The sequence below is a fragment of the Phasianus colchicus genome, chromosome 1 (genome assembly GCF_987193195.1).
Source record: "Phasianus colchicus chromosome 1, bPhaCol1.hap1.1, whole genome shotgun sequence".
Taxonomy (NCBI): domain Eukaryota; kingdom Metazoa; phylum Chordata; class Aves; order Galliformes; family Phasianidae; genus Phasianus; species Phasianus colchicus.
The window spans coordinates 124,015,838-124,087,926 of NC_143436.1; the positions used below are offsets into that span (position 1 = coordinate 124,015,838).

At 39.3% G+C, this 72,089-nt stretch overlaps 1 long non-coding RNA gene across 3 annotated transcripts; it reads right to left on the minus strand.

Moving 5' to 3' along the window:
- Positions 1 to 9,276: 9,276 nt before the first annotated feature.
- LOC116230751 (uncharacterized) lies at positions 9,277 to 52,721 on the minus strand. Of its 3 annotated transcripts, XR_004167302.2 has the most exons (5): positions 52,290 to 52,721; positions 26,532 to 26,714; positions 13,130 to 13,226; positions 9,784 to 9,866; positions 9,277 to 9,503 (listed from the first exon to the last, which is right to left on the minus strand). It is a non-coding gene; the product is annotated as an uncharacterized LOC116230751 (long non-coding RNA). The 3 variants fall into 3 exon arrangements; XR_004167303.2 differs by lacking the exon at positions 9,784 to 9,866 and having other exon boundaries at positions 52,290 to 52,489; XR_004167301.2 differs by lacking the exons at positions 9,277 to 9,503; positions 9,784 to 9,866 and having other exon boundaries at positions 11,990 to 13,226; positions 52,290 to 52,483.
- Between the last annotated feature and the right edge of the window lie 19,368 nt (positions 52,722 to 72,089).

Genomic DNA, 72,089 nt, shown 5'->3' on the forward strand with positions numbered 1-72,089 from the left:
CAGCATTTATTTCGATTACCCTCATGCTTTTCAGCTTGATCCCAAATGCTCAATTTATAAGCACTAGCAATAGGATATGGCAGATGCTTTCTAAGTAATGTAGTTTCTGCTACATTCTCAATATAGTTAACATCTTTCTGACCACAGAGTAGTTTCTTATGTTGGCAAGAGAACGCATTCAATGTCGTAGTCTCTAAGCCTCAATCAAGGAGGAGTTCTGCAAAATCACATAAAGTCTTGGTTTGAAATTCTAATCCCAATGTGAGGGCTGAAAATTGAATTTTTCCAAAAGAAAAACTTAGTTTGGCTGTTTGCTCAAATTGTGCAACACATCATTTCAAATGAAACATGTTTATGAGATACATCAAAGAAGACTTAGTCATTCAGGAAACAGTGTCTGACTGACATATATAGAATGCGCTCTTTCAGAGCTTATTCTTATAAACTGTAGAAATAATGTCCTGTGTCAAATTTCAGCACATCAGAGTTTGCCTTATTTGTGGAATTTCCACTTTGGAATATATTTATTTCTCTGGAATCTATCCATACTGCAACTGACAAGGTAAGAAACAAGTTCAACCACAAGCTGAATCACACGTATCTCAAGCAGACGATTTACATTTACAATATTTTGAGAGATGAAGGATAAACTGAGATCTATGAGGTTCCTTTATGAAATATTGTAAATGTAAATGTAAAGCATAAAGGCATAGAGGCCCCTCTGTTTCAGACAGATTGGACAGTTAAAAAGAAGAGAAGCACAACTTCCAGCCCCTTGTACATACATGCAGCCTCTTGGTTTAAATGAGCTGCAGAATCTCATGGCAACGGAAGCATGATGAACCTGTTCCCTGTCAAGGACTCAGCATCCCAGGGAACAGACAAAGCCAACATCACGTTTGTGCTTGAGAGCTGGTTTGTCTCCTCACAGATGAGAAGGGCCATCTGCAGAGCTCCCTGGGGCAGAGCCAGCCTGCGAGTACACTGAGATCTCGACAAGATGATTTTTCTTCCACTCCAAACATGGTGGTAGCACAAAGTTGGTTTGCATCCTTCAGTACACAAAACATTTCTAACTATATATTTAAATAAACAAAGCAGGAGTGTTTGTACATATGCCAGGCTTGCTGTCTGACTTTTCCAGCCTGAGTGCCAGGGAAAGCATCTGTGCATAACTATAGTAGAGATACCATGCCCTGAGGGCCAGAGGGCTTAGTCTTGCTGAGCTCTTATGCTGCTCCTTTGCAAAACAATTCTTCAGCTCTACTAGTCTGTAACAAATTAATAAGACCCTATTTTTCTCCACCTTTCATCTTTACTGGTCCTCTTTCCATTTTCTGAAGGAAGCCAGACAAATCAAATCTCTCACAGATCATGAAGGTCAGTGTTTAGAAACCTAGCTCTTCAGAGAGCTGGTTGTTTGTGCGTTGCCTTACTCCTGTGCTGTGGCAAAGGTGTATTTCTGGGTGCCTTCCTTCCCACAATACCTTCTCTCCTATCATGTCTTGACTCTTCACTGAATATCAAAACTCATGTTGATCTCCAGTTTGAAACCTACAACATAGCCTACATCTCCCTTTCAGTCTTTCCCCAAACCTGCTTCTTGAGCTCAGCTTTCCACTTCCAGGCCTCCTCTTCTCCTTGCAGACATCCACAGATCGCCATGCCCATTTAATTTAAGGCCATGTGCTCAATCTCTCATTCAGAAATCATATGTAAATGCTTTCCATGATGGCTGGTGGTGTTCAGTGCACTAGAAAGCATCCAACAATGGCAGCATCTGCCACAAGGTGATCAACTCATCTGGAAGTTGAAATGCAACGTAGAATAGTGTTTGATACAGCATTATCAGTAAAGAGAATAATACTTTATTTGTTTGGGACATGTTGTAGAAAAAGAAGCAGAAGTCCACCTTCCTGGAAGTGGACTGAATTGGTCATACTTAACAGTTCTGAAACTGGGGAATATCTGCCTCTCCTTTCTCCTTGACCACATGTTAAAGAGGCTAATGGCACACTGAAGTAACAATTATCAGTCTGTCATAGGGACAAGTATCAGAAAAACCATTTGAGACCTCCTGCTGCAACATACAGCACTATGGACAATGAAGTCTTTACAGTTCTGTCTTACAGCTCTGAATGACTTCTGGCCACATTCTCTGAAGTTATAGCAATCACAGTGTGTACTGAGGGCAAGAAATGAAAAGTAGAACAAGAAGAGTAAAGCTATGTCCATAAAGCACAAGAAAAGCAAGAGTGCTGACAGAGGAGGAGGGACACATAGTAAAGTGAAATATTGATATGAAAATCAGATACAGCCTCAGCAGAGAAAATGTATGGTACGATTTTAACTGTGGCTTCAAAGAAAAAAAATTCAGATGCTTTCATACAAACAAGTTGACAATTTCACTGTCTCTAAATAGGGATGATTTGAAACTTTCTTAAATTAGCTTTTGTGTGAATCAGTAGGATTAGCCCTATGTTTTTCAGCATGCATTCTGTAGAGCTCACTTATGCATAGTGACAGCATGGCATTCGATGAATTTTAGAATGTCCGTCTGGCTTGATTGCTCTGCATTTATTTGTGAGCATCACCAATAAAGCACTCAGGAAACTGTCTGTTATGTGTGTCAGGGAACAGCTAGGTTCTTTTATTCCCATTGGCAGGACAAGCCAGTCCAAGGGAAGAACAAGGAAAGCAAATGCTGTCTATAAAGTTGGTACTATTTCATGATTTTTCCTTACTCAGAACTAGCAGACTTGTGAATGCAAGCTGCTGCAAAACATAGAATAGGCAGGAGAGCTCATTGTCTCAGTTCCCAGAACTTTTAAGGTCAGGCATATACTGAAATGGTGAATCTTTAGTTTTAATGTTGAGTGCACACATGCATTTGACTGGACCAAATGGTGTCCACTTCGGTTATGCAACTAGTGAAATTCCACTGGGATACTGCCCAAACTATCAAGATGTGCCAGAACGGGCCTTCTGTTACTAAAGGAAAAACAAAAACAACAGAGGCATAAATGACAAACAAAGTCAACCCCAGCATTTGCCGACTAGCACAGCTCATCCCATGCAGTATGTTCTTGATCAGAGCTATACAGTGAGTTATAGATACATGGCAGCTAAAAAATAAAAATTAGTAATTATTAAATTAGGAAAATCAGATGCTGGGGGTTACAGAACCACTAATTACATCTGCCCAGAGGGAAAACAAATAACACTTAGAAAGCATTGAATTAAGTATGCTCTTGAGGCTGCAGTTGTAAGCCCTTGTTCTTACAGAATGACTTAATTAGTTGCATAAAAGCTTATCAGCTTCTGTAGGATTTTATTTTTTTTTAATTTTATTCATTTTAGTTTAAAATTTAAAACATCAAACACTAGAGCTGCTATATTTACCGGTACTAATTTTAACTGTTATTAATAAAGTCATGTTATCTGCTAGGGCCAGCAGTTAATTTCTTACTCATACCAATCTCTCAGATTTCTCATGCCAAAGCCGCACGTCAGCCTGGCACCAAGGCCTGCCGTTCAGCTGATAGCAGTGCCTCCACAATCTGTTCGCTCTCTGTTTAGTTCAAAGGGCTGGCAGCAACCACAGCCAAATCTAGAGCACTCATGCTTGCTCCAAGACCTCAGGCCCATGCCCTCTGCAGAAGTTAGTAAAGCAGACCAGGCCATCAAATGCAGCTTTGGTGACAGCAGTGCCTTCCTTAAGTGGCTGTGGATAGCGTAAGTCCTGGTTCAAACTTCTCACTCACAGGATTATGATTTGGATTCGAACTGATCAGTGAGCTCAGAGCAGAACCAGCAAGTATCCCCAGGCTGGGCAATGATAATGTTGGTAGGCACTACAAAGAGTCACACAGAATGGCCCGGGTTGGAAAGGACCTCAAGGATCATGAATCTCCAACCCCCCTGCCACATGCAGGGCCACCAACCTCCCCATTTAATACTAGACCAGGATGCCCAGGGCCCCATCCAATCTGGCCTTGAACACCTCCAGGGATGGGGCATCCATAACCTCTCTGGGCAGCCTGTTCCAGCACCTCACCACTCTAATAGTAAAGAACTTCTCCTTGACATCCAACCTAAATCTTCCCTCCCTCAACTTAAAACCAGAGGCTTTGCGGCAAGATTTAGGGCAGTGCCTAGAAGCATTGTTTGAATGAGTGGTAAAATTCCCAGCCCAGAATTAAGGTCATTTGTCCTTATCAGAGGAAACAAATAGGTAATCACGTCATCCCATGATTTCTCAATGTCATCCCATGAAAGCTCACAACAGGATCTGCAGGAATTTTGCCACCAACTTCAACAGCATCTGGGACAGTCTGCATTTCTTGTCAAAACTGAACCATTGCTCTGGTACAATGGGTAATTCTGTGTCTCAGAACTCTTAATATGCTAATGTTTCCATTGACTCCTTGATAAATCAATAAAGTCAAAAATTCTCAGTAACCCTTCCCTTTTAATTATCAGACAGTGGCATAATGTATTAAGTCTACTGACTCGCAGTCGTGTGTTGCATAATGGAAATGCCCTTGGGTAGGCATGCTTTTGTATCCTTCATGTTTCCCCATTGTAACTGCACAGGTTTATATACTGTCAATGTGCTATTTTGGGCTAATGTATTGCAAGGGCATTGGAGTGGCAACAGTTTATCAATGACATTTTGTCCTCTTTTTGTCATTAGTGCTATTTAAGAAGGCAAGCTATTTATGTCAGGGCTTCCCTCTAAACATAATGAATTTTACGATATAGGCATACTAGTGCACTGTTATGCCTGTCCCTTCCTTGTATTAATTATGATCATATTTGAATTCAGGATGCAACCCTATCTGAATCCAATGGAAACTATTGTCTTTGAAAGAGAAGGTCTCTAGCAAAGAAGTTGTTAGACCTGTCCCTGGAGGTCATGTGCCACTGCTGCATGTGTTACCCAGGGGCCAGAGCAGTACCTTTCTTGGTCCACACAAATATACTTCAAAAAATTACTTGGAAATGCAAAAAATATTTTTGGGCATTAGTCTAATTTTCTCTTTGTTGTTTGTGTTTTTTTTATCCTGTACTTTACTTCATTGGCATTCATTCAGTGTTGTATGAGATCATAACCAGGTTCACATCAACCCTTTTTCTAATGGGTAAACAATCCATTTTTCATACATCCTACTTTCACTAGGGAGATTTAATTGTTCCCTAAAATGGCCAGGTGTTTTTCATCCACGTACCTCCAAAGTGACAGATAAATAAGTCTTTGCTTTTTCCTGGGGCTCTACATCAGTAACATTAATTCTTAATGGCTCTTGCTCCGGGATGATCTGGAAAGACATATAGGTACCTTCTTAAAGCCCACTTATTCAATGAGATTAAAAATATTACTTATGCTATTAAAGAAAGCATTAACTCTTAGTCTAGATAACTGTGCATGCTTGTATACACTCTCAATTAACAACTATTTCTCCTGTTTAAAACTTCTCTAAAACCATTGCTAAATTTTGACCTGGGTCATATGTGTGCCAGGAGAGCAGATATTGCCTGAAACTGTGACTACATGATGCTCATTGCTGAAATAAGCAAATTCAAAGACCACTGTCTTCAAATGTCTATATATTTTTTTCTATTTCGCAAAAGGAGAAATAATCTTTGCAAAACTTCAGAACATTCAGTCTTTGCCCTTGCAAATGAAAATTCAAAAGAAAATCTTAAATGTACACAGAAAGTAGGGAGTTGCCTTCTCCAGAAGAGATTTATTCCATTCTTCACAGGGACATTTGTTGGGGAAAAAAAAAGGTATTTTAAAAGGGTTTAAGCGTTTTCCCTCTTGATACTCTATGCCAGATGGAAATGCTTCTGAATGATAACTTATGATACAGATGGTAAGTAGTCACTAAGATCCTTAAAATATGAAGTTGCCAGCTCTCCTGGGGACATGCCAATGTGCCCTACTCAACAGCCTAAGGGACTGTGTACCCCTAGAAGACTTAAAGAAAATGTGGTCTTGCTGCAGCATAGGTTGGAGCCTTCTCCACTCTGTGCAGGTAAGGGAACAGAGAAAGGAAAAAATGTAGAAACTTCACTAAAAATTTATTTATTTATGATTCTGTTCACAGTTTTAAAATGTGTAAATTCTAACAGGACATATTAGAAATATGTCCAATGATGCTGATTTCTGTTGGTCAGTGATCATCCTGTTACAACTCTCCAAAAGCAAATGGTGGTACTGCAAGTGTCAGGGCCCTGCAGGCACCTGCAGGGCCTTAGTACCTGTTCTCCATCACATCCACCACACCCATGGGCTCCCTTTTCACCCCAGCCCAGGGCTGTCCACCCCTGCTCCCATGATGTCACTGCAGTGCCAGCTTCCATCCTCGTCTTTGATCCCATCTCCTAATGGAGCTAATGGCTGACTCGTTACTAGTTCTGCAGGGCGTTCTCAATGCTCCTGTTATCAGCAGCTGGCTCTGCCCAATCTTCTGTAGATCTTGTAGGGCTGTCCACTACTAGTGAGAGCATTTGTCTCCTCAGCTCCCCATTCCTCAGGAGTCAGACAATGTTCTCTGTACTCTGAAAGCAAGCAAGCAGATTTGGCAAGAAATAGATGCCTCAGATGTACATGTGCTTGCTGCATACTGGACGTCCATCCTTCAAAGCTATTTTCTCTGAAATGGCACCTCTCTTTCACCAGTTCTCAGTATGAACTATCAGAAAATGCTCAGTTGGAAAGGATCTTGTGATGCTCTGATGAATCTTAGCAAGCTGCACAGGGTGGGAAGTACAGCTGAGTGACAGTCCCTGAAGACATTGATACAAATGGCTTCACAGTACCACTGGAGTTTTCCAGCTGCTTTTCTACCATGTTTTCTTTGAATAGCCATTCATAAAGGCATCTCTTAATGTAAGTAAGCACAGTCAAATGGAGAAAAATTGTTTCAGAAAGTATATAGCATATATATTTATGGATTTAAATATACACACTAATCAATAATTGCTGTTTTCAAACATTCTGAAGAAAAAAAATCATTTTCTCATGTGGAGAAAAGGAGCAAGCTAGAGAGAATTACACAAATATGCAAGTATATGAGCATAGCCAAGTGCACTCAGACTTTCTTTCTCAAACAACAAACGAGGCTGCTTGAGGCTTTCCAAATTCAGTTCGATGCCCTTTGCATTGCACAGCTTCCCGGACCCATCTGTACAAGCTTCTGTCACACAGCCATCCTCAAAGTGCATGTATTAAAATTTAAGCTAGGTTGTTTACAAAATAGTTCCAAGACTGTCCCTTTGTGGAAGTACTGGTTTGCAGAACATCTGTTGCTTTCAATAGTCAATACAGAGCCATTTGTTTCATCTGAAAGCAATGGCATTTCCCTGTGCTACTGCCATGCTCCCATGAATCAAAGGAAATATGTTAAGAGCATTCAGCCATTATTAATTTTTTATCTGGGGACTCTGTCTTTCTCTGATCACACATTTATCAGCATTAATTTTGACTTGAATTTTAATAGCATGTTCTCTGTGATGATTTTTATTAAATAGGAAAACATTTGGAATCTGAATTGGGTAGAATGGCTCAGTGCAGGTTTGTTAGTGATTTTGGCTTCATTTCTGTATGTGCAGGTTGATCCATTTTGTAGAAAAAGCAAATAACTTGCAACTGTGTCAGCTTCCCTTTGGCTAGCATCAATTTATCTCATTTTCTCTGAAAAGTAGATTCAGCATGTAATACCAGCTCAGCCCATTCCTTCCACTTTTCTTAAGATTTGCCCTTTCCTCTTTTTAAGGCGGGTTGTTGTTGTTTGTTTGTTTTTTATATTATTCAGAATCCACCATAAGTCAGGATGAAATTTTTGTTAAGTTACATCAATGAAAATGTAAGGCAGGCTGAGAAATCACTACTGAGATCTTTTACTTGCAGATTTCTTATCTATCTTACACCTGAAAGGAGGCTGTGGTAAGGTGGGGGTCAGCCCTTTCTCCCAGGTAACAGTGATAGGATGAGAGAGAATGGCCTCAAGTTGCTCCATGGGAGGTTCTGGTTGGCTATTAGGAAACATTTCTTCTCCAAAAGAGCAGTGAGGCAGTGGCACAAGGAGGTGGTGAAGATGTTCAAGAAACGTATGGACGTAGCACTGAGGAACATGGTATGATAAGATGGTGGTTGGACTAGATGGTCTCAGAGGTCTTTTCCAACCTTTATGATTCTGTGATTCTACTTCTGGAAATCAGGCAGATGTCTGAAAGGCATGAAGCTAAAGGCTGTCTTTTTCTATTGGACAAGTTTGTAGATGCATTATTGCATTGGTCCATTGCAGACTCTCATGAACTATTTCCTTGGGATTAAAAAGTAGTGGGAGATGAAGTAAACCACACCTTAAAATTGTGCCCTCAGTAAACCTCTTGTAAAAGCTATTGCAGCTTCTACATTCAAAACCTCTGGACTAAAAAGATGGAAAGTAATAAAACATTGATAAAACAACATAAACATTTCTAGCTCATGTGATGCACTCTAATTCTATGTATCATAAAGATTTACATTTCGTAAATGTTTACAATTAGAGGTTTGCAAATAATTTGGGGTGAATGAGTAAATATTAAATGGTAGGAAATTCCTTCTAACTTTCAAGAGGTCATAGTGCATTCTGCTTTTTCCCTTTGCAGAAAATATTTCACATTCAGGGAACAATGAATCAATAAAATAATCAATTTTCAAGAAGTGTGTAAGAGTCTGGGGAATTCTTCCTGACAGGCTTTACAAACTACCCTATTTCTAAGGAGGGGTGGACACAGCATCTTAAATGACAGATGGTAGTGTGAACTAGCCTGCTGATTTTGGTCACTCAGAAGACAAGCTGTCAGAACAGGTTTACAGTAGAAATGCCTGCAATTAAATGCCATGGGAGAAATGTGTTAGGAGGGGAGGGATCTTGACCTTGCACATCTCTAGTTACAAATTTTCCAAATTAGAAATTAATAAAAAATTAAAATTTTAATTAATAATTAAGTAATCCTTCTTACTAGGAGCTTTGAGAAGTTCCTTTTCAAAATTAAAGTTATGCAACACTGAGAATACTTTAAAATATTTCCCTTCTTTTTTGATTGTCCCCTTTAAGAATGGTATGAAAGCCTTTGTTTTATATTCAAAACTGGCAGGTACATAGCCCTTAATGAGTCATAGACACAAAGACAAGAAGAGACATAGACACACAGATACAAAGATTTGAAAAACTTTATCAAAATATTTTTTTAAATATAAATAATTAAAGAAATAGACAGTATGTGTCTGCTTAAAAATATTCAGTCTGGAAGGCTTTACTGAAGAAACATATGCTCATTCAACCAATGCTTGTAGAAGGATGCGGCATCTGCGTGTGTGCTCTAGCAGTCTCATTTCTTCATCTCTTCTTCTTTCCACAGAAATCACAGCTGACTGCTCTTCCACTTGACTACAGTCACTCCAGGTCTCCAGTGATGTTACACTGCATGGAAACACCATGCTGTTTCTGCAGAAACATGGTTCTGAATTAGATATTTAATACACGCTAAAGGATTTTTCATAAGTACCTTTTAGTATTTCACAGCCTTAGACCATTAAATCCACAAAAATGTTATTACTGCTGTAGTTGCCTAATTGGAAAATAAAAGAGACACCTTTCAAAGCTATGGTCCCAGCACTTAGGTTAGCTTGAAGAATTCTTTCTACTGTAGTATTTTCTGCTCACTTGACTTCACAATGAAAATCCTAGTAATCATCATTCATTTCAGTCATCCCAGTAATTTTACCAGAAGCACAGAAAATGTTCTGCTTGTTCTCTCATGCACATATCAGACTGCAGAGGCTGAAAAGGAGAGCTGTGTGATTCCACCTGTAAAGGAGAAGAAATAGGATATCTGGAAAGAAACATGAGTTGCTTCTTGATTGGAAATAAGAAAAGCTCAAAATATGTAATTTCTATGAGCCAGTAATTTGGGAGGGAAAAAACACCAAACTGTGAGGACTGTCTTCAGACTGTGTTTTTAATGTTTGTGCATAAGCTACTACTATGGCAAAATGAATAGGGTAATTTTTCACTTTGAAATGTAAAAGCAGAAAGACTGCTATTTCTTATATACTTTTTCTGAAACATTTCTTCCAATGAGAAAACTTATCAGAATCAGCTCACCCTTGTGGCCAGTATCATTCTTGAATTATCAGCAAGAAAACTGGTGAAAACAGTCCTACAGGAAATTTTCCAATTTTATTTGGATAAAAAACACTACCTGCACTCTCTTTTTGACAGTGTCTCTATTTCTATTTGCTCTAGAATCAGCAAAAAATCATTTGTAAATGCCACTTCCCAGAGGGAAGGGATGTATCCAAGGGACCCAATGTGAAAATCAGGCTCCCAGACTGTGAATCATGGAGAGTGGCTGGCTACACGTTCAGTCTCCATATTATCATGAGCACAGAGGGCATCTTGCACAAATATGACAAGGACTCAGGATACAATCTGATGAATATTGGAGTGTTCATTCTTTCTGAGCAGCAGCCATTCTCTGACTTCCTGTGAGAGGATTTAGCTCCTATACTACTCACTTTTGCAAACCAGGGCATCACAGGCCAACATTTACCAGTGTCAGCGTGGTATGGGTATGTTGGGGTAACTGAGCACCCCAGAACACAGCTGGGGAAACCACTGAGGCCCAGGCTGTGGTTCATGGCATGTTCAAAGCATTTAATGAGTGAAGCTGATTGTTATAAATCTTGGGCATTTCAGAATTCTGACTTTCTAAAAAGAAAGCAAATGAACAAAAAACTCATACACATTATTATTCACACAAACAGTTAACTTTTTATTGCTAACTTACAAATGGCCAAGATCTCTGTGATTTTCAGCATCAAGCTTTACTTTTTATGTGAGACCTAGTGGCATAGGTGTCATCTGAATTAAAGGCTAGTAGGAGGGATGAGCTGTCTGTGTTATAGCCACTAGCTTTTGTAGCTACAAAAGCTTTTCCAAGAGAATAAAAGGTAACTTGATTTATGATTCATCATATTGTGATGGAACTGGAGAAAGAAAGAAAGTGATAGCTTGTTTAGCTTTCAGAATTCCATTGGCAATTTCATTTTATCATAAATACATCTCCTTCCTACGTCTGGCTTAGAAACATACTTGTTACGTACTCAGAATTGTTGTAGGGTAGTGAAACCTGCAGATTATGAAGAGGAAGTCCTTGTGGGTTTCAGTTGCTGCCAAGAGTAACAAAGCTAGAAAAATAAATCTGCTGCATGAGGGTTGGTGCTGAGAAAGTATTATCTTCTAGGTATAAATAAAAAGTTTCTTCACTTTTAAAAATCATGAATATATGTGGATCTCTGTGAAATTATAACGAAAGTTCACAAATAATCTTTAGGAAAGTAATCTACAACTCTACTCTGCAGGTTGCAGTATCAGTACCATTACTGGGTCTCCATCTGGATAAACAAGTTCACACAGAAAGATTTATAGAAACTAAAGAAAATAAGCACCTTTAGTAGCCTGTAGCAATCTATAAATCCAAAACCTGTTTTTACACGTGTGTGGTTTCTTTTTTCCTCCCTCAGTATTCATCCTTCACCTTAAAGGCCATTGTCAAATGCTTTGAAATTTTTGCTGTCTCTAGTTATTGTTAAAGCTGACTCCAGGGTTACTGCTTAAAACGTTTCTTGCTGGAAAATCTCTCACTTCCTCATCTCTTGACATTTCCACTATGGTCTCCATTGATGAAGTGAATGCTGATCCTTAATTAATGGAAGTAGCTTTATTGGACAGAGCAACATGGTTTCTTGACAGCTAAAGATTTCATGATTAGCTGGGTTTTCCACAAAACATTATTTAAAGCTGGATTTTTTTGTACAGTAACGGAAGTATCTTAGAAGTTTTACTTCATGGGAAAAATGATACAATGAATTTTTTATATATATATATATACATATAAGAAAGACTAATATAAAATATAAGCCGGTAGCTGAAGAAATTAGCTAGATAAGTAAAAAAAGTTTAAAATCTACTGAAGTGCACTTAGTCTCCTTGAGAAGAAAGAAATCTGACCCAAGAGAAGTCAACAGGAAAAGGGAAAATCATTAGTGACAGTGTGCAGAAAAGAAGATAGAAGAGTACAGCAGGAATTTGGAGAATAACTGCAAGGGATACAACAAACCCAAGGAAACTTTCTAGGTATTACAGAAGCAGCAAGTCAGATGTGAATTAGTTATCCCCAAGCCCAAGATGACCACAAACTAAAAGACAACAAAAATGTAAATAAACTTAAAGAATTCTTTGAATAATCCCTTCCCACCATGTCACAACAAAAGTATTCATTCACCAATCCGGGATCAGTAATTTCAAGTAATGAAGATAGGCCTCGAATAGAGACTTAAGATGAAAAGTACAGGAAAAGAGGCTGGAACAAACTGGCGAACAGCAACTCACTAGAACTAGCTGGTACCTATCCAAAGCTCTGCAGGTGCTGAAGACAGAAAGGATTTAACAGCTATCAAAATTTGCAATCTCTGGTTAAAATCAGCAGCTACACCGGAGACCTGCAGGGCAACAACTGTTCCAGCTATTAAAAAAAAGAAAGAAAAAAGAAAAGGTAGGGAACTGGAGAAATGCAGATCATAGAATTTTATTTCAATATAAGTTAATCTTGTAAAAATTTAATAAAAATAGTCTTTTTATCTCAGGGAACATGATAGGACCAACGTTTGATAGAACCCCATGTGTTTTGTATGAGTATAATCACTGAGAAAAAAAATGTGAACAGTGAGTCAGTCAATTAATTTTGCAGATGGTTGAAAATTATTTCATTTGGCAAGATGAGAGAAGATTGCAAGGGATTCTAAAGGGACCTAATAAAGATGCGTTAGTGAGAAGTAGAACATCTATAAATTGGTACTGGCTGATATTGAAGAACAACAACCGAAAGGAACAGTTTCAGCCCCATGAATTTGCTAACCCAATTTACTCTTACAGCCAAGAAATCTACAGTATTTTTTATTTAATGGAAGTCCAGATCTATCTATGAGGTTTAGATAGTCTATCTATCTATGAGGTTTGTAAGTTCTTATGTATAAGGAATAAAATAATTATTAACTACTGGAGCCTACAGGGCAAGAACATTTGTAGCAGGTCTTCATCCAGCTTCAGGAATTGCAGGCTTAAGGATCCAGGTCACTTAAAGGCTAGCCAGTCTCAGTTCAGTCCCTGGGAAGACAACAGAGCAAAATATTGTGATCAGTGGTGCAAAGTCAAACTGGCAGCCAGAAACTACAGCACCCCTCAGGGGCTGACACTGAAGTTCATACTGTTTAATGTTCTCATTATTAAACACAATTGCAGGACAATATGCATTCTCAGCAAGTCTGCAGACAACACTAGATTAGGAGGAACAACCAAGTTGGTACCTGAACAGAAGATTCAGAGCAGGTGGAATGAGGCTGAGCAAAATTCTTAACAGATAGGCAGAACAGTAGGGAGAAAAAGGTTGTGGGCAAAGTTTGGAACACAGGAAATTCCAATTAGATATAAGGAAAATATTTTCATTATAAGGATAGTCAAACATTGGAACACATTCAGACAGCTTTTGGGATCTCCAGCCTTGGAGTTGTTGAATACTTGATTAGAAACCTCTCTGAGCAAACTGATATAATTAGACCCTCTTTGAGCAACAGACTGGATTAGATGACATCCAAAGGTCTCCTTCAACCTAAATTATTCAATGATTCTATAATTCTAATTGATTTCAAAATTCTTCACCATTAGTAGTCAGGAATCTTCCTTTGAAGCATCTAACACCCAAATGCATAAGAGATGGGATACCAACTTCTTTACATATCTTTAGATTCCAAAGCCTGTTCTAAATTAGTGAGTAGTGCAGGACCCAGAGGCATGCTCGTAGTTTGCCTGCATGTCCCAGAAGGACTGATGTGTGATGTGCCCGTGGCTGAGCATGAGTGAGTCCATGTGGCATCACACACTGGCTGTAAGGTAGCTTTAAAGAATATCTCAAAAGACAATAAAGACTTAACCCTAATGCATCTTCTGTCCAATCCAGTATGGCTGTTTCTGTCTGTTTAGCAGAAAAACTCTTCTAGTGGGATTAAAAAAAAACAAACAGCAAGGTACAAACAAAACTTTTAGTGGGATTTAAAAACAAACAGCAAGGTATCTTGAAAAAAAAGGGAAAAGAAGTAACCATGCACAAAGAAATGCAGTCATTCACTGTTTTGTCTGGATATCATTTGATGGCCCTTCTTTGGTGAATCTACTTTTTTTACAGTCTCTTAATTTGAAAAGGTATTCATCATACTACAGAAAATCACATATACTTTTTCAAAAGTATTCAGAGCAAAGACAGAAATGGCTGATCTTATTAACATAATTTTATATATACATGTATGCATGTATTAGAAGTTCTTTGAAGATGATGTCTACATATGTACTGACATTTTAAGTGAGATATAGCTGCATCAATCTGGAGAGGAGATGTAATGCTTTAACATTAATTCCTAACTTCTTGGTAATATTTCCTTATACTTTTATGAGCTCATTTCTAAGGATATTCTCAACCTATATTGTTTCTTGTAGAACAAAGCTCAAAAAGTTTCTCTCTCTAAGAATACAGGTTAATAGTTTATTTGAAGAGTGAAATGTATTGTAGTTTTGCATGGAATGGCAGGTTAGAGCAACAGTGAACTCAGCGAAGGGCAATAAGCAGAGAGGAGCAATATTGGCAGGATGTCATTATAGACCAGCACAATGCAGAGGGATATTCTTGTTGAGTAGAAAGACTGCCCAACTGACTTCTTCCATAACTTGATGAAAGAGTCAATAGTGTGCTGCAAGTTCTATTAAAATAGAAAACATTGTAGTCACTAATGAAATAGAGAGAGAGGGAATCTAGAAGATTGAGAAATGGGAAAAAAAAAAAAAAAAGAGGTTAAAATATGTAGACTGATGTCTGTGGGGAGAATAATTCAAAACATAAATATTCATTTGTTTGGAATATTTTAAAATATGTGCCTGAAGATCAAAATAGCTATCTGCTTGCAGTGCAATATTGATACATAAAACACTGTGATTGTGGGAACTGATAGCCTCATCACACATTAAGGTGTTCAAATTTTCTGTATATCAAAATGAAAAAAATCAGCTACCAAATTGCATACATACCCAAAAATTTCTGCAGAAGAAAGATGTCTATGAAGGATTTTTGGGAAGACAAAATAAGAGGAGCTGATTTGATGATTACATTAGGTGAAAAGCTGTTGAGAGCAGAATACTATTCATGTGATTTATTAATTCTCTCATCTTTGTACCTGGAAGATATGAACACATACTAGGAGACATGAAAATCTGTATTCTATTGGGCTGCACTGTGGCTGAAGAGCCCTTCTCTTTTATACAGACTTTTAACAAATGAAAAATTAAATCTGCACTCAACACATATTAACATTTTTAGTGTCAAGGATATATGTTAATATATGTTAAGGATATATCTGATCTAATATTGGGCAGCCCATCAATGACCTTTCTCCCTTCTACCACATATTTCCAAAATCCCTTTCTTTTATTTTTTATGCCATTGTCTACAGAAACATGTAGGAGAGGTTGACAGAACTGTGTTTTTTCAGTGTTGGGATGAGAGACTAAAAAGGTGGAGGGGGGCCATATCTTCAATTGGCTAGTGGGAGGCTAGAAGAACAAGACTCATCACTTCTTGAAGATTCATAGAGAAAAAGACAAAGGACAAGAGACACTGCTTGCAAAAAGAGGAATTATGATTGGATGTCAGAAAAAAAATCTTGTAGCAAAAGTTGTAGTCAAAATCTAGAACAGGTTCTTTCATAACAGTTGTGAGACTTCCATCCCTGAAGATATTCAGAGCTTGACTGGTTAAGCCTTCAGCAACCAGATCTAGCCTGTACCTGATTTTGAACAGGACATTAGATTAAATGACCTCCAGAGGTCCTTTACATCCTATATAATTTTGTGGTTCTAGTACACACCTGGTACACACATCTGATAGCTTTCCTAAACCAACAGTGCCCACAAGATGAAAATAGGAGACATATCTGGGGCTTAGTTCGACAGGCAATTACATTAATCACTGCACGTAATCATCAGACTCTGTTTTTTCCATAGCTTTCTCATGGCTATCAGTATTTGAAAAGTGATAATCAAAAGCTGAACTATCTCCACTGGAAAAGAAGAGTATTCTCCTTGCTGTTTGTCTTCAGGCTTATTTTGATTATTTTTAATAAAAACTTTTGAACTTAGGGAAAAAAAAAACCTAGTAATTTGCCAAATGTATGGTCTGTTTTCTTAGAGAGAAAAATTCCTATTATCTCATAGAATTTGCTTAAGAATATCCCTTTCTGATACTTCCTTTTATCTCCTACTAATAACCTTTTGATTTGCAAGGGCTCAGATGCAAGAAGGTCTTATTAATAAGAATTCACAATGAACATCTAAAGTACTTTTGCTCAGTTGTAGCAGTGTATGGCACTAGCAATAGCAAATTAGGAAATTTTACTCAGGTGTCATAAGCCTACCATACAATCATAAAATTGGTATTTTCTGCCTAGGGCTCTGGCTGCTATCAGGTTGAATTCAGCACAATGCTAAAAAAAAAATTTAAGTATCAAAAAAGCAGCAAGTGTACCACACAAAAATAAATTTAACAAAGAGCAAGAAAAATCACAGAGCTCCTTCAGTCAAGGACAAGTTATTATACTCACAAACATAAATACAAACCCCTATATTAAAATAAGGGCAAGGTTGATTCACAGGTCCACAGGGATATTTATTTTATACTATAGAGGGATAGTACAGTCGTAAAGCAGTAAAAAAAAAAACGTGATCCCTGTGACATTTATCTGGCACAGAAATAGCTTTGTTGTTTTGTTTCGTTTGTTTGTTTTATCTTATGCAGTTATAACAGCTATATCTCTTGTTCCCATCTCTGCTGGTATACAAACAGGAATTTTGCTGCAGTGCCCTGCCAAATCCAATCTCCCAGTCCCATGGCTGCAGGAAAGGAGCCTGGAAACCCTGGGCACATGTGACAAGAACTTATAATCATAGAAAAAAAGAGGAAGTTCTGCCATTACTCTTCCCCTACTGGAAATCCCTGAATAGTAGAGATGTTGGAATCTGGGAGCTGGAATCATAGAATCACTGAACGGTTTGGGTTGGAGACGACCTCAAAGCCCACACAGTCCCAACCCCTGCCCCCCACCAGCTTGGGCTGCCCAGTACTCCATCTAACCTTGCCTTGAGTGCCTCCAGGGATGGGACACCACAGCTTCTCTGCGATCAGACACTTCTGACACAGCCCTGTTTACCCTTATGTCCCTGGATAACCACCTTAGCAGCCTCAGGTACCACTTGTAACAGCACAGTTCCAGCCAAGAAGAGGGGGCAGAAACAGCCTCCAGGCATGCATTTTCTCCACATGGCAACACCTCAGCACAAGCTGCAGAAGCAGAAAAGGCAATCAAGAGCTGAGGAAGAGGGAAGGTGCAAAGTGAATGAGACCAGAAAGGTAACCAGCTTGGGGAGATAAACAGCACGGTGAAATGACTATCTGATTGCCAGAAGAGGATGGCTGCTGCACTGTAGGAAGGCAAGGGGCCAGAGAGGCTGTGGGATGGACAGAAAGATCAAGACTGAAGTGTCCACTGTGAGAAAAAAGCATGTTTTGATGCCATTTGTTGGTGATGGCTCAGTGAATCATACTTCAAGCATTTTTATTTAAGCGACTGCTGACCACTCTGAGAAGCTCAAAATGGAAAAACTAAAGCAGCACTGAAGTGAGACACAGGAATGGGAGAGAAAAATCCAGATTTGATAGAGTAATGTGAAGTACTCATCACCTCTCATAGCTGTTCACAATCAGGACATAATCTGCCACTTCTACCTTTGTCCACTTATTTTTTAAAAAAATAATCTATCAAATATCCATGTTTAAACAGAGAAAGAATAAAATAAAATCTTGAAAAAAAGATTGTCTCCTTCCATATGCCTGAAATACCAATGAAAAGCCCTGGGAATCCTGTAGGCAATATGTGGATGAAAGAAAGGGGAGCTGAGATATGCTTCTGCTACTCCAGATGTAAATTTTGTAATATTGTTTCTTCCTGTGTTATAAAATACAGTTCTCTGTAGGCCGCTCTGCCAAATTAATTAACATCAGCTCTGAATCAGGGAAGAACAACCAATTTCTTAGCCTTATATTTTCCTTAGACTGCTCCCCACACTTTGCTGCATCTGCATAGATCTGGTGGGAATGGGAACCTCCTAGAAAAGAAAACAAGGGCCTGCTCTGTTCCTATATAAATCACTAAGAGTAATGACACTGACTCCAGTGGGCCCTTAATTATCAGGAAAGGGGATTTTTAAGGAGATGATTACTGCTAGAGGTCTCAGAATGTAATTTAATTACTCTTAATGGTAATCACAGTCACTACACCATTTCATTCTTCCATTCTACAGAATATATCAAACACTTTACGGAACTGTGAGCACAAGAACAAAACACAAAACAAGTGTAAGGAGTTCCAATTAGTGAGCTGATGTCTCAATCACTCACCAGGCTGATAATTATCAGCCTCATAATTTCCCTGGTTCTGTTGCACTTCTCAAAAGGACAAAAAAAAAGGGGGTGGGGGAGGAGGGGTGGAAGGGGGAAGGGGACACAGTGTCCTTAAAACATTTCAGGGACAAATTCTGCCACACTTGCTCCCACTGAATAACATCATGCCCAAGTAGATCTTCATCCAAATCAACTGAGAAAAGAAATTTGTGTTTTCTTACAACTTACAGGGACTTCACTAGGATACGTCTCCCAAAGTATACCACAGTGGGAGTGGGAGTAGAACAAATCCAACCTACACCTAAATCATCTTTATTCTGTGTGACAGCTATGATTCCACTGGATACCTAGACATGTGACATGCAAATACAGAAGTACCAATATGTGGACACCAGGTTTTAATTGCGACTTATTGTAATGCTTGACACAAAAGTATTGGTGTATCTCTTTGAGATGGTGGTAGGACTTAGTACCATTCATAAGATCATTTCATGATGCATGTCTAGTTTTACTTTAAGTGAAACAATGACTTCCTTCACACCACTTAAATCCCATTTAAGGCAAAATATTTTTTTCTAGCTCTGAGCAGTTTTAAGTCAGGAGAAAACTGGACCCTCGAAGTACAGTTATTCTTCTTCTTAGCGAATTCTCTAATCCAATCTTATTCACTAGTTCAGAAGAATCCTGAGTGCCTTGTTTTCATAACCATAGAATCATAGTATCACAGAATGGCTTGGGTTGGAAGGGACCTCAGACCATCTGACTCCAACCCCCACGCCACAATCAGAGTTTCCAACCACTGCATCAGGCACTAAATCAAGTTAAAGATAATGAAGATCATTTCCTCAGCATTGCAAATAGGGCATTCAGAAGCTGCGTTACAAATAAGCTCTCTAAGTGGTGAAATTCATTGTGTACCACAGACCCTCAATTTCTTTTTAAATCTGCACAAATAACTGCGTATGTTTCAGGCAACAACTTCCAAATGTTTCTCCCCAGGTACTCACTCAGCTGGAAACATTAATCTCAAAACTCTTCTATTTTTATTTTTAGCATCTTCTCTAGGTGGTTTTGGGAGTTTTTTTTATTGCTATTGTTTGGCTTTTGTTTGGTTGTTGCTTTTTTTGTTCCGTTTTATTTTGGGATTTTTTAGTGGGAGCTTCAGAAATAATGCCATCATTTTACAAATTAATCTTTAAAATTGTTTCCTCAAAGAGCCTCATTTTAGAGTTCTTGCTGTTGCTCAGTTTCATCTTAATAACACCCTGAGTTTAATCTCCAGTTAGGCCTTGTTCCTAAGGTGATGTTTCAAGTTGTATCGCTACTCTTTTCAATAGGTTAGAGGCTCAGAGGCAGGAAAATATACGCATAGAGACTTCCTGTTATTTGCTGATATTCTGACAGCAGATAAATTTGGATTGCTTCCTTTTCCTTCATGGATTCTTGAAATATTTAGAAATTCTTCCTGTATTCTTACATGTATTAAGAGCTAGACTATGTATAAAAGGCAACATTTTTCTATTTCCCCTTTGGAACCAGACTAACTCCATTTAGGCTCATGCAGAGCTCATTCCCAGAGAAAATACAAAAAGATAGGAGAAGTCTCTCTAGAGAAGGAAACCCTACCAAAACTACCCAGATTGTCAAAGATACCCTTATTACTCCTACCATGTCCAAACATCTGCTATTAAATGACAGATTTAGATACCACTCCATGGATCTGGGTTGGGTCACTTTGTGGTGACTTGAGTTTAGTCTGGTGGTACATGACTAAATAACATTTCTGCATCTCCAAATCCCCACAGTATTGGCATAAAAGAAGCAAGAATAAAATTACAAATGAGGCAAGGTTCCTAGTCAGTGGTCAGGAAAGACCCTATAGACAACACTTCTGAAAAACAGTAAGTCAGCAAAGTCAGACTGTATTCTGTGTGACAGAAATCACTTCTGTTCCCTTTAGTAATTGTTCTGACTGTTACAGAGCATTCACCCATGGACTGGAATGTGTGTATACAAATCAACTGCCCCGGCTCCCTGCAGCTCAAAGCTCAGGACAACCAAGAGATAAAGACTGGTTCCTTCCCAATAGTATCAAAAAGACAATAAATAAGAAGTCCACCCAACTGGTAACATACAAAATAGCTGAAATATAACTTTAGTGTTTTTGAAAGCTTGAGATGACACAAACTTTGGTTTTCTGTAATAAAGATGTGGTGAATTATGCCTATTATTTAAATAAATTGGCAGAATTTTTTCTATCTGTGGGGTCCCCTTCCACTCTGCTCTTGTGAGGCCCCATCTGGAGTACTGCATCCAGGTCTGGAGCCCCCACTACAAGAAAGACAGGAAGCTATTGGACAGAGTCCAAAGGAGAGCCATGAAGATGATCGGGGGACTGGAGCACCTCCCCTGCGAAGACAGGCTGAAAGAGCTGGGCTTGTTCAGCCTAGAGAAAAGAAGGCTACGGGGTGACCTCATTGCAGCCCTTCAGTACCTAAAGGGAGCCTACAAAGAGGAGGGGAATCAACTCTTTGAAAGGGTAGATAACTGCAGGGCAAGGGGAAATGGTTTTAAGTTGAGGGAGAGAAGATTTAGGTTGGATGTCAGGGGGAAGTTCTTTACAGAGAGAGTGGTGAGGTGCTGGAACAGGCTTCCCAGAGAGGTTGTGGATGCCCCATCTCTGGAGGTGTTCAAGGCCAGATTGGATGGGGCCCTGGGCATCCTGGTCTAGTATTAAATGGGGAGGTTGGTGGCCTTGCATGTGGCAGGGAGGTTGGAGATTCGTGATCCTTGAGGTCCCTTCCAACCCTGGCCATTGTGATTCTGTGATTCTGTGATAACGTTGCAATTCTGACTCCCTAGAGTCCTCATACCCTGTATAAGATAGCAATATCTGTAAGATTCAGCACAGTCTGGGGTATAAACAGAACAGGTGCAATTCAGACAGAGACAAAGCAATAGAATGAACTTTCAACTCCTTTATCAGCTTCTTGGGGAGTGGTGGTTTTTGTCCTTGACAAAATTACACCTGTAAAGTTGTTTTGAGAACTCCGGTGCAGCTGTTCACTTTGCAGAACAGGTATAGATTCATTCTGAGGGCGGAATATAGCAGGGCCATGAGGTTTTTTTGGACAAGAATACTTGCTGAATACCTGAACACCCTACGTCACCTGCTGCTAACAAGCATCTGAAGACAAGTCTCCCTTTGTGTAGGAAAGGTAATCAGTAACCCTGTTACTAGTTATTAGACTTACAAAAGAAATAGTTTATTGTATTTTATTTTGATTGAAAGACTTTGATACGTGAAAACCACTTTAATAATATTATGCCATAACATTATTAAAAATTATTAAACTTACCTAATGAAACTTACTGCTGATATGAATAAGCTAAACCAATTTTGTTGCTGCTAGAGGAAAAGACTCGGGAATGTTTGGGCATTATGAAAAGGAACTGTACCTAATTTTTTCATTCTCCATGAACATCAAGTCTACATTTTTTTTATATGTTGCTCTCAGCTAGCAATGAAAGCCATTTTCAGGTTTTCAGTTATGTCAAAGGTTTTGCAAGAGTGAGGTTTTTTCCTATTTGTATCAGTACATACCTCCAGGCAGGCGCCTTCTTGCTTTATCAAAGATGCTAACATTTATGCTCAGCAAAGTAGAATGTATACTAACCCAAGTAGACCAAATGATACTCCAGCCCACAGGTATCACACTTCAGGGCCAGTGAGTTTTGAGAAGGGCAAGAAAATTCTCACCAGCTTGCTACAAGAAGGGAAAATTTGCAGAGAAGAGCTCACAAACTGATGCTTTCAGGGGAAAAAAAAAAAAAGAAACAACCAAAATAAAAATCAAACATAGATCCAGATAACAATCATCTAATTTGGGAACAGATATACCAAGAATATGTGTGTATATATATATATATATATATAAGCAAAACAAATTGATTGATCTTTTAGTTGTAGATACTGGAAAGAAAGAAAATATTCTCTTCTTGGTTGATTTCCACACTGCTCCGCTGAGTAAAAGTGCTAAGATGAGACAGGTAGGGAACACAGAAAGATCTGTAGTGCTCAGTCTGACTCATCTTTCATTTTACTTCAAGATAAATTATCTAGTTGAATAATTAGCATGACAAAACTGATAATGGGACTTACTGCCATCAGCATCTAAACAAAGATTATAAGAAAGAAGAGGACAGACTCCTTAGCAGTATCTGTTGTGAGAGGACATGGGGAGTTTCAAACTAAAAGGAGAGATTTAGATTGCATATATGGAAAAAGATCTTTACAATAAAGGTAGTGAGTCACTGGAACATGTCCAGAGAGGAGGTAGCTGCCCCATCTCTGTAGACATTCAAAGTCAGGCTGGATGGGGCACTGAGCACCAGATCATTGCAGGAGTGTTGGACAAGATGATTTTTAAAGTTTCTTCCAACTCAAACAATTCTCTGATTCTATAATTAAATCATGAGCTGTTTTTTGCCTGCAGGACAGTGTGCTCTAAGGAGCAGAGATAACGTTATTTGAATACATTAGAAATACATCATAGTAATATAACTTTTCTGAATCAGAAGTGGACTAGTGAAGTTACAAATATCTGATATTATTCATCTGTTTTCTTCTTTGCCTCAGTCTACTGAAAAGGCCTTCTCAGCACGTGGTGAAGGCTTTCACATTCTTTCTGGAAAATCAGCACATCTCTGTGACTCGCTGAAGTGCTCTACACTAATGCCCATGTCATGGGAACAAAAGGATGAAATGTATGCAGTAAAAAGGCTATGACTTCATCAGAATGCAGTGGGATAGCTCACATAATTAGAGCCTATTAGATAACTGGAAGAAACCTCTTGTTTGCACACCCTAATATCTGCAAAACAGACAATGTACTCCAGCACAAACAATCCAGATTTCTGGAGAGCATTGATGATCCTGACACAGGTGATCAAAAGATCAAGTGTAGATACCCTGACTAAACTCAAATATAAACAGCAACAGATGACTCAGGACGAACACAGAGTAGTCATTATTCAAACCAAAGCCCATCTGGAGGTGAATCTGGTGAGGGACATAAAAGGTAACAGGAAAGACTTCCACAGGTAGACAGGCAGGAATATGAAAACTAGGGAAAATATTGGCCCAATGCTGAATGAAGAAGGAACCCTTTGAAGAACACTGAAAAGGCTGAGGTATTCAGTGCCTTTCTTACATCAGTCTTTCCTGGTAAGACTGGTCTTTAGGAATTCCTGACCCCTGAGTAAAGAGGGAAGGTCAGAAGCCAAAAAAAAGACCTATCGTTTAGTAGAGGACAATCAGGTTAGGATGCATTTGAATAAAACAGGACATGAGCCCAAGGAACTTGATGGGACACCTAGTGAATGCAGCTGCTCATGGTAAGGCCTCTTATTTATCCTGGAAAAGTGGAGCAGGTTGCACTGACATGTTGGTGTCACTATGCAAATGATATGGCTATGATGGCTTTAGACATTCAAATGAACAAAGCCCTGAGCAACTTGGTCTGACTCCAAAGCTGGTCCTACGGTGGGACAGAGACTTCCTGAAGCCCTTTTCCAATCAAATTACTGTGTGGTAGTAGCATCTCATGGTCACTGCTCTCCATAGTCCGTGGCATCACTTGGAATAAAGAGAGGCAGGCAGTCACATGGTTTTCATGCTCTGCTTACCTACTTAGGTGTGGAATTTCCACCTATAGGCATCTTATTTCAGTTATAATATCTAATATTTTCTGTAATTTATTCAGCCTCTGTTCCATGAGCCTCTGTTCTCTGTCATTCCTATGTGATTTGTGCACTGTTAGTAGAGTCCTGAAAATTTCCCTTCCACCTACTTTCTAAGCTGTCCACAGTCTTTTTTAATCTTTAGCCTACTTTATCTTATTTCAGTTCAAGTCTGTACCCTCAATAAATAAATAAATAAATAAATAAATAAATAAATAAATAAATAAAAAATCCATGTTTAAGCTCTAAAAAAGTGGTCTGTGTATTTCACAAGTGTTAAAATCGCTCATTAATTTCCATATGAGCAGCTGACTGTGCTATTGGAAACAAATTCTTCAGACACTTTGCTAGGGCTTTGGGCATTCATATTTGTCAGAACAAAGAAGAAGAGAATCCCAGTCTGGAAGCTAGGCTTTAAACTTGGCACACAAATGGCATTAAGGAGATGAACTTTAAAAACCATATGCCTCAAAACTAAATACTGCAAGCACGGATTGTAAGACTTGTGACACTTCATGAAGTGTTGTATAGTTTCTAGCTCTTTAAAAGGACACATGCAACATCACGTTCCAAAAATAGTTTTGCTCGCCTAGAAATAACAAGATTTGTAAGTCGTCAATAAATAGACAGTATTCAAATATTTCTATAAATGAAAAGGGTTAATTTTATCACTTTGAAAACACACGTATAATTATACTCTATATTTTAAATTTTAAATATATTATGTACATATATTTTTAATATATAGTACTTAACAACGGTGCTTGTATAAAACTGGATTTTTTTAGTAGAAACATAATTCTGAAAGAAAATTACAGAAAAATAGGAGATATTTCAGTAGCAACTAGTGGCAATGCAGAATGCCTATGGGTAAAGTTTGAGTGCTGAGTTCCAGGAAAATGTGACCATAAGGCTGATCAATATATTACTCCAATAACAAGCTGAACCAGATACCTCTTTCTATGGCTGACCAAAAGCCTTCACCAAGGTGTTTTTTGTTTGGTTTGGGTTGGGTTGGGTTCAGTTTTATTGTGTGAATTCCTTTTATCATACTGCTGTGTTGCCCGACATATACTTAGTGTAGGAATTCCAACCTGCTGTGATTTTTGGTTTTGCTTTTGTCTTTGCTTATTTGTTCTCACACTTTGAGTGGAAGAATGTAGACTCACAGGAACTAATGAGATAATTTGTAAACTGTCAGCAAAAGACATCAGTATTAATCTAGTGGTGGTCTGGTAAAAGAGGAGAAGATAATTACAGGGGTTTTATCTTAACTTTGCTTCAGGATCCTCATTTTTACTTCTGGCCAGGCTTCTACATGCACAGACAAATCTCAGAGCCTGACATTTTTGCTCTTCAGGAACACATGATTGTCAGTCAATATGTATTCACAGAAAGGCCTGAAGTAACACTTGAGTCTGTCTACAGACAGACTCACTCCTGCCACCTCCAAATCTCACATGAAACTTCCACATTTGCTCTGCATATTTCCTCCTTTATGCCTCTTTGCCCGTAGTACTATGCAGTGTGTAAACTCTGAAGCACATGCGATATTCCATCTCCAGTACTCCTATTCTTTGCATGAATATCTGCTTCGGATGCCCCTGGAGGAGACTTCTCAAAGATACAGTTGATCCAAAACCCATAGGGGCCATACAATTCTTAGCAACAATAGCATGTTTTTGAGAAAGCATTAAGTGGCAAAGTGGTACCCTATCACTAATGTGTATATATATATTTTTTTAAGAGGAATTGAGGAAAGCAACCCTTCGTCCAACTTCAAATCTCCTAGTTTTATTCTTCAGGGATAAGTAAGGGGGATTCTCTACATCTGTTGTTATTTGTTTTTCACGGGGAAGCAAGAAGTTTCATTAGCTTTATCATTGCTGTATTTTTCCTACTGACATGCTTAATAAAAGCATCTGGGAAGAAGACCATAAAAATGAGTGGAAGCAGAGGGGGTATGAAAGACAACAAAAATGGTTTTATAATAATCCATGAGGACAGTTTCCCAATGGGAAGAAAATCACTGGAGGGGAACTACTATATGAAACTTAGGTGATTAGGATGCTTGGATAGCTACTGTCTTATTTGTATTATGAGTTTCCAGAAAATTAATGGGTTATTATGATTAAGAGTAATCTACATCACTATTCTGTTAATTGGCTCACCTTACTGATATCTGCAGGGTTCCACACAGGATATTTGATGATTCATCAGTGGTGTGCTCAAAAAGGGCCTTCGGGATGGTAAGAGTTTTTTGCCTTGCACTGTTTGCAGGGCCCAAAGATGAGTGAACTTTGTTTCATCTTTTCTTGGGTCCTTTGTGCCTCGTGGTACAGCCATCATCTTTTCTAAAACAAAAAAAAACAGAGAAAAATTAATATTTAGGAATTCTTACAGATTCTGTACAATTGGCTGGTTTAGTGACAGCTGTTAGAAGAGTTTAAGCCACTAGTTCTATGCCATGTTGTCATCTTCTCAATTCCTTGAAGACTGACAAAATAATAAAGATGAAAAAGAAAAATATTAATCATTAGAATTTAAAGAGAATCTTCACAACTGGTTTATACGATAGAGAGGAGAAAGCCCTGTAAGGAATAGGGCAGGAGAAGCACATGGCATCATACATACGTTACTTAATTAATGTTGCATTATTGCATATTGTTATTTTGCTTTATTTTAACCAACATTTTGGTTTCCAAGGGTTGGGTTCCTTCTAAGTGAGGACTCACTTCCCAGTAAGTAGTAAAGCTTTTAGAAAACTTTCTGTGTAAAATTCTGACAGTAAAAAGAGCAACCTGATGTAGGAACCTGCGTGAACATTTATATCTGAGATGTCACTGATAAGAAAGATTTAGAGACCTTGGAAGTTATATTTTTTGTCCCAAAGATTTCAGCAAGGCCAGTGGAATATAAGTTAGTACCGTATCATCCAGATGATTAAATGCCACTGTGTTTTAAGGACAAATAATAGGTCTGCTGCTTTATCTATTCTATTCATTATCTTTCTCCTTAGCTCGTAAAGCAATAGGATAACAATTTCATTTGTATGACGGTGATAACTGTCCAGCAGGAACAAGCCTGAGACCATCAATTCATTTCCCAAAAGCATCCATTACTTAATCACAGCAAGTTTAACACTGGGACTCAGCTGAGTCACATACATTAACCATGTTATGCTTTCCTAATTGGAGTCTTTAGTAAATACTATTTACATCAAATGTACTTAAAATTCTGTTAATGAGTTTCTTATTCTTCCTCATGTATCATACTTATATGAACACTTTAAATGTGGGCAAATATTGCACAATGATATCTGTATATCTGTAGATTCTCCTTCAATAAATTGTTCATGTTCTTTTCATCTAAATTTGAAAGCGCACTCTATGGCAGTTTGTAAGCAGAAAAAAAAATTAAATATAGGACTACTTCTATTCTCCAAACATAAATTTGTGAACAGAAAGTTATATCAACGTATTTACATTTATATTGAAAGCCATTTGCGGGATTAATGAATCTTTGAACCAAGGAAAAGATATCACACAGGTGATTTGGATTATTACACCTTACAAATTAATAGAAAGGCTGATAGTCATAGTAATTAATTCAAAAGCAACTCAGAGATTGAGCATACACTGTGGCAAAGCCCACTTCCAGATGATTCATAAACAGAAGAGAGCAAACTGATCAATCATTGTCCTGTGAAAGAAGTTTGCCAAACTCTCTTATTGTACTTCTTTTCAGCTCCATCATTCCCTTGCATCTCTGTTCCCCTTTTTTCACAGCAAGGACCTCCATTATCTCCAGTGCGTGGACCTACAAGGAGGTACTGTTGGCTGTAGCTTAAATGCAGCTCATCTATGATAGATGAGAAAGAGTAAAGCTAAAAAGAAGACTAAAGCTTGTGGTTATATTAACTTTTATGAGAACAGAGTATGGATGAATGGTTGTGTGAAGGTCAGCAATTTCTGCAAAAGGAAAAGACAAAAAACATGAAAGACAGTACACCAGTATTGAGAAATCAGTCATACAGAGTGATCAAAGGAAATGAAAGGAAATTGAGCATGAGAGATATTTGTGACTCATTGCAATATAACCAATAGAATGTATTACAATTTAAAAAGTCATTAATTTGAATCAAATATAGAAATTAACAATCATACAGTAAGAGAAGCATAAAAGGTCTCAAAAAATCACATATGTAAAGCAGTCTATGTAAAACTTAACTAAAAATATGTAGAAGAAAAGAATACTAAAGTAAAATATCTGTTTGTCTTTTAATGGAAGTACAACAGTCGCATTGAAATCTTCTAAAGTAAAAAAGATGACATTGCTAAAGACCGAATCCTTCAAAGATGTATTCATATGAACAATCCCACTTTAATGCATGGAAACACTTAGGTGAGTAAAACTCCTTCTCAGCAAATAGAAGAACTTTGTGTCTTCTAACTTCCCATTTTTTCTTACATCTATTCATTTACTTCCATCAGCATTAGCAGCAGTACTAATATTGGTTGATGTGCTGTAGTATCATTTACCCACAATTTTCATGTACTTCTATGTGTAGCAGAGGATTTACTGAACTCAGGTAGTCCCTACACTGAATGCCCAGATCTTCCAGGAAGGTCTGATTGTGGATGCCTCATCCCTGGAGGTGTTCAAGGCCAGGTTGGGTGGGGCCATGGGCAGCCTAGTCTAGTACTAAATGTGGAGGTTGGTGGCCCTGCCTGTGGCAGGAGGGTTGGAGCTTCATGATCCTTGAGGCCCCTTCCAACCCAGGCCATTCTATGATTCCATGATTCTGTGACTCCAGACCATGGTAGCATAAGCTGCTTTTCAGGGATAACTAGAAGGCCAGATTCTCTAAAGGCCAGCTGTCTCCTCAGTTCCATCATTCTTCCCACAAAAATTGCATACCCAAACTAACTACTAGCAGACATCATATATGCACCATTTTTTTTTTTTTTTTTTTGCCATTGAAATAGAGGTTCAATGTGATCCCTGTTAAGCAGACAGCCAGGTGAGCTTTCTGACTACCTCTCACCATTCATTCTATGAAGCAGAGTTACACAAAGAAAATACTGCTGCCAATACCCAACACAAAATACACCTGCAATATGGGTTATCATCGCATCCACTCTTATAGACAACACTGCCCAACTCCTTTTCACCTTTTCCCAGCAGATTCTTTTAGCAATTTTGCCCCAGTTTTTCCCTTATTGAGAATTCTTACCTAGCCTTGACAGAGAGTGGAAAAAATGTGATGAAGCAAGCATACTTACAGTGTTTGGTAGAAATTTATGGTGCTTCCTCTCACTTCTGCCATTAGTCTGTAGGGGTAAAATCAATGATACTTTTTCACTTGGCAGAAGCATCTCACACGTGATATATGGAAATTTTTGGCTCAGTGTATGTGATCTGAACACTAAACTCTTCATTTCTTTCCCCTTTTCTCCACTGCATTACATTTAATTTAACTGAGCAACATTGTGCAGTTGCAGTCATTACAACTGTTCTCAGTCTGTATTTACCTTTGAAGGTCAGTATTAATTATTCTGCCATACATCCCCCATTCCAGACCTGCAAGCAGCTTTCATGTCTTCTCAATGTTTTTTCAGTTAGTCTAGAAAAAGAAATTAATTCACCCTACAAATCTTGCCATGGGGCTGTTCTGCTATTCATACAAAGAAAATTGTCTTTCTTCTCTGCAGAGTACAATGAATTTTTCATCTTCTCACCTAACAGTTACATCTTTTAAAGAATAAAAGTAAATATAAAATTAGCGAGGATTCAGTAACAGTAGGTTAGCTATAAATACTTGTAAATGGGAAACATACAGTGAACATCTTTGGAATTATGACATTACAGCATTCTGATTTTAGGAAAGTTACAATTAAGCTCCATTTCAATACTACCAACTCTATATTACAAACTCAACAAAAATGTATGGTGGAGCAGAAGTCCTATTCAGTGCACTTAGTGCCTTTTACATAGTTATTTAGATATAGCATTGTCACAGTTCTGGCCTGGTTCGACCTGGTTCCTTGACTAAATGGCACAGGGGGACTCATGAACCCACGCCCTGTGATGGGTCTAAAAACAAAACAGCAGCAACGAGATAAGGGAGAAAATTAATTTCCAAATATTATAACACAATGTGAGAGAATGCAATATAATGCAATACAATTGGAATTGTAGCTAATAAATCAAATAAAAAGAGAGAGATTGTCCAAAACCAAAGGCCTTACTCTAATGTTGAAGGTGAGACAGCTAGAGAGCATACACTGCAGAGACAAGCAGAAAAAAAAGTCTCATGACTCCCAGTTTTCTCTTTCCCTCTAAGCAGAAAATGGAAGTGGAACAGTGAAGTACTCTGGGAGATATAGTTCATTCTTTCTCTTCTGTGAAACGTACCTGGAACTATCAACAATCCATGGAACTGGAGCCTTAACTCTTTAACTCCCTGTGCATTACATAATGTTATGATGTGGAATACCAATAACAGAAATCTGGAAACCACAACAAGTATGCCAGGGGACAATATCAGGGCCAATACTGTCTATCTTCATTAATGACCTGGATGTTTGGACAAAGCGTGCTTTCATGAAGTTTGTAGATGGTACAACATTGCTGCTGATGCACTAGTTGAGTGTGCTGCTATTCAAAGGGAGCTGGATTGGCTGCACTATTAGGCTGAAAAGAATCACATGATCTCCAACAAGAAGAAATGCTAAGTCCTGTGTCTGTCAAGAAATGACTCCCAAGTACATAATGAGAACAACAGGATGAGAAGTAGCACTGCAGAAAGCAATCTGTGGGTTCTGAAGGACAAAAAGCTGACCACAAGCCAGCACTGTGCCTTCACAGCAAAGAAGGTCAACAACCTCCACAGTTGTGTTAAGCAATGCACTGACAGCAGGTCAGCAGAGGAATTCCTTGTCCAGTACTCAGTTCTGGTGTGATACATCTGGAGCTCTGGGCTTACTGGTATGAGACAGGGAGCTACTGCAGCAGGTGCAGTGAAGGGGCACAAAAATAAAGCAAGTGGATAATCTGACATAAAGAGAAGCTGAAAGAACTGAGACTGTTCAGCCTGGAAAAGAAGAGGTTTAGGGGGATCTTGTTGATGAGATAAATTCTTGATAGGAAGGAATGAAGAAGAGTGAGCCATATTCTGCCCAGTGACAGGATAAGAAGTGATGAACACAAAGTGAACACCTGTGAAAGTCAATATAAACAGGAAAAAACAAAACAAAACAAAAAACCACAACAACACAGTTTTACTCCAGGAGTAGTCAAACACTGGAACAGATTGCCCAGAGAGGTGATGGAATTTCTGGAGATGCTCAAGCCCAACTGGACACGTCTGCGAGCAACACCCTGCCTCAGCCAGTACTGGACTAGAAAATCTCCAAAGGTGCCCTTCCAGAATCAGTGATTCTGTGATTCCAATTGAAATTCTCTGAAATTACTCTTTTTGTACCTTTGGATGCTCCCAGATCAAATCATTAGGAATCACACAATTTCTTTCCCTAACAGGATATAAGAATCTAATATCTAGAGAGCTGTATTTTTCAAGTCTATCATGTTGTAAGCAATTATGCATCTTCATTTTTTATGTGAAGCTATATTCATTCAATTTGGAGTTTACTTCAAATAGTTTAGACCACACTTCAGAACTTAATCACATGAGTGGTTCCACCCTCACTCTAAAAGTAATGCTGCTTTTCCTGAATACTATCTGATTTGGCCCTGAGAGCTCACAAGCTACACCTGCTCACTAAATGAAGATACAGCAGCAAAAATTATTTCCTGACTTGTTCACTTGCATCAGCCCAAGACATTTCCAAATCAAACCCTCCAGGTGGGCTGAGAGGGTATGGTCTATCTCCTCTGGTTCCTGACTATTGAGTCCCACCATGTCAGAATGTACAGCACGTCAAAAAGTCTGTGCAATGCTCAAAAATGAGAGGGGGAGAAGCTAGGTTGGCATGATGAGATATTCTGCACAGCCCTTACTAAGCTGATGCTCAGATAAATCCCCACTGTCTAGTGTAAACTCCTTTACCTTTTACCTCCAGTTACCTCATCTAATGATCCTCTAGCAAGATGAGGTATATCCATTATGCCCTATCCCCCATTCTTCAGGTGCTCTCTGTGGTCTGTCTGAAATCAGCTCATACTGCAGGTGGCAGTATGTCCTACCTGTTGATAAGTTCACATGTTCTCCTTTCGCTACCATGACATTGCTACCCAAAGTTTGCATAGTTCTTAAAAGAAAAACAGAAGAACAAAAATGTTCTCCAGCAAATAAGACCACTTTTGTTAGCCTGGGCTCCTGTAAGGGGCAGTCACTGACAGAGTTGCCGTAGTTTGGCCAGGTTTGGTGATAGGGAGCTAAGGGATCTATGGACTGGGAAGAGAAAAGGGTGGGGGAGATAGGGCAAGGCAAGAAAACCAGCAGCAGTGAACTAAGGGAAAAAAATTTACAAAATATAATAGCGGAATGTGAGATAATAAAATATGATGGGATTTGAAACTTATAACTCAAATAAAATAGGAGAGAGTTTACAAAACTGCATTCCTTACTCTAATGCTATAGCTGAGACAGCCAGGAGCACAGAGAGCAAGAGAAGCAGTCTTGAGATCCGTCAGTTTTATCTTTTTGTTCAAATGGAAATGAAATCTTCTGGGAGTTGTAGTTCACTCTTTTCTTCTGAAACCAGGATCCCAGAAATATCAATAAGCCATGGAACTGCAGTACTAACCCTTTAACTGTGTGATGGTATGATGTGGAATACTGACCAAAAATCATAAAATCACAACAAGACAGTATTTCTTGGACCTAGACTGCTTCCTGTGAAGGAGTGCTGTGTAGCCATAGAGCCCCTTCACCAGTTGGGTGAGTACAATTTTTCTTTCTGTGATTACTGGTCTACCTGTGAATACTTTGCCTGGTATCTCCAAGAATCTGTCAGAAGCAGTTTTGCTTCTTTGTGAGCAGGGTACCTACATTAACTTTATGTTGTGTGTTCAAACTTGGCCTAAAGTGCTAGTCTGCAGCCATATGCAAAGCCCTACGAAATCATTAGGGAAAAACTTGTGCCAAGACATCTAAAGGCACTTCTCCAGAAAACACAGGTGGGCAAAACACTGTGCATGTTATCTCTGCCTTTGATCTCTTACTCTGATTCCCTGAGAAGTGCAGAGGCTGAAAGGGAACCACACGGCACTTTGACAGTCCACCAGTAGGGATGCATAAGGGACTGTGGCTATGCAACATGCCCACAGAGCCACTTGTCTAGAACTCTGACAACTACCTGTAAGTTTTGGACTTCAGTGACTCTGAATAGAGCACTCACTCTTAACTACTGATACACCAAAAAACATTTCAGGTAGTTACAATTAGTACAGTTGGAGCAAAGACTTACTCTAGATTGAATACGTGGAAAACAGAATTTGCTTATATGTCCTCTTAGGATAGACATAATGACTGCAATAAAATAAATCAGAGATCTATATTTGCTGCAGTTTTCCATCCCAAACATTTCACTGTAGGAGGATAATCAGCTAAGACTACAGATGAGCTGTTAAGAAATTAGCTTAGGAGTTACTGTGCTGTGATCAAGTTACAAAACAACAAGAGGCTCTAATACTTGGATTCAAAGTGCATGAAATTGCTATTCAGTGTGAAGAATGATCATTTAATATGCCAACCTACTTGCCTTTCATTTGTCTTCACCACTTTCACCACAAAGCTTACAGAAATGTCATTAGAAATTGACAGATCTCTCAGTTCATACACAACCTCCTTTTGTATGATAAATACTTAATTGCCACCTCTAAGTTAAGGTATATTGGGGTAGGAAGGAAAACGCTTGGGTATTTCTAAAGGAACTTCAAAAATATGGGATTTCATTCACCTTTATAATTTGAAAACTTTTAGCAGAGGCATCGTGAATAATTTTATTATGCGTTTTTCCTAACTAGGTTTTATTAGTAACGTTTTCTTGAAGCCAAGGTTTAAGTTAAATGACTAAAAATTAATGTGTTTAAAGTTGAAGAAAATAAACAGAGAAAACTTCTGAATTTACCACCGAGGCTTCTGTCAGGATAATGTAAATACACTACACTACAGTTTATGAGCAAGCCCTTCCATGAGGTGAATACTGAGAGGAGGACTATACCTCTCATACAAAGGTATTACATCAAATTCCAATATCTTCATTTTTCAAGGCAAGGGAGATTAAGAACTGACATTTCAAGACCAAGTCAGAGAACCTACTGATTAAACACTAATACAAACTGTGCCTTCTCTGCTATCATCAAGGAGGAGGGACAGCTATATTAAAAGGAGAGCATAATTCTGTTGATGGATTTGTTGAGTCCTTATATGTTTCTCAAGGTTCTGACATTACAGTTAGCAGTGAAATACTGAACTCTACTTTCAGTTTGTCCTGATAGAACAGAAAATACTAGATACAACAATTTAGTTATACTCAGCTTTGTACATGTGGAATTTTAGTATATTCTTCGTATCCTTAAAGATTTCTGTGTTTATACATGTCTCCCATTCACAGATCTATTCAAAGAAACCTTGAAGAGCATCTGTTTAATCACTGATATTCTGATTAAACTAGCCAGCTTAATATATATTCCTTCTTATAAACAGGATAAAATCTACCTCTGACAGAAGAGTAGCTTCCAGCTGATGAACTAATACACCTGGTTGCCTCACTGGTACTAGTACAGATCTGTAATTATTATCGTTGGCATTCTAGTAACATTAGTCTAGAGACTAATTATGCAAATAATTAGTTGGAGAATTGGATGTCATGGGGCTCTCTGACTTCACATTCATGATATATACATTTTAAACATTTCTGAAGTGCTTTCTTTTATGAGCATTTGTCTGTTCTAGTCTTATAGGTGAGAAATCCAGATTTATTGTCAAATAGATTCTACTGCAGTGCACAGCTGTTCCTTGCACTGCATTTTGGCCAGGATCTTGCATTCTTTGAGAACTTGGAGCAAATTAATTTGTGTAAAACTAAGCAGATAAAAGAATATTGCCAGCTCAAGATATTTTAAACAGTCTTTAGCAAAAAGATTTGTAGCGTGTTATTCCAATGCAGAAAATTCTTCATTTGATTTCATTCAAATCCTTGCATTTATGTTCTACTAAAAAAAGACTTCTTTTCCCCAATCTCACTTACAACCAGGAAACACAACAATGTTAAGAAATATTTGAAATTGTATTCCTGAAGACATGTTTACGATTCTCATTCTTACTGCAAAATCTACAGATAGAGTAATTCCCAGAGAGTAGGGATATATTTAAGTTTCCCCTGTAGCCTTGTAGAGTTTGCATCCAGGTCACCTACGTTCCTATAGAGCATGCGAAGCACACAGCTTTGAGAATGGGAAGAAAGGGATGTAAAAGTATATACACACATTCAATTCACACTCTCTACTTCCATTTATTTTTTTCTCATGTGAACAAATGAAGAACCCATCTGGAGATCAAGGGGAAAACAAACAAACAAACAAAAAGCACATAAATAGAAGGCATTCCTGGAGCCTGTATGGATTGTAAGCCTATGTAGCTACTTCTACTATAAATAATAATTGAATAAATTGTTGGTATGGTTTTCAGACTAAGAATTAGAGCCACATTTAACTCCCTTTCAGGCAAAGTCCCTGACCATGAAGCTTTCAGCTTTCCTCCTGTTGATGTTTCCTCACTGGTGAGCATGGGACAACTCTATGCTGAGCAGTTCATTAGCAGGATCTGCCTGGGATGGCAGACCCTTTCCCAGTTCTGGGCCTACTTATAGCTGAATTTTATTTCTTCTCTCCGAAGTCTCAAGACAATACTGAATCCTGTGTTCCTATATTGTCCTATACTGGTCAAGTGCTCTAATCACCTTATCCAACAGTATGGCCTTAAAAGTGCATAGAACCGTGCTGCAGTTCAAGACATACAGGACTGCTGAACGTGACAGGCCGCTTCAGAGACACCCAGACTCGTCTGTACCAGCAGCAGGAAACAAGGAGCACCCTAGAGCACCTCAACTGTCATCAGGTGCCTTTATGTGGGAAACTGAATCAAGTTCCTAGCTCCCATGTGGACACCAACATGAGGACAACTATGTTCAGGAAAGTAATTAACTGGAAATTGAACCTCACTCTTCCTCTTAAGTGTTGCAGTCTTCCGTACAACATTTTTAGATGACTTCATGAGAACAGAAAAAAAATCTGTAAGGATATGATTTAATTAAAATTTCTCACCTTCGTTAATATTGAAGAGCACTTTCTCTATTAAGAAATTTGATGCATGAAGAAGGGAAGACAGAATTCGATCACTACAATCTCCACTAGATCTTTTTTATCACTCTTCATCAAAATATTTCAAATCCCTTTTTACATCCTTGGTATTCACCCAATAGCTAATATTAAAATCCACCCCATCTTCATTCTTATTTTCATCTTTATAGATCAAAAGTATCTAAGATAATCTGTGTTCCTGAGCAGATCCCAAGCAGCAGCCCAGATATGAAGTGATGCAGAATAGAAAAAAAAAGTATATGCAATAACTATCTCTCCTGCTATCATAGATTCACCGAGGTTGGAAAAAACCTGCAAGATCATCACTAATAGTTCTCCACTCAACCATGTCCCTCAACACAACATCTAAACGTTTCTTGAATGCCTCCAAAGTTGGTGACTCCACCACCTACCTGGGCAGCCCATTCCAGTGCCTGATCACTCTTTCAGAGAAGTAGTATTTCCTGACTTGCAACGTCAATCTCCCCTGGTGCAACTTGAGGCCATTTCCTCTAGTCGTGTCACTAGTTACATGGGAGAAGAGGCCAAGACCAGCTCACTACAACTTCCCTTCAGGTAGTTAGAGAGAGCTACAAGGTCTCCTCTGAGCTTCCTCTTCAGCAGATTGAACAATCCCAGCTCCCTCAGCCAAGCTGATAACAACCTACACCATTCTGTTAAAGGGAGGAGCCACATAATATTGCGATTAAAATAGATTAAAATTACTCAAGTACCCCAATAGGCAGGAAGGTAAATGTTAAAACTAAAGTCTAGTTGGATCAAAATAACCAAACATATAATTTTCAATAATACAAATTTTAATTTCATTATTAGGGAGTCACAAACTTCATGGAAATCAGAAAGTAGGAGGATTCACCTCTTAAATAGATTTTGCTACAGGTGTTTTATCATAGAGTTCTGCACTGAGATCTCAAGTTTCCTATAAAGCTGCAAATAAATCTGCCCTCCAGCAAGTCTGTTACCCTGAACACATCCCATATCAGAGTGCATTTGGGAAGAGTGACAACTGCTAACTCTTCTTGTACACTTGTGTGTGCATTTGCCCTAGAGGTCCCCCTTTAAGCAGTAAGCAAAGGCTGTCATTGCTTCAGTTGTGTGACAATGTAAGATCAATGTCTGAAGCAGCCTATCTGATGGTGAATCTCTGCTTTGAGGAAGAAGGTTAGATATTACGTGGACTTCTTTATTATTCACATCTGTCACTTTTATCTCAATCTGTGAGTAATTGTCTTATTTTGTAAGTTTTTTTCCCAGCTGCAAAGTTCAAGTCTTTTGCTTCTGCCTTGCTACACATTCCACTGGAGCCACAGATAAGGTGCAAGATGGGCACCTTATCAGATGTTCCCCCAGACAACAGAGGAGATGCAGCCAGCATAACTACTTCTTCCACATGGCATTTCTTATCCCCCTTACATTTCAAAAAAAAACAGGAACAACTTCAGCTGTCAGCGAAGTGCTTTCTGAAAAGGCATACTGTTTTGGAAACAGTAAAGCCATACTGCACATTATGTAGTACAGGAGATGAATCAAAGATACGCATACACTACAATTCACTCTGAGATGTACATACATACTAAATAGAGATACAGAGAGTTTTTTAGATGGCTTTCTTAAAGTGACTTCCAGCTTGAGGCAAGGCAAAAATAAGAGATACATAGAATGAATACATAATAAGCAGTTGAAGTTAAAAAGGAAAAAAGAACAGGGCTCAGATAAGGTCAATTTGCAATAGCTTAATAGCTTTTGGAATAATACTCCATGATGATGATGAAAGACAGATGGAATTTGTGACTGTGATAAATCTTTAATACTTAGAGATGAGCACGGACTATATGAAAATCTTTCAAAATGGAAAGACTCATTGGTATGCCCTTACCTTTGTCAGCTGCTCACTTCTTAACTGTATATTGATGATCTTAAAGACAATTGCCATAGTCTATTTCAGGCTATGAGTAAATACATGGAGAATACTCAGTTCTGTAGTGCTGTCTGTCCTGTTTGTTTTTGGTTTTGTTTTTGTTTTTTGCAAAAAAGGCCTATGGCTGAATAGTGCCTTTAGAAAGACCTAACATTTCCCAAGCAAGCCTTGAAAGGAACATGTTCTATCTTCTTCTTTTCCCTACATGTAAAATTCCCTTTTAGCCCAGATTTTTGATTCAACAGAAGGGGAATGCAAGCTCATCAAATATGCCTGTAGTATGTGCGGGTACAGCTCTCCTGAGTTCTGAAAAATTACATCTTTTTCTGCTAAAGGTGAATTTGGCATGCAGGTTTGCCCAGAGAATATCAGCTTCTATATTTTCTTTCATAATTCTGTTCCATTTAATCAGACTTGTAGCCAAACAGAGAATGCCATGACCGTTGCTACAAACATCTCAAATGAACTATAAAAAGTCAGAAACAAGATCTGAACTTTGAGACTAATGATGACAGCCCTACCATTACTGCCTGAGTTTGTAGCTCCATTATCTGGAAACCATTATTAAGTGAGAACATACATGCACACATGGTTCCAGAAATTAGATTTCCTGCACCATAAATTGACCGCTTTCAATGGTCATTGTTTCCTAATAACTTGTAACTTTCCATCCTTCAACAAAACATTATCCTTCAACCCAGTAGAGATCTGTATTGTTTCCTTTATTTTTTGAAAGTTACAGTTTTAATGAGATAAGGAAAGGCCAAGGGGAGAAATTGGACATACTGTTCATTTTCTGCTGAGCCATACCTGTAACATGCTCTGTGGGATCCTGTTACTTTACGCAGCATATCATTTTTAATTGCCATATCATAAAATAGTTTTTAAAGCATTGAACATTAAGGGATTTAAATCTCTTTAATGCTCCTGGATGGCAATCTCTCAAGGTTCATACTGAGGCCAGCTCCATATAATAAATAGAATGTGGGCAAAAAAGCAATAACATAAATTAATGACAAGTACTGTAGAGAATATTTGAAACACTTGAAATAAGATCTCTAGGAGTTTTGCATTTCCAAATAAGCCAAAGAAGTAAGTGAGGGAGGGAGGAAGGAAGGAAGGAATATTTCTGTTCTTTCCGAGGTAAAGTCATTTATTACTCTCCAAGCAAAAGATTTTATACAATTTAATACAGGTAGATACAGATGTGTGAAATCAAACCCATACAATGAAGGACCCACAATAGCAATCAGATGCGCATAGACTGAGGTAAAGCAATATGAAAACCGTGGTATCACTGTACTCAATAGAAGGCTAATCTTGAAGATACAGAAGTGCTGTCAGCAGAGGTATATGCAATGTTTCAAAAACACTGATGTATACAATGCAATATGAGCCAGTTTGGGGAATGTAATAGCTGTCTTATCCTGAATAACTACGCAATTTATACAAATCTGTGATTATCTAAGAAATGTGAACAGCAACACCTACACTAGCAGGGGTGAATGGGATCATTTTAGTTAACTCAAAGATTTTCCTATCAAATTATCTCCAAAGAATGAAGAGAATTCAAATTTATGTAATTGAGTTTGTTCACTACATAGGTATTTGAAAGCAGTGAAGGTTATTCAGACCCTTTGCATCAATGGTTTCAGGTAAGGAAAAGCTGTCTCAAAGCACCATTAACAAGCTCAGCAACACTTCTGAAATGAGCTGCAGCTTGGACGTCAGTGCACCAGGTCACACAGGAGGAAATTCCTTTTCATAGCACATTTTGACTGTTCTAACAAAATCAGTCAGATAGCCTCTCATCTGTCTTTTTTGAAGATATTTTTAGTATCCAAGACAAAGACTTGTTATAAAAGCCTATTAGAATCCTAAAAGTTGTTAATTGTGGAGTTATTTTATTTTATTAAGGTTTATTTAATAGCTTTTTGCTAGGTTTCAGTGTCTGAACTAGATGATCTCCATTAGTTTGCAAATATTATGTCTTGTATGTAAGTGCATGTATTTGTAAGTACCCAGTAGATATCTATGGCATATGAGTATGAGAATTTTCCATAATGAATGATAGTGCTTGGAATACCAAATTCGTTCTTGCTTACGTAAAGCATTTTTTCTAATTCTATTTGAAATATTCTAAGTAATAAAGATTTTTTTTCTGCTTGTTATATGGGTAAAAAAGCGTGTCACTTGTAACCAGTATGCTATTTTGCAATAACATCTATATCATCTCTGAAGTTTTGGAAACTTCAGATTCAAAAAGAAAATTCATCTTATTTCACATTACTTACATACCAACTGTAATTGCTAAGTTGTTCTGAGTATCCCATAGCCAAAGAAAACGCAAATTTTACATATTTTTCCTTTTCATACATTCTTCCTCAATTTTGAAAGGCATTTTCCATAGAATAACAAAGACTTCTGTGTTTAAGCAAGTCCATCTGTTAACAATTAGATAATTTACCAGATTCATCTTCTCAGGCAAAGTTTATATTCAGCAGCTTTCCAGGAGTAGTGTCTCAGTGATCATGACAGCCAAGTTCAAAGCTGGGCAAGTTGTAGTCAAGGTCTCTATCTACCACAGTTTAACAGTCACATCAAGGTTGAATCAGTACTTCATACAATGAATCAATATATTAAAGCTAGACTCAAGCTACAGCAAATCTCAAATGTACAAATGCAGACTTCTGGCTCTGACCTGTACAACATCTGCAGGAATGACATAGGATAAGTGGGTTAGATACAAGTCCTACAAAACTCAAAAAATAAAAGACAAAAGTCAAATCACAGCAAATGAAGGGGATTTTAAAGGCTTAGCCTTCTTGCTGTTTGCTGTAGTATGTTTACTTAGCAATCTGAGCATGTATTCAGTTTACAGCTGAAAAATATTATTTCCTATTCATAATGAATAGGCATAAAAGAATTCTGAGAACCTTGATCTTGCAAAAGTAAACTCAAGAGACTGGAAACACTTAAAAAGCATAGTTGCGAAAGTTTTAAAAATTCCATAAATGACAAGAAAGTTCTTGAGTGCCTGATCAGATTGAATCAGAGTGGCAATAAATCTCATCAGCTCAGTATGAAGAGGAGGTAGTACTGTCTGGACACCAAAGGAAAAAAAAGACCACATGGAAAAGTTTGCGATTTAATAAATGCACGGGGAAAAAATAAAAGGGAAAAAAAAGTACAAAGGAGGAGGAAATGACCAAATCTGAGAAGAAGGCATAGAGGGGAGTGAATACAGCTGAGATTCATCCAAGCAATAAACTTATGAGTAAATCGGTGACTCTGGGGAGATGAAGTTAGCACATATTAGGGCACAGATTTCCATTACTCTGGCCCCATACCATCAGTTTGAGTAATATGTTAAATGCAGCACATTTCAGATCAAAAGCCAAATGCCTTGACCATTCAACCCCTACTGTGAGCCTTTTACAGAACTCCATGAACTTATGTATGACTGAAATGCACCCTGAGCCTTCTGAGTTCGTAGGATGACACTGTTTAGGCCTCTCACATTGCTGCTGAGACCTTCAGCTCCAATTCTATCTATCTGATCCATACTGAATCTTCTTCAGTAATTCCATCACCAAGAAAAAGCCTAGTCCCTCTGCAAACAGATGCAATACGGGAACCCCAGGTTATGAAGGCAATATTTACATGCAGATGATTTTTTTCACTTCTACTTAGGGCCAGCCTGTCTTCCTTGCTGGCATCCCATATCACACTCACTGCAAAGGCCTGTCACCTGTTCTGGAAAACACAAGTGCAGCAATGTTTCTTCCTTGACAGGAGGATAGGTAACAGGAGGAGGCCCCTGGCTTTGCCCCATCATCAGTCACATAAGACCCCTTCGAGTGTGTTGGGGTAGCTTTCTTGTTGGCTCTGTGGTGGTCAGAAACAGATCTAAACAGCTCTGTTTACACTTAGAAATGTCTCAAGCTCTCAGGATGATTTCTTTCAAATTTCTCTCCCAAAAAAGCACTTCTAGACACTAAGTCTCAGTAAGTCAGAAGAGGTCCGTCTTTTCAATAGAATTTCTGTTTCCTAGCTAAATGCCATAGCAGTACACTTCAGAGCAGGAAATCTGCCATAATGATTGTCTCCAAGCCACCGATACGATCATGTAGAATAATGCACTCTGATCTTTAACTTGACTCAAAACTATTTACTTGTTGAAGTAGATAGGTAGGAAAGTAGCATTTCAAAAGACCCAGAGCCATTCATTCACAACCTTTAAATGTGAATGTGTGTAATCTGGACTGTGTGAGCCACAAAAGAACCTGCCTTCCAGTAAGAGATGTCAGTTTGACTCAATAAGTCATTCTGAGACTCCCAGAAAAACAGAGCATACACAGCTCAGCGCTGAACTCCTTTCCTGACATTAAAGGTTACAAGTGAACATAACTTTCCTACGCTAGGCTAGAACTGTGGTGGACCTCTGCTCTATGCATCATTCTCACCTGTTGACTCAGTACTGCAATGCTTTAAGTTTCCTTCACAAAAACTCCATGTGCAGGGCTTCTGTAATGCTTCAGTTTAGCCTGCACTAACTTGCTGCAGGAAAGCAACTGTTAAGTAAGGAGCCTAGGACATACAGCAAAGGAATGAGGAACAGAAGTGCTCTTGAATAATGCATGTTTGTAGCTAATGAACTTTGCAAAGCTTCCACAAAAAGTAGACAGGGCTACCTGTTAAAAAAAAATGCTCTGAAGATACAGTCACAATCCTGACTGGAAGATCATTACGCATGAGCAGTTAGTGATCCACTCAACAGTCAGCCTACACAGGACGTTCCTGCACTGTATATCCCACCTGGCCTTCAGTCTGCATTGTTCTGCACAAATCCTTGGCCATAGGATGAACTCAGCTGCCTCACTGTACCAGAGGTAGCCTGCCAGCAGCTCCCATTTAGTACCAGTGATTATGCCACTTGGGTTATCTTGCCTTTGTCTAGAAGTACAGCAAAAAGCTGGCACGTTGGGAAATTATCAAAATGGGAGTACCCCTTCAAATAAAGAGGTCTGCATAGTGTTGTGCATGGATCAGATGCTTCTTTGGTACTGCATAACTTGGGGTTCTTAGCATCTAAAGGGACATTAGTTATTTATTATTCTGTCCTTATAGCGTTAGATTTAATAAACAGCAGTTCAAACAATATCTTACAGACTCTGACTGCCTTTCATACTAAGATCCTAATGGACTAGTACTCCCCCAGCACCAAACAAATACACCAAGAGTACAGGACAAAGCAGTTAAGTTGTTATCTTCCTCAAAATACATAAAATACCTACATCCCAGGCCTACAAGAGCTACACTCTCTTAACTACAAGCTATCTATGAGAACAGTACTGCATGGAAAGATTTGTGTGCCTTCTTAAAATAGAATTTCTGTTCTCTAGAATCAGCCATTTAAAAATTAGACATATCATCTTAAGTCAATATTTAGATTCCCTATATATTCAGCAAAGAGAAAGGAGTGATTAAGGATAGCAATCCATTCCTTTTTAAGATAGCTATCTGGGATGGGAAAGATTAAGCTTCCTCTGTAGATGCACTTAGAATGTACATAGCAGCCAAATCTGATCTTCAGCCAGCTTAAACTTCACACCTAACTGTTACGGGTTTGATGTCAAGTGAGGTGATTTGTACTTCCAGTTGGTACTGACAAGGAAGTCAGAACAGGTTGGAATCAAAGTATTTGAAGTGTACTAAGGACAAGATAAGTATAGCCATCTATATTGCTATATAAAAAGATGGGAATTTTGAGAAATACATACATCCATCTGGTTCTGACGATCCATTTATTTTGCTGTGCCCTCAGTTTGCTCCACACAGTTTTGCAGGATTTTCTTCATCTGGTAATGAATGACCCATCTGTTGACACCAGACTAGAGAAAAGTATTGCTCTCTTTGGCCTTTAAAATCCGCTTCTTTAAATGTCCACTTGTGCTCTCCTTATGCTTGCAGGCAGTTGTTGTGGTCTCAAGAACTAATTATGAATAGGAGACAGGCAATTGATCTATCTTCTGAGAACAGTCTTAATTTCATCAGCACAATCAGGACACTAGAATGTTTTGCAAGGAGCCAGTTGAATGGCAAATAGCTGGTACAAAGCCACTGCAGACAGTATTGAAGCAAAAGTAGACAAGAATAAAAGACTAACACTTCTGAGAACACGGGGGGGAATGTATTTGCATAGATTGTATTTGCTGCACCTACTATGTTATGTTAGCTTGGGTCTTAAGTCAATATTCCAGCTTACATTTTTTTTTTAGATGAGCACCAAGTCCATGAGCATACGCTCCTGTTGTGAGTGTGCCTGAGGAAGGGCAGGCAGGGAGGTGCCAGGGAGGGAAGGAAGCACATGCCTAAACTTTTGGAAGCCTTATGGACATAGAGTCCTTGATCCTGAACTGAGACAAAAGTAACTACATCTCTATATTTACATACATATACACACACATACATACATTGAAACGAATACTTGCCAGGACTGGGAACCAAAAAAATCCATTTTTGACTAGCAATTATTTCTATAATAGTATAGCGATATTTTAAATTCTTTCTTGCTATAATAGAGTGACTGAGTTACTGGCCCACCATTTTCTACTATCTGAGCATCTCCAAATATACTGCTATGCACACACAAGCATAAACAGAGATTATGTCAATGTCTTATTTAAATAAACTTGAATATAAGAACTCAAGAAAAATAATTTACGATTCCACATTCCTCTAATCATAAGTACTTACAGACCCTTTCTCTAGCTTACTTTTAGAACAGAAATTCTTAGAGATATTTTAATGACGTTCATTCTTACTTTTTGTCTTCAGTTCTTCCTTCTTGCTTTCAAGAAAACAAATGATAGAAAAGTACAATTAAGTGTTTAGTTCTTTGCTTAGATGCCTCTGCTTTCAAGTTGTTCTACTGCAGGATTTCTTTTATTCCACAATGCTACAGTTTGCCAGGCTTCCATGTTTGCCCCAGATAATTCCCAACTACAGTGAACATGTGCTGAAAAATCTTAGTTATATATAACATAAAAATCAAATTACAGCTTCAGAAATACACGTAAGCACACTGCTTTCATGGCCTGGGCACTTTGCAGCCAGGATGCTGGGTTTTATCCAACCTGAACTTGGGTCACTGCATCACTGCAATCCTAACGGGCTGGAGAAGGGCTGAGCTCAGAATGTCTGCTGGAAACCTAAACTGCTCCACTTAAGACCCTCCCTGAAATACTCCCATTCAAGTAAAAAAAGCAATCACAGAAACTTGCAGACCAGAAAATCTCAAGATCACAATCACTCAAGGAGCTAGGGCTTACTGATCACTTACATTCATAACATATCTAAGTATGTTGTAAGTCGAACAAAAAGATAATATATACTGTACCCAGCTCCTCCAGTAGCAGCCAACCAGTGAGTGCAAGGAGCACTGTGTGCATTCATGAACTGAACACACCTGTAAAACCTTTGAGACTCAATTGTAGTGTTACCAGTGGGAGACAAAGTTGTCTTCAGGGTGCCCTCCGCATCCTACTTGGGCTCACTTTTCCTACGGCTCAAACACAACCACAGCAAAGATTGCAGTAATACAAAACTAAGGCTCACAATACTGCCCACAATGTAATTTGCAGCAGCAGTCATTTATTTTTACTATTAGAGACCCTTTATTTCATACTCACATCTGGAAGAAAAAAATATTTCCATATTCACGCTCAAAAGTGGCTCAAACAAAAAGTCTGTCCTTCCATGTAGCAGTCCCAAAAGGCATACAATTCATTTTGCTGCTGTCTGTAGCGTGCCATTTTGTCAGCTCTACAGACAGCTGAACCTTTTGCAGCCTTTAAAACAACTTTGGTTGCTATGGCTACGAGCTCTTCAAAATACCTCTACCAGATTAAAAATGAGAAAGAAAGAAAAGAAAACAAAACAAAACAAAAATACACATAAGGTCTGATGATACTACCCAACTCTACCTGATTCTTGGCTGATATCACCAAAAAAAAAAAAAATCACTGTAGATTTAGAACAGTGGGAGCTAAAGTGTGGTATAAGTCAACAGAAAAGTGCTGAAAGAACATTTCCTCTGTACTTTGCAGCTTTGTGTTGTTATATTACTCTATCTGAAAAAGTGATTGGAACACAAAAATGTTGATGCTCAAAATTGCTATTTGTAGCAGATTCCTTTTCTTTTTTAATATCTTTAATATTATTCGCCTCTTCAGATTGTACACAGTTCTTTAACATTAGTGAGAACAATGCAAGCAACATCATCTAAAGTGCAAGTGGCATCCCCCAGGGGCCCATATTGGGATTAGTGCTCTTCAACATCTTTATCAATGCCATAGACAGTGGGATCAAGCGTAACCCTTAGCAGGTTTTCTGATGATACCAAGCTGAGTGGTGCAGTTGATACAGTAGAAGAGAAGGATGCTATCCAGAGGGACCTGGACATGCCCAGAAAGCAGGTCCATCAGAATCTAATGAGCTACAATAAGGAAGGTCAAGGTAATCTCAGATACAACTACAAACTGGGTGAAGAACTCATAGAGAGCAGTCCTGCAGAGAAAGACTCGGGGGTCTTGATGGACCAAAAGCTGGACATGACCCAGCAATGTGCACTTGCAGCCCAGAAGGCCAACTGCATTCTGGGCTGCATCAAAAGAGAGGTAGCCAGGAAGGTATTGCTCCTCTCTACTCTGTCCTTGTGAGGCCCCATCTGGAGTACTGTATCCCAGTACAGTAAGGATGTGGAGCTGCTGAAGCAGGTCCAGAGGTGTCCATGGAGATGATCAGAGGGCTGGAGAACATTTCCTGTGAAGAAAGGCTGAGGGTGCTGGGCTTGTTTAGCTCGGAGAAGAGAAGGCTCTGGGAAGGCCTCATTGCAGCCTTCCAGTACTCGAAGGGAGCTTACAAGTTTTTACACAGTCTGTTAGTAATAGGACAGGGGAAAATGATTTTAAATTAAAAAGGGGGAAATTTAAATTAGATGTTAGGAGGAAATTTTTTACCCAGAGGTTGGTGAGGTGCTGGCCAGAGAAGCTGTAGTGCCCCATCCCTGGAGGCGCTCAAGTCCAGGCTGGATAGGGCTCTGGGCAGCCTGAGCTGGTGGGGGGCAGCCCTGCCCATGGCAGGGGTTGGGGCTGGGTGGGCCTGTAAGTTCCTTTCCATTCTAAGCCATTATATGATTCTATGATCTTTCGAAGGTATGTAAAAGTTGACATCTTTTTGCATCTTTTTAATCATTATAAATTAAACTATTTTAGAATGTTAGATTAAAGATGATACTTAGTACAAAGATTATGCAAGAAGTGCAGATATGAGATCAGCCAAGGGCTTTTATCCCTCATCAACTCTTGATTAAGGTGAATGCCAGGAAGTCCACAGAAAGCAGTGACTTCATAAGATGATAGCCAAAAGCTAGACCCTCAAATAGTAAGTATCTGCATAATTCCTTCAAAACACATAACAGTCTAGCTGAAGTTTTGGCCCTGAAAGCATTGCCCCAGCAATCTTTATATTAAGACCTGCAGCAGTGAATTGTGGCATCAAGTTAATTAAAGGTGATAGAATTTAATGTGTTATCATGTACAAATAAAAAATCTCAGTATCTTCCAGATAAAGATTTTTCACATGCTTTGAACCATTAAAACAAGGACATCCAGTGGTTCTAAGGACAATAATAGCATACATTATTGAGGGATATTTAAAAAGGTGTATATGTTATTAATACTTGTTTAAAACATGCAAGTAAACTTAAGTGCTATTTTCTTTCTACTCAAAACTTAATATTCAGATGAAAAACTACCAAATGGGATTATTATGTTTCTAATATTTGTAATGAACAAACAACTCTAATTCAAACAACCAACACAGAAGATTGTTTTTATGTGTTATTACTCTGAGTTACATTATGCAGTTAAAAATACCCCATATGTAAAGGAATCTATTCCTTTGAACACAGAAAATAGGCAGTTATAAAAATTCAAACATCAAAATATTCCTTCGTGTTACATAAGAAGACTTGAGAAACCAGCAGAGCAAAAAAAAAAAGTGTACTTTATTAAATGTGAACTCAAGGAGGCTTTTTTTCTTAGCGTAAAACCAGCCAGCATTCCTTCACCCATCAACTATTTTGAACATACACTGAAAATCAAGGGTTGGCAATGAAGATAAACATGTCATTTTTCTACAGAGGAGACATTACAAAGAAGTTGTTCTTACATGGTAAATAATAGAAACTCACAGAAGAGTAGGATGAAATAATGCAGCTCTTCCAGTACTTTGCTGCATGGCTGAATACAGACAAATCTGCCAATCTTATTTCCAACTTCTGAAGAAAACGCAATGGCTCAGCTGTGAAAAATTTTGTGGACTATCAAATAATTGGAAGGAAAAAAAAAACAACGAAGACTGATAATTATCTGTTTTACCTAACATAGTAATTATAACCTGATATGCTGTTTTATCCCCTCACAATTACTTGATCCTGTGCAAATGTTTTCAATATATTGATATTACAATTAAAAACAAGTAGAAGAAGCGTGATTTACCAACACACCTCTTTTAGAAGTCCTGTTTATTAGTATGCCATTTTCAAATTTAGTGTAAATGTATATTAAGCTAGGAAGAGAGTCATTACCATGTTAATATCTATTAATCATTGTAATTATGAAAAAACAATTAGATACATGTTGCATTACCTTTATGAATATCCCCATGATGCATCCCTAGTTTACAACTATTGACTTCTCCAGGAGATCAGCAAAAATAAACCAAATAAAATAAGACTTCTCATCTGTAGTTTGGTTTCCAAATTATATTCAACACCTAGCATGTATATCTTCTGTTAATGCTGGTCTATATTTGTGCCGTTTATTTTCATGTCCCATCACCAAAACCTTTTTTCCTTGAGCTTGTTTTTTTAAGTGTTAAAGATGATGTCTCAACTAGATGGAGAGCCAGCTCCAGGCACAAGAGATGTACCGGCAGAACCAGGAGTTACTAGGGTAGCAAAGAACAGATCCAGACCTCTTTTATGCCAAACAACAGAAACTTTTGTAGAGCACTGAATTCAGGCCATGCAGCACGCACGCAAATACTGAACAACTGAGTCAAACAGTTTTTAATGACAGTAAGTCTTCATGTAAGTGTTCTTCAAGGTAATGTGACATTCATTTCAAAACTGACTCGTTTTTATCTATTTCAACTCTGTGGCTATTTGTTATTCTAGTTGTCACACTGCTGCAGCACTCTAGTCACAGGCCATAACCTCAGTGACTAAGGACTGAACAAACAGGACAGAAAGCTGCCAGGTGTCCAAGAGAAAATGAGTTTACCTTTAGTCACAGCTAAATAGAGTGGATTGCTGAATGTTTGGAAGAGAGCAACAAAGAGAGAAAACCAAGTTTTAATCTGCTTCTCTGTCTTAGAATCTGGAACTGACTTTGTTTTCTGACAAAATTATCCAAAGACAGTGCATGCAGATAAAGACATAAAATATTTATCCAAACCTCATAGAAAGCTAAAGGAATTGACTTGCTCCTACCCCACTCCCCCCCACCAAAAAAAATGAAAAAAAAAAAAAAGAGAATAATGAGAGAAGCTCAGAGAGGATAGAGTCCCTGAGGAAGGGCAAGAATTCAGTAAGAAAAGCCTGGTTAAATGTGAGGCAGGTGTCTGATAATTTGAAAAAGATAAGTGTACTGATGTGGATCTGAGATTCAGCTGCAGTCATCAAAGGCTTTAGTGAGAGAAATTTTAGAGATATGTCAAGGATGGAGGATGGATTGTAGCCATGATGAAATCAGAGGAGAGTTTAGAATACCAATAAGGTTAGAATGGAATGCCTTAAAAGAAATTAGAAGGGTGGGGGGAGGGAGGGGTCATGGGTGGGTTTCCTATGTGTAGGAAACAGAAACTGAGTGCAAGAAAGGCATCCGAAGACACTAGAAGATTACATGGAAACAAAATAGAGAAAAGCAAATGAGATGTTTATATTAGTGACAGGAGGAAAGGAAGGGTTAGTGGCAAGAGATAGAAATCAAAGCCAAGAGAGTGTGTATAGTGTCTTTTATCATAGAGTCATAGAATCCTTAGAGTTGGAACAGACCTTTAAAAGTCATCTAGTCCAACTCCTCTGCAATGAACAGGGACATCTACATCTACATCAGATTCCCCAGCACCTTGCCTTGAAAGTCACTAGGGACAGGGCATCCACCACATCTCTGGGCAATGTTCCATTGCCTTATCACCTTTACTGTAAAAAACTTTTTCCTTATATCTAGCCTAAATCCATCCTTTTTAAGCTTGAAACCATTTCCCTTTGTCTTATCACAGTAGACCCTGATAAAGACTCTATCACCTTTGTTCCTGTATCTCCCATTTAGATACTGAAATGCCACTATTCTGAGGTCACCTCAGAGCCTTCTCTTCTCCAGGCTGAGCAGCCCCAGCTCTTTCAGCCTGTCCTTGTAGGAGAAGTGTTTCACCCCTTGGATAATTTTTATGGCCCTACACTGAATTCAATCCAATGGCTCTATGTCTCTCCTGTACCACATCTGGACACAGTACCCCAGGTCAGGTCTCACCAGTGCAGAGTAGAGAGGAAGGATCACCTCCTTCACCCTGTTGGCCACATTACTTTTGATGCAGCCCAGCATACAGTTGGCTTTCTGGGCTGACTCATGTTCACCTTCCCATCCACCAGTACTCCCAGGTCTTTTTCAGCAGGGCTGTGCTCAATCCTTTCATCCCCCAGTTTGTATTGCTAGTGGATGTTGCCTCAACCCAGGTGCAAGACCTTGCACTTGAATTTGTTGAAGCTCGTGAGGCCAAGTGTTCAAGCCTGTCTAGATCCATTTTGGTGGCAGCCCATCCCACTGGTGTGTTGACCACACCCCACAGCTTGGTGTCATCAGAAACTTGCTGGTACACTCAACCCCACTGTCAATGTCATTGACAAAGATATAAAAGAATATCAGTTCCCAGCAATGTGTGACACCACTTGTCTCTGATCTCCAGTAAGACATCGAGCCATTGACCACCAAACTCTGGACTCAGTCCTGCAGCCAGTTCTTCATCCAGACTTTTCCTCAAGGAAACGACTAAAACCCTGTGTAGAGAGGGATGTGGAAGCAGGAGAAGCAATATGGAAGCAGGAGAACAGTCACACTAAAGAGATGAATCTTTAGTATCGTAATTTTCCAAGTAGAACTATCCACAGAAGAAACACACTTGACTAACTGAAACAGAAATTAGGTTCACGTTAAGCGTTGCCATTTCATACCGTGGCCACTGAGCATGGAACAACTGAACAACAAATTGTGCCTGTGCGTGACAACTGCAGGCACTTTCACAGACACAATCCCAAGTGAATTTTTCATGTCTATAACCCGCCTGTGTTTAGAAACGAGTTTCTAAACAAACTGCCTAGTATGCCAGCGCCTAGGCAGCATCTGGGTCTCCACAGTTTTTGTGGCCTTAGCCTTCCACCAGGGCGCAGCCATGGCCCACCAGCAGGCACATAACACTACTCGATAGCCTTCATGAGCTGTGCCTCATCAGCCCCGCCCTGCTGCCGTAGTGCTGGCTCTGCCCTCGCCCCGTTGCCGGGTCGTTAACGGGAGCCCGCGCACTTCTCACTCACTTGACGGTGATAACAACCGTCCTCGCCGTGTAGTCCCGTGTATGAGTGGCTTATAGTTTCTCCTCGTTAAATCAGCCCAGGTGATTCTCACACACCGAACTCCTCCTCTCCGTCTACCCGAGGCTTTTTCTAGGCGAGGCGGTGGATGCAGAGCCGTTGCCCTGGCAACGTCCCCGCCGCGTCAGCCGTTCTCGCGAGAGCTGCCCGGCCGAGAGCTGCCCGGCCGCTCTTTATAGCGGGGATCCCTGGATGAGGGAAGCGAGCGAGATCCTGCTGTACCTCACGGTCAGTCGCCGCGCTTCTGGCTGGAACGGCTCCGAAGCAGTGAACCTCGGCGATCAAGACATTTGCACTTCTCTGTGATTTCTGAAGGATGTATAACTGCCTAATGCATCTAAAAGAACGTATAATTTATGTTTAAAGATATAATTAGCCCAATCATCTTGTCTGTGTATTCGGAGACAAACAAACAAAAAAATTAAGCTAACCTTTCCTCCACTCTTCTATTTTGGACACTGGCAGTCAAATGACAAGTTCAGGTGCTGAGTTAGTGGTAAACTGTAATCATGCCGATCACCCATGAAGCAGGAAGGAAAGGTGGACAGGAAAATAGGATTTGACTGAGCAAGTCACCCAAAGTGCCTTTTGTAACCGGCGTGCAGAAACTGGGTGTGATTCACTTCATCCCAAAGGAGAAGGCTGAAACAAGTCAGATGCCCCTGTCTCACCATAGAGTTTGATGGGAGATGAAGGGGAATACCTTTGATTTAGTTAACTGCATTCCTGAAGTATAGTTAGGTGAGCTGAATCTTGTCAGATGTGCCTATAGTGCTGCCTTCTCATTCTGGGAAGAAGGGTGTGAAAGTAGCATAAATTGTTTCATTAACAGTGAAAAAATGATGTTCTCCACGTGCTATATTTTTAAATATAAATGAGATCCTCTAAACAAAGCAAACATTCTTAATGCATTCTTTAAAGGGGTATGACTTGCCTTCAGTGACTGGTTACCAAAATGCAGCATTTACTTTTGGGTCAGAAGTACTGCAGAAATGATCTACCCTACTGACAGCTAAAAGCTATTAAGTAGAACTTGAACAAAGTTTGAACAAAAACTAAATTTTTTATTTTAAAAGCCCTTTGTCTACATAATAGGTGTATGCAATGAAAGGAGAATAGACCAAAGCAGGGTGCTGCTGGCAGATTGCTGGATGCAATCAAAGGAAAATTGCTTAGAAAAACATTGAACAATGAGGAGGGTCAGGGTAACACACAAGCACTCTCTCCCAGCTAGGGATTTCTATAAAAATACACTGTGCAACAAGAACCAGAGTAACAGGGACCAAAGTAATAAGAAAATTAAGTTAAAGCAAAGGAAAGCAGTGAATTTGAGCAGTAATTGGAAAGGCTTTCTTTTCACAGTTACAGGCTGCTGGAAAGTATATCATTCATTATCAGTGCAGCGGTTCTCACAGCTTCTCTCACAGTAAGAAGGCAAAAAAAAGGCTGTCACATCATTGCTACTGATCTGTAGTGATCACGGACACTTGTTTATATGTCATTCATAAAAACTGTACTCTGCCTCAACGAAGTAAACAGCCAGCAGAAATAGTTAAAGAAAACTCTGCTTTCTGTTTAAAATGCCTACGGAAAGGTTCTAACCTCTTCTTACCTCTTTTTAATGTACTTTTAGGGATGCATGCAGCTCTTTACAAAAGTTGTTCAGTTTTTGACTGAAGTAAACATAAAGTTCATAACTTGACCACTGGCATATTATTTATGAAAACCTTCACTGTTTTTCTTCCTTCAAACTAGCAATGTTAGAGGACATAGAAAATAGCAATTGTGATCCATACTTAGATCTATAAGGCAGTAGAAGGGCCAGAGCAAAATTTGATATCGAATCACCATATCTGCAAAATATTGTACTACCTCTGTTTCTGGTACAAAATTCATCCGGTGTGCTGGTGGGTTTTTTTGGTTTTGTTTTTCTCCAGAAACACTAAGAATGGTGTTCTTATCATTTTACTGTCAGATCAAATGATTCTCATCTCTTTTGACCTTTTTGACTGTCCATCAGATCCTACTGTTCTCTAGCAACACCCATAGCAACTAGCCCTTGGACTGCTTTCCGTTTGTCGTAACAGTATCCTCATCTGTGTAAGAGGGGTGAAATCATGGGATGTATTTATGGATAACTGCCTGGAACTGAGCTATAACTGAACTTTTCATTGGGGATGCAGTCATCATAGGATACGTGCACCCTGGCAGAAATTTATGTACAACTTTGCTCCACTGATATCAATAATGTGGTTGGAAATGGGTGCTCATAAATTTATGGAGGAAAATGTCCAGCTTTCAAAATGTACAGACAGGATATGCAAGTCCATTTGCTGTGTGCATAAATTCTGCTGTGAATGCTGATGTCCCAAAGGCAGACACAAAGGTACTCTTTACAATCTTGGCTTCTTTCAGAGAACACTAGATGGAGTTTTTGATGACCGTATGGTGTTGGGCACATCACATTTCTAGAGAGAGGAATATATGAGCAGCCACATTGGTGGTGTCAGTTCACGTCTAACAATATGTAGGAATTTGCATAACTCATCACAGCAATTATCACAGCAGGCTTTTTAGTACCAAACTGCTACGCCACAACTGGACAGAGAAATAGTGGAGCCAGCTTCCATACAGAGATGACCAGATGCTTCCTGACTATGATGGGATGACTGGGTACCTTACATTAATCTTACTAGATGTACCTCTCCCTTTTCTTGAAACTCTGTGGATCACTGAGTGATGAGATGTGTCAGACTCCCCTGTGAGGGCAGGGGCTGCACTGAAGTAAACCCAATTTGGAAGGTCTGGCTTCAGATCTGTCATGTGACACTCTAGATGTGACCTTTGCCATTCACTGCTGGCTTGCCATTTGCTGCTGGCTCCAATATCAACACAAAATAATTTTATAGCTACTCTAGGATTTACTGTCACATTTTTAGTCACAGTTGAGAGACTTCTTTCTGCCTCAGAGAACAATTCAGTTCCCCATCAACTTACTATATACACTTCCTTAAACATGTGCAAGAAGACAGATAGAAATGTCAAGTGTGAATCAGCTATTATAACTACAGCTATTTCTTTACTTTCTGAGCAGCAAAAGCAACTACATACCCTACCTCTGTAGGAGCTGTGCAGAGTAGTCACTATTCCCAATTTTATGTATCAAGAAATTCAGTTACATACTCTTATCATCTTCCTTACTTCCTCATTTATAGGAGGACTGTTATCCTCTTAATCTTTAGGTGTGATCTCGTTTTACTATCACTTCTGCATATTTATTGTATCTGCATTATTTTACCGTACCCCTTGGCAGTATCTCACTAAGACACCAGATTATATCATCTACTTCCCTTGCAGAAAAAGCTATACTTCTAGTTCCACTGAAATAGATGGGCAATTGGAGGCCAAGGGTTTACTCCAAATGTCTCTACCTTTGCCACCAGTTCTTCACAGCCAAAATTCATCTGCTAAGGACCAGCAGAGTGCATCAGATAATTGTAATACTGCCTTACCGTGTTGCTTTGGTAACAAGTATTCCTAGTGCACTGGTGGCTCAGAAAACCTTGGATCATTGTCAGTAAAACCACACAAACTAGTAGTTCTCAAAATACACAAACAAGATATTTCCTAATTTTAATATTTTTTTCTTTAAATATTTTTTTTCTTAAATCCATCTCAATTCAGAATATTATTCAGTTACATGAACATTGTCATGGCATCTAAGATGTCCAAAGCCACCGTGGACACTTACCTTACAGGCTGGCAGACCTGTATCTTCTGCAGCTGAAAATGAAGAATGATATTTGGATATCAATCTCCCATATCAGTGTACAGCTATGTTTATGTAACTTAATCATATACCCACTGAAAAATTCCTTTCTTTCAAGACAAGCAGGAGTTTGATTAAGGTCTGGCCTGAAAATTGTTCAGTTTAAGAGTTGCAATGTAGGCACAACTCAGCTGCCTAACCATACATAGATGTTATTTGTGGTACCCTGGGACATCCACCTGCGCTCCTACTGCATTTAACAAAATGGTTGAAAGGCCAACAAGTCAGACATTCTGGTGGGGGTCTGATATAGATCACCAAATCAGAATGAAGAGACAGACAAAGCATGCTATGAGCAACTGGCAGAGGAAGCAGTGTAGGAGGTTCCTGGAGTGCATGGAAAATGACTTCCTGGCATAGCTGGTAAGTGAGTCTACCAGGGGAGGTGCCCCACCTGACCTGCTATTTGTGAATAGAGAAGCGCTGGTAGTAGATGTGTTTGGAGTTGTCTTGGGCAGAGTGACCACAAAATAGCACAGTTCTTAGTCTCTGGTGAAGTCAGGAGGGAAGTCAGCAAAACTGCTATTTTGGATTTTTAGATGGTGGACTTTGAATTTTTCAGGACACTGGTGAGAAGGGTCCCTTGGGAGTCAGTCTTGAAGGACAAAGGTGTCCAAGAAGGCTGGACACTCCTCAAGAAGGAAGCCTTAGAGGCACAGGAGTAGGCTGCCTCCACATGCCATGAGGCAAGCCGGCAGTGAAGAAGAAGGGCATGGCGGAACAGTAAATTTTTTCTGAGACTACAGGAGAAAAAGGGAGTTTACTTCCTGTGCAAAAAGGAATGGGAAACTGGAGCAAAATACCATGAATTTGCTAGCATATGCAATATGTGTGTAAAAAGGGAGAAAATCTGAAAGGCTACAGGTACAGATAGGGCCAGATAGGATCCATCTGAGGGCATTGAGAGAGCTGGCGGATGTGGTTCCCAAGCAGCTTTCCACAGTCCAGCAGTAGTCCTGGTCAGTCAGGGGGGTCCTAGATGACTGGAGACTTGCTAATATGACAAGAATGTCTGTGAAGAATTGTAAGGGGGATCTAGAGAACTACAGGCCTGAAAACGTGACCTTGGTGCTGGGGAAAGTTGTGGTACAGATCATCTTGAGTGCAATCACATGGCATGTGTAGGACAACTGGGGGATCAGGCCCAGCCAGCACGGTTTCACATGGTCCTGCCTGACCAACCTCATCTCCTTCTATGATTGCGTGACCTGCCTGGAAGATGAGAGAAAGGCTGTTGATGTAGTCTGCCTAGACTTCTGCAAAGCCTTTGACACTGTCTCCCCCAGTGTTCCCCTGAAGAAGCTGGCAGCCCATGGCCTGGAATGATACACACTCTTTTCTGGATAAAGAACTGGCTGGAGGGCCAGGCCCAGAGTGGTGGTGAACTGACTTAAATCCAGCTGGTGAGATGACACCAAGCTTGGGGAATGTCAGTCCGCTTGAGTGTGGAAGGCCTCAAGCCAGCAGAGGGCTCTGAATGGGCTGGGTCAATGGGCTGGGGCTAGTGGGATGAATTTTGGTGGGACAGATTGCATGGTCCTGCACAGGGAGACCTTATTGCTCTCTGCAATTCCCTGAAAGGAGGTCGTGACGAGGTGGAGGTCAGCCTCTTCTCCCAAGTAATAGCTATAGGACAGGAGGGAGTGGCCTCAGGTTGTGCCAGGGAAGGTTCAGGCTGGATATTGGGAAGAATTTCTTCTCAGAAGGAGTGGCTAGGCATTGGAACAGGCTGCTCAGGGAAGTGGTGGAGTCACCATCCCTGGAGGTGTTTAAGGAAGGAGTGGATGTGGTGCTTGGGGACATGGTTTGGTGGGCACTGTTGATGGTGGGTGAACAGTTGGACTGGGTCGTGGAGGTCTTTTTCATCCTAGTGATTCTGTGATTCTGTGTTCTGCATAAATAATGCATGTTCTGTGTTTTCTGCTATCTCCATGAGTGTGACTAATGTGTTAAAGATTGCTAGATACAGAACAGAATCACACTGTATCTACTTAAAAGAGAGTTGTGTATCTAAGTTTTCAATATCGTCATGCAGATCTAGTCAGTGAAGCCTGAAGAAGAATTTAACCCACTCTGAAGTAAACAGTTTCAGATTTGCTCTCCATTGATTTTAGCAGCTGACTATAATAGAGTCTAGACACCTAGATCACCCATGGACTTCCTCTCTAATTTTAGCTTTGGAAAATAAATCTTAGATGAAAATAAAGATGGACCCTCTGATCCTGAGTTATAGCTCAAAATCTTTCAAATAATTATAGAAGATGTGTCTCTGTATGGTAGTAGTTAGTCGGTAGTAGAGCCACACATTTAAACAAATCAAATCATTTTACCCGAGTCCATCTTTAGTGATTTAACCTCTTATTCATGTTGAGGTTTAAAATATAGTCTAAGTGACATTCCTCTTTCACCAAAGATAGATATTAGCATCCCAGGGTGGTTACTACAGTAATAGTCAACTAGTAGAATACTATTTTTTATGTCAAAAGTAGATACTGCTCACAAAGTCCCGGCTGAGGAATCTTAGGGAATCATTTGGCTTAAGAAATGGAAGAAAATAATTGCAAAGTACAGGAGATAAATCTCTGCAAATGCTGAATATGCTGAAATATCTGAATTGACTAAGAAAAGTTAAATAACAGAAAGGTATTATAAATCCTAGCCCACTTCAGCTAAACTAATCATCTGTACACATTAAGACAGCATTTAATATATGGTGCTCCAGGAAAAGTAAAAAATCTACTAGGTGTATGCTCTGCCAACAGCAGAGTGAAGCCAATACTACATTGGCCTTTTAGCAGAGTTAACAAAAAAATCAATCACTTTTTATTTTTATTAAATTACTATCAGTGCAGAGAATGAGTGAAATATGTTTCCATTTACTCCGTAGAATCATATCTGCAAGGAGGTTGCAAGTAATTGGATACAGAACCCTTCTGACAGAGCGGCTCAGATATCTTTATTGTTAGAGAGCATGCTTTATACACTGCCTTCCAGTGGCCCTTTGACAAAGAGGAAAGACATCTGAAGACTCAATAATTGATTGCTGCTTCAAAGAATTAATAAAAAGCACTGCACTCAGAGAACAGTTATAGCTATGAATGAACTGTGCTCTCAGTGGCTTTGCTCTCCTGAAAACTTATCAAAATTTCTATTATTAAGCAAAGTGCATACAGCCTCAAATGGGGAGCAGAGAGGGGAGGACAGATGTCATGATAATGAATATAAAACATATTTTATTCAAAATTCTACTTTCTTGAATTTTGAATAACCAGATGTCATTAAACATAATCTGAATCAACAAGATGTGTATTTCACATTTTAACAAAGATTTCTGCTTCCGCTATTTCTTTAATGTACACTGATTTTCTTCATTTTTTTTTTTGCTCCTTTTCTCATTTTCCTGCACAGAAGTTCTCAGAGGCTATGAAAGGACAAAGAATTGCTGTGAAAGAGACCTAGAAGTGCAACTGCCTGGGAGGGCTGTGGGAAACTCTTCCAACTACAGTCTGACCATTTCAGTGATTCTCAACTTGTCTGGAAATTGTGTAGCCTTGTTTTTCTGGAAGGGATATTACTCTGTGCTATGAATTTACACTTCTGCAATTTTTCACTCACCTCCAGGGACCCACAGATCACAGGTGGAAAAATCACTGCCTTTTACACAGCTCATATGAGGCGTATTTCTACCCTATGTGTATTAGAGGTCACTGAAACAGGAAGTCTTCCAATCTATCATGCATGCTAACTATCTAGAACCTATACAACAGCAGTGGCAGCCTCTGAATCATCTCACACTGAACATACAAGTCTGCTGTTGCAGCATGCACAATTCAGTGCAGAGTAGCTAGGATGACTTTCAAAGACTCAATGTATTCACAGTGGAGTAGGATGGAATAAAGAGGGGTGCACTCTGTGCACATTATTAAATGACTTTTATACACCTTGAGAATCCTGAATAAAGGGGAGCTGGGAGGAAAACTGTGTAAAAACAAGGAGAAAGGCAATTATGGAAAAAAAGTATCATGACAGCTTTTTCCTGACAGTAATGCTGCCCAGATTATAAAGCTTCCTTCTTTGTCATAGAGAAAGCATTGCAAAAATTAATTCCATGTCTCATAAAAGTACCAGTAGAAAAGTCAAAAGACTGTGTGACAAAATTTAGTCAGGGTAAAGAAAATATAATTTTCAATTATGTTCAGGAATCAATAGAACTGTGTATTTAATAGTCTTGAGATACTGTGCCCAAAGTAGCCCTGTCATTCATACTTCCATACAAGGACACTTGAGAAAATAAAAAATGAACAATTCCTAAGATCTGTAACTGAGAAGATAAGAATGCCTGTACTGAATAGACCCAAGATTTATCTGACTGTAAGTACTGTCTTCTACAGTAGGTGTAACAAGTAGCTGTTGGAAAACAAGAACAGATCAAGTATATATCAGAATTCCTCCTAATCAGCCTCCAAATATGTTCATCCCTGGCATTTCCTTAGCTATGTATGAGAGCTGTTCATTCATTTATCCTCAGTTTCCTTTGCAAACTGTTCAGAATTGTAGAATGCTTTGGCAAGGAGTTCTCCAAGTCTTATCTGTTGACCAAAGAAATACCTTATTTGATTTATTTTGGATAATGTTTCTCCTACCTTGACTCAAGGCCTTCTATGTTTTGCAATTAAAAAGATAGAACAGTAACCTACTTTGCATGCTGGAAAAACCTAGAACACTAAGACAATCTTTATGTGGAAGTCATACCATAATTTTGACCAGAGAACGGAGAGCACCAGAGAAGGCAGCATATAAACAGCAGCACTCCAAGGCCATACCAGGCCCAATGGCACTGTGGGGTCTGCCCAGGGCTGCGAGGCTGGGGCAGCACTGTGGGGACAGCCACCTCAGGATTCCCCTGCCACCACCACGAAATGTGTTGTGGCTCTTTCCGGAGCCTGGGCCCTGCCCAAGCCCAGAGTCATGACCAGAGCCAGGCCCAACGCCTGGCTCCACTTCAACATGGCCTCCTCCCTGCCACTCCTGGGGCTTCATGGGGCTGCTGATTCAGGGATGGATGATAAGTATGAAGGAATAAGGAGCTGAAATGATAAGGCTGGACGAGATCTCTTTTGTTAGTCTTTTTTCTAATGTAATTAAATGAGTAAGTGATTACAATCTTCTGTCTCTGTTTGCTGGAAACAATGCAGTCCAGCTTATTGCACATTTCATGTTTATGAAATTTCTTTCTCTGTAAGAAATAACTGATGCCAAGCTGACATTTGTTAAGGAAGTAATGACTTAAAATGGCATGTTTTCACAGAAGGCAAGGGAAGAAATCCTTTTTTGTGGTATGCAGCTCATGATTAGGTAGCAAGATGACATTAAAGCACATGTGATAAAAAAATGAGAATTGAAAAACAAAGAATTTAAGGCTTGCTAGAATAACCTGCCACAACTTGTCAGCTAAACACAAAATGGTAGATCTCAAGGCTGCTCTCCTTAACGTGGCTGTAGTATGAAAAAAAAGGGAGCCTTCCATCCACTCTTCTTCACTAGTTTGTCATGTTATTTGTTTCAAGTTATTTCTTTCCCAGACATTAGCAGATGTCTCTCCCCATGCCTGAGAAGCCATGAAAAAATGCCAAAGGTATGCAGTGCAAATGGCCAAGCCAAAAAAAAAAAAAAAAAGGAAGAGAAAAAAGGATACAAGAAGGAAGCAGAAAGGCTTGGGAGAGTCCCCAGATTTTTGTTCTGGTCATCTGGGAAGACAGCACACACCTGCATACATTCTCAGTGAACATTTTGTGTGTGGCTACCTTTTGCAGGCAACTGAAAGACTTCATCAGCTTGAACAGGAATTTTTGCACGCCAGTTAGCCCCAGGGCTGGAGGAGAGTCCTGGGCATATTTGTTTAGTAGTAATAGAGCAATTTCAGTATGAGGATTATGTATGTATTTCTAGCGTTCCTAAAACTTAGAAGTGGTGCAGTTTTTATCTAATACATAGATTTTTTGACCTTATCACAGATATACTTCATGAAAGAAGAGCAGAAGTCTTTACCTACTACTTTCTGGTATTGCTACGACTGTTCTTTTGGCCCTTTTTATATTTGTATATTAGACTACAGAATTATAGACCCCATGGTTTGATCAAGTAATTCAAAAAGGAGCAAAAGGATGTCAAAATCCGTATAAAGTTCTTCACACTTCCAGCCAGCTATTAACTCAAAGGAAATATTTTCCTTTTCAGTTATGTCTTAGGTAACCTGTGGATGACCTCTACAGCTCGCATCACTTCATTTTTTTTTCAATTTCTCATACAGCCTCAGGTTTATCCATCTGCGTTACAAGACCAACAGACATTTTTACTTACTGAGTCCTTGAAGGCTATTACTCTACAGCACATAAATGTAATGCAAATTTAGCATTACCAAAGTCTAGAGAAAAAAGGAACTCCTTTTAATTTTCTAAATATTTTCTAAAGAACAGTTTTCAGAGGAAATGAATTCAACGAAAAGCATGACATGCAATTGGATAGCATGATTATGGCACGCTATACTGCAAGTCGAGAAATTCTCCAACTTAGCCAATATTATCCAGGAATTAAAAATATCATTCACTTCTGTATTTTCTTGTTATCAGAGACAGGTTGAAACTTTAGATACCTATATTCCTAGAGGTGCAAATCACAAATACCCATGGTAATTAGTTCCTGCGTGAGTTTCCATGGAAACACCGTTTACAGTATTGCGGTGTTATCAGGGAAAAAAAAAAAGTTATAAATAATAAAGAGGCTAATGTGTCTCTTGGTCTAGCTGAACAGCTTCAGGCACTAAGACAGAAGAATTGGATAGAAATGAATGACCACAGCTGTAAACCAATGCTTATTATCGGCTGTGCTTTATTACTGGAAAGCTCACATTACTGTTAAAGCTTCACAGTGTGATAGAGCCAAATTACCTTTTATTAACTATTATAACCACTGAAGATCTAGCTTCTTCAGAAATAATTGGCTATGCTATTTTCACCCTAGTAATGTGACAAATTCTAACTTGCCTGTTTAAAATTCGACCTTGGTTTGCATTTTGCTCATCTAATTGCTTTTACATTTCAACCACAAATAGATTTTTTTTGTTTGTTTATACTTCTTATTCTGGATTCACACAGGCTTTACAGAATAACACTCATAACTATTCTACTTCTGTTGGCGCGCAAAATGCTACATAAATGTATATTAATTAACCCAAAGCAAGGCAACTCGTCCTTGTAAACGAGTCACTTTGTAGAAGCAGTGCTTTTTATCCGGTTCTTTTTTTAAAATTTAGTGAAAACAAGTGGGCCTAATCTATTGCACACTCAAACGCTGGTATATAATTGACCCAGTTGTCAGAATTTCGAGATGCTCTGTTACCACTTTCTGCACTATGTAAATTTGAGAACTGATGCAATAGAAACAGCTCCTGTGAGATGTTCAGTACTGTCAAGCCCTACTGAAGTCATGGGTAATTGAAAATATTCCATAACTCACAGAAGCCTTCGGGACTATGTTCACGTAGAAGACAATCTCTTCAAAACAGAAGTAGGTGGCTATGTCATAAATAAGCACAGTTACTTTGTAGTGGGAATCTATAACAAGAAGTTTCAGCATTGTAGGACCCAGTCCAGTAAAAAACAAGTGAGAAACATCTCTCCTTCCTTGATGTTTTAATATCCAATTATAACCTTATAATTCTCATCATACTGTCAACACTTTGCCTATCAGTGTGAGACCCAGGTTAAAGGCCCTCCTGGAGCAGAGATGTTAAGTCAGTCTCACAATACTTATAAAGGTTTATAGATGGCTGTTTTTAAATGCTGTTATGAAGAAGTTTTCTCTTGACAACTGGCAAAGTTAATTCTCTCTGTAAATGTGCTTCAAGATTCTTTGGATCCAAGAGACCATGACAACTTCACTTGCTTATTAGAACATTCACCTCTGCTATTAGGATAAATGCAATTACTGTTTAATGAAGTCCACATAAACAGCCATGTTCTCAAAGTTTTGATCCCATTTTGAATTTTGCAATTCAGTCTCATTATTGTTTTCTGTAGAAACATTCTCTATGAAATTAATATTTTGATATTTTCTTTCATGTACCTGCTAGGAGCAAAATCTTCAGAGAAACCCCATAATGAACAGTAATAAAAAAAATCATTAAAATAATAGAATCATAGAACGGCCTGGGTTGAAAAGCACCACAACGATCATCTGGTTTCAACCCCCCTGCTATGTGCAGGGTCACAACCACCCAACGAGGCTGCACAGAGCCTCATCCAGTCTGACCTTGAATGCCTCCAGGGATGGGGCATCCACGACCTCTCTGGGCAGTCTGCTCCAGTGCATCACCAATTTCAAGATTGCAAAGGAAACCACTTCTAAGCCAGTACTGGTAATTGTTGTTTCATGTTCATGTTCTCTTTCAGAAATCTTGTTTTGAAGCTGCGTGGATGGTGTTATTTTTCATCTATCTTCTGTATAGACTTTCAAACACTTGACCCAAACAACACTTTGTTTAAAAACTCCATCAGTTAATTCACAGAATCACAGAATCACAGAATGGTTGGGGTTCGAAGGGACCTCAAGGATCATGAATCTCCAACCCTCCTGCCATATGCAGGGCCACCAACCTCCTCATTTAATGCTAGACCCAGGGCCCCCATCCAATCTGGCCTTGAGCACCTCTAAGGATGGGGCATCCACAACCTCCCTGGGCAGCCTGTTCCAGTACATCACCACTCTCTCTGTAAAGAACTTCCCCCTGACATCCAATCTAAATCTTCCCTCCCTCAACTTAAAACCATTTCCCCTTGTCCTGCAGTTGTCAATCCTTTCAAAGAATTGATTCCCCTCCTGTTTGTAGGCTCCCATTAAGTTCTGAAAGGCTGCAATTAGGTCACCCCACCCCAGCCTTCTTTTCTCCAGGCTGAACAAGCCCAGCTCCCTCAGCCTATCTTCAGCTCCAGACCCCTGATCATCTTCATGGCCCTCCTCTGGACCCTCTCTGACAGCTCCCTGTCTTTTTTGTACTGGGGGTTCCACACTTGGGCACAGTATTCCGGATGGGGCCTCACAAGAGCAGAGTAGAGGGGGACAATCACCTCCCTGTCCCTACTGCCCACCCCTCTTCTGATGGAGCCCAGGATACCATTTGCTTTTCGAGCTGCAAGAGCACACTGCTGACTCAGGAAAATATCAGTTTTGATTTGATTTCTATTTCTTAAAAAATGCTATGATGGACTTAAAGATTGATTTGTGTCCATAGCAGATGATGTGTTAGAGTCCTCCAGTGGTTAAAGTTACTTTCACATAACAGCACTTCAGGATCTTCAGGTCCAAGATGGCAAATACTAGCTTAAGAAGAGAGTAGGAAAAGCACTGTTGTCACAGCCTTGGCACAACAGCTCACACAGCAACAAGTGAAAGGCAGCCAGCAGTAGTATGAAAGAAGGGCTGCAGAGTTGCAAAGCGAAGCCCCTAAGCACTGCAAAGGTTCAGGCACAGAGGAAATCCACAGCAGTTTAAATCGTTCAGGAAGAAGAAAATGGCCTAATGCTCAGAAAAGGACACATCTTTTAGAAGTTTACAGCAGTATCTGGGGAACCTTGCAAGGACATTTGCTGGAAGTGAGTATGCTTTTTTCACATCACTACTTGATGTGACTGATGTGTGACTTTTGAACTACTCACTTGCTTTTTCTATGGCTGACTGAAGATGTAAACCAAGTTACAGTGATTCATTTGGATGACAGCAGCACACGGGGGCATCTAAGCCAGATCAGAACTCCTTATCATATGTACTGAACAAGACTAAAATATACAAGCTTATTAAGCACAAAGGGAAAGCCATACATTTAATTCCACAGCTGTTATTGAAATCTCAGCTTCTGAGCTGTAAGCTGTTACTATATGTGATCTTTCCCTCTCACATGTACAAATTCAATACAATCCTCCTAAATTGCATTTGCAAATATTTACATGCACATGTGCAAATTCCTGAATTAGTTAACTTCACGATTTTTTCAGCACAAGGATGGAGGCTTACATTTAAGGTGTTGATGCAGGGAAGGTGAGAAAATGTATGAACTGTCTGGCATTAATTTACCTGACTACAGCATTCACAAGTTTTTCTAACAGCTCCCTGAAATCAATGGATTTCTGCAATTCTCTTGCTTTCAGCAGTACCCCAGCTGTAGAAGAGAGTTTCTGCTTTTGCAGTGTGGTGATTCCATTTCATTGCTCACAGCAAATTAGAAATATTTTTATGAATGTTATTTAAAGGAGAAAATCAATAGTGACTTAGACTCTTGGCCTCTTCAGTGAATTGTCAGGATTATTTGGTGTTTTATTACATTGGCAGGAGTGTTTAGCAAATCTAGCAAAAATATGCACAAAGCTTTCACACCACATTTTTTTCTGTTTTTTTTTTTTTTTTTTTTCCAAATAGATATCATATTTCTGCTCTTATAGCCATATCCTGATGGATGTTAGTGAAAGGACTGCATATCCTGCAGTTACTGTGAAATATATAGAGAGATACTAAGTATTTTGGGGTTTCATTTTTGTTCAATTTTTTTTTTTTTTTTTTTTAATCAAGGTGGCCTATTATCAGGAACATGGATTTAGGAGCTAAAAAGATTAGTGGAAGGAGGCAGACTTGTTTCATTAACAACATACACATCTGCCATTTAAAACTGCAGAGTTCCAATCCCCCTTTCAGCACCTCATGAACCTGGATATGTCCTTCACTATGTGACTCCTAAGAAGCTCTACACCCCTTTCTGTAACAAATAAGTGACAGATGATAGGCATTTCCACATGACACAGGAGGAGACTTGCAGTTCCCTTGCCATCTCTATTGTACTAACATTCTATTAGACTTACTGCCAAACTTGTGATGTAGGGCTCATGGAAGAAACTGGGAAGCAGATAGCCTATAATGTCATCAGATTAAATGTACTAGAATCTTTTTGACAGATGACAGAAACCTTTTCTGCAATCAGTAGTACCTATTTTTGCGTGGCTCTTTTACTCAATAAAGGTCATAAAAGTTTAGAAGATAGAACTAAAATTTCTGAAATATTTTAAATTACTTGCATTCAAATAAAACAGACAAATATTCCTTTTAGAAGGGAAAGAAAAATGATTTTATATCTTCAAGGTCAATATATTTTCTTTCAACAATGTGAAAAAGCAGGTCCATGGTGGTAGTAATTATGTAAATAATTCATATAGTATATAGTATTTGAGACTCTTTATCTGACTGAATGAGGAAAACCTCAGAATTCATCTTCTTTCTCCAACAGTAGAGCTGATATATTCTTATCTAAGCTATTAATGGTATCTTGGAGCCCTCTAGCTCACAGCTCCTTTGTGATATTCTGTGATCTATTACAGTACTGCTAATTGTGTTTTGAAACATTGATTTTAGGAAAGAGATGGAACGTACTGCATTAGAAAACATTTCAGCTCGGCAAAAATATACTCCATGTACTGGAAAGGCAGTCAAGATTGACTTGTACTTATACCCCACGGGGAAAATATAAACACTTGTTAATTATAGAGGAAGCTAACCACCAAGGTGGCTGGGGATACAAATTCATATTTCCAAACAAAGAAAATTAAACATTTGCTCACACAACTCTGCTAGAGAACGGGCTCTGCTGATCTCTCTGCATTAAATGAGCCATCTCCCCGGAGTAAACAAACGAGGCCCACAGCCCCATGCCACTCAGAGCAGCAGGAAGGAAAAAGGCTGATTAAGTGGCAAAGTGTAACCTGTCTTCTCATGGCCAGCTACTTCATTACCCTTTGCACCCTCACTGTGATGCTACATTGCTGCATCCTGGCTTGGCCAGTGCATACACGAATTGTTGAGGTTTCCTGCAATGCTTGTATTTCTTATTGTTCTCTCTGGTAAGAGAATATTCAAAATTAATTGAGTTGGGCAAGGAAAGCTTTTCAATCTTCAACCTGTATTCAAGAGAGGACCATGGTAATTCATTCAGTGCTGCTTATCCAGCACGTACAGTGCAAAGGCCACTGCCTCCATGCCAGGCTACTCTTGGAGAAGCTTGTGCTCCTCATCCTTTCTCCCTTGCCAACATCCACAAAAAGTCTCAGAGTCAATGCAAGTCCTGGGGTCTATGCCTACAGAAGGACCTTGAAAATGCATCCCACTTAATTATCAGCACAGTCATGTGCTGACAAAGATTTGGCCTGCATCAGCTATCTCCCACCCACATAAAGCGCCCAAGCACTTTCCATAGGAAAGCAAGGACATAAGAGAGCTCATATACACATTGTAGCTAGCAAATCACATGGGTGAGGCCACTGCATTTTGGTGGAGACTTTAGCACATGAGCACAAGCTCAGCCATTGGCCCCAGAGGCTAAGGGAGGCCAAGCCCCCTTACATTTATTACTGTAAACACATGAACCATCGGTGTCTATATAGAACATGAGCACTGCATCAGATAGAGAAGCAACAGAAACATCTTGACCTCCACCCTCACTCACTTCATGGCTGTTGAAAACACACAGAAGTTAGATCTGAATCCAATTTATTTTCAAGCAGAGCAACAAACAATAAAATCATCATGTCTGTCCTCAGCATATGCAATTCTATTTTCACATAATTTTTACTTGTAAAACAAACTCATAAGAATATGAAGCAATTTGTTTGATAACTGCTGAAATGCTGTTTTTAGTGATAATATATACTGCTATGTTAGAAGCAACTCTGGAGGAGACTCTGCTGTGCCCCTTTGATCTTAATTGGAAAATAAATAAAAGTTATTTCTAATCAGAGGCTTGCACTCTAATAGCAAAAAAATTCTAGCCTGCCACTTCTAGAACAGAAAAAGAAGGGATTGAAATCAGCCCTTCTGACAAATTGTTCTGTGTTGTTGTGTATGCTAAGTGAAAATATGAAGGACAGTGTACAGATGTCACTGCGTAGTTATTTTTCTTATTATTTCTATTATTCAGAAAGGATTGTAAAACATAATATTAGTGCAGCTAAGCAACAGAAAGCCTTGCTGCGTTAGCACATGGCTTAGCATGCTAACTGGCTTGAGCAGAAATGACTCTGACAAGCTGGGCAGCAAAAACACATTGCACTAGCTCACAGTGAGGCTGGTATGATGGAATGGACAAATGCATTAGTTTGAGAAGAGAATGGGAACGTTTAATCACTGAAACTCATCCACAGACTCATCAGTTTTAGTATCTATGTTTCAGTTTATATGTTCAGAATGAGCCAGGCAGAGCAGCTCAGTTTAGGTGCCAAAGGATGGATTCCCCACATCCCAGTTTCTATTAAAAGGAAAAAAAAAAAAAAAAAAAAAAGTATTCCTATTGATTAAAAATTGGGGTAGGAGAGAAGGGACAGGAATAAAAATCCAAGAAGGGAATGAAGAAATAAACAAAGGTTATAGACTAAATAAAAAAATTTTCAGAGGCTTACACAAATGGACAGGATGCAAAAAAGGTTTCCCTCAGAGCAACTACCAAATTACGTCTCCAGAATACCTGACTGAAGTGTGAGTCAAAATACAAGAGCACTGTTAATAATTAATTTCATTGTCCTGTGTTTTGTTTTCAGAATTGCAAAATCTTTTCACTTCGACAGAGTAAAGCCAAGTGATTCCTTGTATCCCTACATATCATCTGTTAAAAAACCCTCTCTGAATGAGATGAGAGGCAAAAAGGTCCTACATTTTTGGAAACAGTGAGTTGAACAGAGAGCGCTGGGAAAGCCTAGAGAATTGGGGCATGCTTTTCATATTCCTTTACTAAGCCCTGTTTGGAGCTAGGAATGCTCATAGTCATGCTGTCAGGAGAGACCCCTTTTGGCAGATGATAGCCAACACAGACTTGAAGAGCACCATAACACTGAAGAATCTCCAGAATTAAAACACTCTCAATAACCATCAGAACCAGAATACATTTTTCTGACCTAAATCCAGATACAACTGTGCAAGGCCTATCTAAATTGCCAGAATTTGCAGGAAAAAAAGACCACAAATCACCACAGGCCACAAGCACAAATGTGCTTACATTTATCACCATTATCAGCTGTAGATATCTCTCAGAAGAAGGCATATTCCAGCTCCCCACTGTTACTACTGATGTGATTGTAATTGAGCATGGTTTAAGGTACGATTCAAAACAAAAGTGACTGCGTGCATTAAGAATACAGAGACAGTATCATGGTTCTTAATAACAAAACAATACATAAAGAATTTGAATAGGTGAAGGGAAAATTAGCCACGTGTTCTATTAACACTAAGGACAAGCTTGTATTGACAGCATCATGTTTTCAATATAGCATATCCAGTAAGATTTTCAGACCCCTTCTGTGACACTACATATTGTATTGGGCTTATGTGTCAAGGTTTTGGTAGCAGCAAAGAAGTACCTGTGTGGGTGGTCTCTGTGAGAAGAAATGGGGCTACCCTTGTGTTGGACAGAGCCAGTTCCAGCTGGGACCAATCACAAAAGACAATTAAGTTGACTGCAGCACCACTGGAAAAACTTTTAAGGAAAAAAGTGAGAAAAAATGAGAGAGAAGCAGCCGTGCAGCCACTAAGGTCGATGCAGGAAGTGTTCCAGGCACAGAGCAGCAGCTCCCTGCAGCCCAGGAGAGGCCCATGGAGGAGCTGGCCATCGCCCTGCAGCCCACAGGCACTGCGTGGAGCAGATCTCCCCATGCGGCCGTGGAGGATCCTGTGGGGCAGCAGTGGATCCCCCCACAGAAGTAGCCCTGGGCTGGAGCTGCAACCCATGGAGAGAGGCCCACAGTGGAGCAAGAGGGCTGGAGGAGACCCATGTGGAGCAGTGCCAGTAGAGTGGGCCCCACGGAGAGGACTCACTCCTGAAGAAACGCAGCCCATGGAGAAAGACCCATCTTGGAGCTGCTCATGAAGAGCTGTATGTCATGGGAGCAATCCTACACTGAAGCACGAGGAAGAATGAGGAAGGAGCAGAAGAGACAAAGCGTTATGAACTGACCCCAACCATCATTCCCCATTCCTCAAGCCACACAGAGGGGAAGAGCTAGAAAAGGTAGAACTGCAGGAATTACATTGATCCTGGGAAGAAGTTGGTGAAGGGGTAGGAAGAAGGTATTTTTAGTTTTTGTTCCTCACCATCCTACTCTGTTTTGGTTTTTTTTACCCAGCAGTAAATTAAATTAATCTTCCCCAACTTAAGACTGTTTTGCCCTCTGTGGTAACTGGTGAGCAATCTCCTCGTCCCTACCTTGACCCACAGGCCTTTTCTCTCCCTGTCCTGTTGAGGGAGGTTGTGAGAGAGCAGCTGTGTGAGTGGCTGGCAGTAAGCTAAGGACAAAATCGGCACACATTTATAAGAATACAGAAGAAAAAAGATTGTAAAAATATTGGCTAAGCACTAACATTGCCCATGTTCATCCTTCATCTTTTCCTACATATTTCAAAACCTAGTAAAAAGCAATAAAGCAAATGACAAGATTATGTGCTTTAAGTTTCACACCAGTGCTTTGCAATCAAAAGTAGTCACAGTTTCTATTTCTAACACATGGAGTCATCGTTTAAAACTCAGTACCAACAGGAAAACTGAACTTGTACTGCAGCCCAACAGCAACTTGGTCCTCCAAGAAAATTCTGAGTATGGCCTTTAAACAGTCCAGAGGTCATTCATTCTTTGGGATATCAGCCAGGGAAGTGAGTCTAGGATTAGATTAGACACTACTCAAAAGTCACCAGTATTGCCCAGTAAATCTGGAAGTATGTTTTCTTGTTTCCATAAATGGCAGCTGTGGGGTGATTAATTCCCCTCTCCATTAAAGCAAGCATGAGAGTCCTATGAAAGCTGGGAGTATTACTCAGAAGAAGGATTTTGCTTTCAA